We start from the raw sequence: 72,089 nt of genomic DNA, 5'->3' as shown, positions 1-72,089 counted from the left end.
CTAAGACCGGCGAAAAGGAGACCGGAGTCTCCCTAGAGACCGGCGATTCCTCAAGGACTTAATCGTCATTTAACCCTTAGTAAACCCTAATCTATGTAACTAATCCCCACTATAAATACCCCATTAGTCTAATTAGAAGAGCATGTTCTTCTTAGCAATCTTTAGTGTAGTTAATATCAATCAAATCTATATTTAATCTTGTAATCAACATTTAATCAAGTTTTAATACAAGTTTCATTTCCTTAATCTCTCTTGTGTTCATCTTTCATTTTGGGTAATTGAAGATTATTTGGGTTATTATTGGGAGATTGACAACCTTCCAATCAATCATCAAGTACTTCTATTATTCTTTGCTTTATTATTGGAATCATTAGTAGGTATAATTTTCTTAATCCCTTTTTAATTATTGTTAATCATTTTCATTTATTCATCATGTTTCACTTTGTTGGTATGATTGACAACCTTGCTAGCATGTTCAACATGATAATGAGTGAGTAGTTTCCTTAGCTAGGATTAATGGGTAATTAGGGGAAACCATCATGGGGGATGATTCATGCTTAAATTAATATGTTTTCATAGTTTATTTGCTTGCTTGTTGTGATCTCAACTCATGCACATGTTATGTTTGATGAAATGCGAGCCTATGAATCCTTGCATTTTTTCCCCATCACCTATCTTTTCAATGAGACTTGTAAGACATAAACCAACTCGAGTCTCATTAGACCATGCATGTAGTTGAGTAGGGAAGATTAAGTCGACCTGTAGGTGTTGTACAATCTAATCGATTCGGCTCAGGGACCCAAACTTTCCTAGGATTGTAAGATATAAACCAACTCGATCCATCACAACAATAATTGCTTGCTTATAATTTGAGAATATGTTTGTATGATCAATTCCCATGAATCCCCTATGACCCCATGACACCCTAGTGCCTTTTATCAATTGTTTACATCCCTTTCAATTCATCTTGCTTGTTTACTTTTATTGCTATTTAGTTTAGTGATCTTCTACTTCAAACCCCAATTTGTGACACCCTTAGACACCACTAGTTGCAATAGAAAATCTCATCTCAATTCCCGTCCCTTGGGATCCGACCTTTACTTGCCTCTTTACTAATTGTAGAGTTGTGTGTGAAGATATAAATAGTGTTTTGGTCTAGGTGCTCCTCACGACAAGTACCGAAAACTAAACCTCCTCGAGAGTCCGACCAATCAGCTGACTAGTATTGCCAATGAATATCCCATGCATATTCCTTAATGAGATTTAATATGTAAACGCACTATTGTGGACGACACTAACTCCAACACATTTGACCCCATTTACGAAGGTCGTAGTAACATAAATCAAAGTTAATCTAAAACTGTGCCACCTTAGGCGAACAGTCTTTAGTCAAAAGAATCGACTCATTAGAATACTATAGTAGCTCTCGCCACAACCAGGCTATATAAATTTGCCAGAACTCTATAAGCGGTCATTAGGCCCGACAAAGTGTTCCTAATACCGCCCTATGTGATCGACTAGTCATCTCACATGACTCTATGGCACTTGAACTTGCCATCAATCACATCACACTCTAGTCACTTCGAGACGTTACCTCATACAAGTGACTATGGGCAAATACCATGTTAATCCGAGTTCACTTTAACGGGGTTCAATATTGTCTCTACAACCCGTTTGGATGTAACAAAGTATAAAAGGAGTTTTTAGATTTAAAAACTCGAACGACAAATGTGATTATCACATATGAATAGTCAATACCTGATTACTACTTCATGTTTTTATAATCCAATTTGATCATGTATGTAGTTGTTCATCTCAATCCAATTGATATGACATGACTCATCATGTTAAGCCTATGAGAAGGCTTTGGTTAGTAGGTTTTATCAACTTCTTGTACCTAACTCAACCTTACTACATACTCGTTTTCCTTTGTAATGTATACATTTGCATTACAAAACTTTCTGAGCACGTGTCTAGATCCAATCTAGACATAGGCCCTCTAGCCTTAGAATAGCTCTCACTGTTTTCACAGTGTGCGGGACTTATCCTTCTTGCACATCTCATGATTGCAAGTGTACTCAATTTCCGTTGTAAGCATCTCTCATTGTTCTTTATTGCCTAGAACGATTCTAGCAAATCTTTTTCTTAAATAACATAGCCACAATGGTTCCTTAACCATCTTTATGTGTTTTGAATGTGGTTTTGTCGGAAACCATGCGCAATCTCAATTGTCAATTGTCATTTGTGTAACACCCTTACACAAATTGGTGAATTGCATCAAAACACTTAACTTTACACCCTTAATGCTTCTACAAGCACTTAAAGATAATCTATATGGCTACTTGGTAACTATTACTTGAATTCGATTTTAAAACAATTCATCATACTCAAAGCATATGAAGTGTTATACTTCATTACTTATTTAATTGATCCGGCAGCGGAAGCAAGTGGAATCAATCAAATATGTTCAACTCGATTGAACTAGTCATGAATCTTATCAACATAAGACTTCTTTTTTTACGCTAATATCATGTGGATTTATCTCCATAAATCCGGATATTAAGATGTATTAAATTTCTCCAAGTCTTAAATCATTCCCAATGATCAATATGTCATCCACATATTAGACTAATTAAAATTTCCGTAACTCCCACTAAACTCCATGTATAAAAAACAACTTCTCGACTTATCGAGAAAAGTTTTAAATGATCAAAACATTGATTCCAACTCATTGATGTCCTACTTAAGACCCTCTCTTAAGTTTCACATTATCTTAGGATTGCAAGAATCTACAAAACTCAAGACATGTATTGAATACATTCCTTCTAATTGAAGAAGTGGGTTTTAGATTCACTCGCTATATATCTCATAATGACACACAATCCCTAAGAAGATCCAAATTGACTTAAGCATTTCAACTAGTGCAAAACCCTTTGCAACCAATCAAGCTTTGATATCTAACAATTCACTTGCAATTTATTTCGGATTTTCATGGCTCTAAGCCTTGTATTGAGTTGTGACTTAAACACTCTCATGTAAGTCATATGTTCATTACTTTCCAGAAGTAATCAACTTGAATCAAACAATTTCTTTGTAAGTTGCAAGCTCTTTACTTTCTAAAAGTAACACTAATTCATCATCTTCAATAAGTGATGACTTTAACCTCCTAGGTTTTGAAGAAACAACGTCTTACAAAAAACGTCTCATGTAGCCAAGAAAGACAAAACGTCTCATGTAGCCAAGAAAGACCAGTTTCTTGCGACATAACATTCTTTGTGGCTCTTGAATAGCCAAGAAAGACCAGTTTCTTGCGACATAACATTCTTTGTGGCTCTTGAATAATTTCTCCCACTCTGTCTTCTAGAAATAAACTTGTATTCTAGAAAGACAGCTTCACGAGCATTTGTTTCTTTTGAAAACTTACAAATATAGTACCCTACCATTTCATATCTCATATGATTCGTTTTAGATTTAGTGGAAAAATAATTTAGACAAAATGATAAAATCCCCAAAAAAGGATCAAGTAACTCAAAGTAACTTGATTGAAGTCCAAACCATATCGAATAGCGTTTGATTTCTGTATCCAACCACAAATTATCCCATAATGCGTGCTAAGAGAGATTAATTTGTGATACTATATCACATTTCCTTTGCCTTATATCAAAGTCTTCACTTTGATAATCACATCACGACTAAATCGTGATTCTTTGAACTGTTTGAACTTCTTCAAAGATTTCTCTATTTACCTTATTAAGTGAACACATTAGCGTCAACTTAAATCGTTGGTAAAAGAAAATGATCAACCTATTTTGGATCAATGATTTACAACCTCGATCTCCTTTTCAACCAAAAGGCACGAGACATCTTGCTTTGAATACAAGATACACATGTACCATAAGATTAACAATCTAATGGTTCCAAGAGTATTCGATAACTCTTTGCGTTCATCATTCTAGAATTTAAGGTTTAATCATTGGTTACCAATTTGAGTCTTGCATCATCTACATGATGTATCATTCTAGTTTGGTTTAGAATATATTCACCTTGATAATGGGCTAGCCATACATCAAATCGTGGTGTATAGGGTCACAAAAGTGAAACCTCTTTTGTATCTTAACAAGTTTATATTCTTATTTAGAGTTTATGCACTTAACAGTCATAATTAAGTACAACTATAAACCCTAAACTAGATTGATTACACAATGACTCTATCTCTCGACATTATTTGATGCTAGTCGTCATATTATAATCATCTTATGTATCAAATACAATGATGAAAACCTCCACTGGTTTCTAATATTGACGAAGTAGTACTAGCAAAATTTATGTTAATCAAATAAACATTTAAAGAAGAAGGTCCCATTAGATGTCCCACAACTAACTTGTTGATTCTTCAATAATTTGGGGTAGTTTCCTTTCTAGCGTCCAACAATTAAGACAATGGAAACTTTATCTGTCGGGATTGATAGGTTTAGTATCGTTATTCTCAATAACTTTACTTTTAACATTACCTTGTACCAATTCCATTCTAATTTTACTTCTTTAAACCTCATCCTTTTCTTAACGGTTTAAGAGAATGCTCCCACTCATTTCAATGAGTCTTTGCTAAGCAAAATTGAAATTCATGAAGACTACTCTTCAATTTATTCGTTTAGTCTTAAAACTTTTATTGAAGTGGTTGCGGTATTTTGGTCAATTACGATTTCTAACAAATCTAGTCACCAAAATGATTTAACGTACTTAACTCAATTAAGCACATGAGAAACAATTCATTGTAAGTAGATATGTTAGTCAAAAATCAAAAACCCTTTTGATCACGAATAACTTTCATCTATACTTTTCATAAGAGATCCTTCCAATGGATAACACAAGGTTTTAGAAGAAAATTCATATTTGTCTCAAGTTACGATGTTTTAATGGAGATTTGAATCGAAATGATATCGTATATAAATTGTGGTGAAGAAATAGAACGATGCGAACGATGCGACAGCGGAATGAAGAAAACTAACATTTATCGTTATAATAATACTTGTAAAACAAGTAAAGCATTTACATAGTGACCTCTACCCAACTATGATAAATGATTCCAAGATCCAAATTCATATTAACTTGGGCACGGTAGGGCCGATTCATCCCTTATCAATATAACTCGGTGGATTAACTCTTTAATCGATTCTACTTTTAGAACTCTTGGTCGATAAAATTACATTAATATTTACCTTTAGCCCAAAACACATCCGGCAATGGTCGAGAATACTTTTGTTGAGTTCAACCCAAATTTCGAATAAATGTGTCCATGATCCAAATCCACATCAACTTGGGCACGGTAGGGCCGATTCATCCCTTATCAACATGAATTCGGTGGATAGACATTTATCACCCACTTCCCCTACGTAACAAGGTTTGTACCCCGGTAGGGCCGAGTGCACTCCCTCATAAAATAGGTTTTCATTGTTTCTACTTTTTGGTAAGGCTAAGTCTCAATTGTTTATTTTAGCGAGAGGTCATGTCAATTTATTATCTATCACGTTTTAAGTGAACTAAAGCGGTGAACTACGATAATTGTAATTGACACGGTCGATAAACTCGATTTAAAATGCATGTTTAGTTATGGCGATTTAGCGATGCATGCAACATATAAATAAAATGCAAAGCATAAAAATAAAATCCTAGTATGGCCTTCCTAAAATATTAAATCTAATAAACTATTACAAATTCGGAAACCAACTCCTTTGGTCCCTTGAACTTCGGTCTTGGCACGCACTTCAAGGCAACACTTCCTTTGATGGATCGCCTTCTCGAATGGCACCGTCTTCAAGGAACTCCGGAATAATTAAATTACAAAATGAATTACATAATTTCCTATTATACATTTGTAATAAAAATAAAAATAAATCTATTAAATTACAAAACGGTGATACGAGATCACAATAATTACAACCGAATCGATATTCCCATACATTTCTGGTAATACCAATTAAAACTAAGGCCATACTAAGTAAAATTACATAATTCAAAAAATTACATAAAATTAAGATATGACAATCATAAATAAAATGCAGCATTATAATATGTATGAACATGCTAAATTTTATGCTAAATCGCCTTTTAAGAGCCAATATCGTATATTTATCGGTTTTTATGGATTTGCGTGATTTAACCTTTTAAAATCACAATAATTACATAAATTCATATTTATGTACAAGTTAATTACCCTAACCCTTTTAGGACTCAAAATTAGTCTCCACTAACATTTTGACAATAATTAAACTTGTTTTCTTAATATTGTTCATAAATGGACCTAAAATACAAAATTATGCTATAAACTTCAAATTAAATTATAAAAATTTCAAATAAATTCGAAATTTGAAATTTAAACTCATGAACATTCTGGAAAAATACCATGACACTTATAATGTTCAAAACTTAGGTTAAAAAATTTCGAAAATTTATCGTGAAAAAACAATGTTGCAGTTTATCGATTTTAACAATTATGACCATAAAAAATATGAGAAAAATTATTTTTATCAACTTTTTACTTTTAGATCTGAAATATATGATAAAATGAAACATGTGACGTTTTTCCTTTAGTCATGAAGTATGTTTTAGCATTATTACAAATTATAGTCACTATTTATGTGATTTTTCATCAAAAATTCATAAATCATGCATAAAGACTTCATTATAGCCAAATATTTTACACACATCTTGTAACATTGCATGGGACAACATACTAAATTTCCATGACCAGATTCGAAATATAACTCATACTAACCTATTTACCCATTTAAATACGATTTTAACTTGAAAAATCCATATTTCGAGCAATACAACTCATTTTATCATGAAACTTTACAGGCCATCAGTAGATAATATATGAGAAAACATATCCAAAAACCACTGAAATATTCGAAGTTTAGCTATTTTTCGTCCAAAAATGACATTTTTATCATAAAAATCACGTTTTAATGCAAATATTATATAAAATGAACAATAAAATCCATAAATAAACCAAAATGTCCTAAAAATCACTTAGGACTAGAAACTTTTAACATTCAAGGTTATTTTAAGGTTTATCTTCATAAATCCAAATTAATTAGTTTTGTATGTTAATCATATAACTCGGAAAAACTATAAACCGATTTGCATTCAAACAACCTAAGGCTCTGATACCACTTGTTAGATTCATTAATCTTATTAATTTACATATTCATATATGAAATGATTTATTTAGTCATATAATAAAAGCTAGATCTTATGCATGCAAACATAAATAAGAGAAGAGAAGGAATCATCAATCTTACTATATGATTTCGGATTAATGGGCACCAACAAATTCACCTATTTGTTAGTTCTTGAGCTTCCTTAAAATGGATGAACAAAGGTCCAAATTAGAACCTCTCCCAAAAGTGAATACTCAAGGAAACCTCTTAATAACTAATATTATTTTGTACTAGAAATAATACAAGTCTTACTAAAATTTGACACAAAATAATATTTTGTACTCTTGTATATTTCGGCCAAGAGAGGAGAGATTAGTGAGGTTTTTATTTCTCTAAAAAATTCTTCACAAGATAGAGAATTGATTTTCTAACACTAGAAAATAATAGGTGTAGTTGTGAATGAATAATTGAGAAATCCATATTGTTACACTACATGGAAAACCGGTTGGGGGGGTCTATATTGGGGAGCCAATGCATGGTCTTGTTCTTCTCAAGATGAGACTAGGCATGCAAGGCTAAATAGTAGGCTTTTATCATTATGTTTCCAATTAAAATAAAAACACAATATAAACCTTATACTCCCTCCATTTTCGGCACACTTAAATAAAATGGGTAGGTCCATTTTATTTTTGTCATTTGTCAATTGTGACATATGTGACATGTTACTTGACATGTGAAATTGTAATGTATTTTTAACATATTAAAAATCAACATACTCATAAAATATGTCATATACAAAATCGACTAGTAATTCGTAATTACTTATACCAAAACGGTTTATCAATTATAAATCACAACGTCTTTATTTATAATAAATTATTCATTCAATTTCAATTTCAATTGTTTCGTAAACAATAATTTTATCTAAGTAATAAAACATTTCGATTACTTAGACCGTATCCAATTTAATCGAATTATAATAAGACACGTTAATCTTACTCACAAATCATCCGTCAATTGTAAGCAATTTAATTAACTCGTATCGGCATACGATTAATTAAATAATCAATTAAGAGTATTTCCCTATAGGTATGACCTAAGGGGATCAACTGATCACCACCGTCACACGACAGTAATGTCAAACTCTAGTCAGCCAATCATTACCGATATGTGTGGACCAGTTGACTGTAAAATTTTACATCCCACATGTATTCTTAAAATGAGATTTAAACATGTGATCATTATGATCGACAGTTGTGATCGCATTATTATCGGAGGACACTTATTCCAACACATCTTCCCTGTTCTTTGTTGGCATCAGGCCTTTTAGATATCCCTTCTTTAGCAGGTAGGCCACTTGCCTGCGTAATCCCAGGCATTCTTCTGTTGTGTGCCCTATATCCATGTGGAATTCGCACCATCTTGTAGTATCCTTCCTTGAGTTGGGGTTATCTGATTTCTTTGGCCATTTGACAATGTGTCCCATATTGTCAAGTCTCTTGATTAGTCCTGCAATGTCAACAAAGAAGTTATATTCTTGGATAGGGGGATAAGTATAGGAGTTACCTCGTTGTTCATGTGTGTAGTTGACTTCTGATCTATCAGGTCTTGTATAAGGGGATGGCCTGGAACTGCTCCCTCTAGGGTTGGAACTTTTTCTGTTGACTTTGTCATATCCTGAATTGTTGTCAGTGTTGTCTGCCTTGTAGCCTTTATCTTCTTCCAGCCGAATATAGCATATGGCTAATGCCTGGACATCTTCAAAGGTATGACAGGGCTTCATGGTCATTGCATCGTAGAAGTCACTATCTAGGGGTAGCCCTTGCCTGAAAGCTTCCACGGCTGTTCCAACATCACATCTGGGGATTGACACGTTTTCCTTGTTGAATCTTGTCATGTAGGATCTAATTGATTCACCAGGCTTTTTCTTGACCCTGTATAAGTCACTGGATCTCTTCTCTAGTTCCCTGCTGCTGGCAAACTGATGGTTGAAGGAGCTGACCGGGTCAGCAAAGGACTTGACGCTTCCGTTTGGCAGGTTTATGTACCATTGCAGGGCAGGCCCATTCAGGGTTTTCCCAAACCCCTTGCACATGCAGACTTGTCGTAGTTCACTAGGAATAGATGCTGCCAACATCCTTTGCTCGTAATAGGCTACATGATTTTTTGGATTTGTGGTCCCATCATAGATTCTCATTGAGCGAACCACAAATTTCTTTGGTAGGTCTATTCTTTCTATTTCATCCACAAAGGGTGAATCAGCATAACTTTCTGGATTTGCTTCCTCAATAGGGGTAGGGACTCCAAGAATATTTTCAAATCTTTCATGGAGTTTTTGGATTTCCTGGAGCATAGCCATCATGATTGCTGTGTTGGTTTGATCTGGTTGGGTTTCTTCATTTTGGATTTCCTCTGAGTCTGTTTCTTCTCCTGCTTTGGACTTTGGTGGAGTAGGAGTGCGAAAGTTGGAGAAATCAATGTTCCTGATGATTGAAGAGAATGGTGTGCCAGGCTGAACTTTCAACTTTGATCCTGAAGTTTTCTCTCTAGCTTTAGTTTCAGTCGATTCTCGATTCCTTTAATTTTGCAACTTCGCTTCACCGGGCCATTTTCTTTTTAATTGCTCCATTTCCAACAATTGTTGTTGGGCGGACCGATTGTTGTTCAATGCTATCTCCTATCATTTCTCAAGTTTTTATGTTATTTGGTTATTGTTGGGAAATGTGTCCTCAACAATAGTGCGATCACATGATTTAAGTATCATTATTAAATCTCATTTTAAAGAATACAATTGGGAAGTAATTTTGTTACTATCAACTGGTCAACATATATCGGTAATGATTGGCTGACTAGAGTTTGACATTACTGTCGTGCGACGGTGGTGATCAGTTGATCCCCTTAGGTCATACCTATAGGGAAATACTCTTAATTGATTATTTAATTAATCGTATACCGATATGAGTTAATTAAATTACTTAAAATTGACGGATGATTTTGTGAGTATAATTTACGTATCTTATTGTAAATATGATTAAATAAGACACGGTCTAAGTAATTGAATTATTTTATTACTTGGATGAAATTATTGTTTAAAGAAACAATTGAAACGGAATGAATAAATTATTATAAATACAGAATGTTGTAGTTTATAATTTGGAAACCTTTTTGGTACAAGTAATTGCGAATTACTAGTCGACTTTGTATATGACATATTTTATGAGTATGTTGATTTTTAATATGTTAAAAATACATTACAATTTCATATGTCAAGTAACATGTCACATATGTTACAATTGACAAATGACAAAATAAAATGGACCATCCATTTTATTTTGTATGTACCGAAATAATAAGGAGTTAGTGGAATAAAATTGTGTTAATTGTTTAGTGGTAGACACAATAATAAAAGCTAACTAGTAGGTTTGCATGCCTAGTCTCTTGTGAAGAGCAAAGATGAAAGCTATTGGGCAACCTACCCAAGGCCATAATTTCGGCCAAAACAAAAGAAAAGAAAGAGTTTTCTTTTTCCTAATCAATTCATTCATACAATATGATAATTTTCTAGTGTGAGAAAATTAATCTATACTCTCTAAATATTATGAAATCTAGAGAAATAAACTCACAAATATTACCACCTCTTGACCGAAATTTCAAGAGTGAAAATACAATTTATATTGTATCAATTTTATTAAAACCATTATTATTACTAGATCTAAATAGTATTGGTTTATTAAGATGTATTCCTTGGGTATATGCTTTTGGGAGGGATTCTACACTTGAATCCTTGTTCTTCCATTTGGAAAGCTCAAGAACAAAAGAAAAGGAGATTTCTTTTGTGCCCATTAGAACCGAAATCACAATGTAAGGATGATTTCTTCTCTATTATATTATTTGTTTGCATGCATAAGATCCGTTTTAATTTTATGACAAATTAATTTTGACATATATGAGTATGTTAGCATGTATATGAATCTACATTTCTTTCAATCGGTATCATGAGCCACGGTTGTTTGCATGCAAATTGGTTAAAAGTTTTTCCGAGTTATATGAATAACAAAATAAAACTTGTAAAATTTGTGTTATTATGATATATCACGAAATTATTACATGCATGTTAATATTTCTGGTCCTAAAATGTTTTAGGATATTTTGGTTAATTTTTCGGATTTTTATTGTTCATAATTTACAATAATGGCATTTAAATGTGATTTTATGAGTAAAAATGTCATTTTTGGTCGAAAATTAGCTATACTTCGAATTTTAAGTTGATCTTTGGATATGTTATCACATATATTATTTTGAGATAACCTGTAATTTTTCATAATTTTTGCATTTGTTATGCTCGAAAAATGAATTTTTTATTATTAAATATGGATTTAAGAGAAAAATAGGTTAATATGAGTTAAATTTCGAATCTGGTCATAGAAAATTTATATGTTGTCACATGCAATTTTACAAGATGTGTGTAAAATAATTGGCTATAAAGAAGTCTTTTAGCATGATTTATGAATTTTTGAAGAAAAATGACATAAATAGTGACATTATTAGTGAAAATTAATAAAATATATTCTATGACTTAGGAAAAACGTCTAATGTTGCATTTTAGTCACTTTTTCAGATCTAAAATTGAAAAGTTAGTGAAAATAATTTTTCCATGTTTTTATGATTATTTTATTAAATATCGATAAACCGCAACATTGTTTTTCCGGAAAATTTTCGAAATTTTTAACCTAAGATTTTGAACATTATGAGTGACATGGAATTTTTCCAGAATGTTCATGAATTTAAATTTCAAATTTTGAATTTATTTGGAATTTTTGGATTTATTTGAAGTTTAATAGCTTAATTTTGTATTTTTGGCCCATTTATGAACAATTTTGTAAATAAAAGTTAATTATGGTCAAATTATTAGTGAAGACTATATTTTGAGTCCTAAGAGGTTAGGGTAATTAACTTATGCATAAATATGAGTTTATGTATTTTTGTGATTATAAAATGTTGAAATCACGCAATCCGTAAAAACCGAGTAATATATGATATTGGCTAATTAAAAGGCGATTTAGCATAAAAATTGAGCATGTTCATACATATTATAATGCTGCATTTTTCTTTATGATTGTCATAATTTTAATTTATGTAATTTTGAATTATGTAATTTTACTTAGTATGGCCTTAGATTTTAATTGGTATTTCCCGAAATGAATGGGAATATCGATTCGGTTGTAATTTTTATTGTGATCTCGTATCACCGTTTTGTAATTTTAATAGATTTATTTTATTTTAGTTACAAATGTATAATAGGATTTATGTAATTTATTATGTAATTTTATTCATTCCGGAGTTCCTAAAGACGGATTTCTTCAAGAATGGCGATACATAAAGACGGTGTTACCTCGAGATGCGTGCCACAACCGAAGTTCAAGGGACCAATGGAGTTGGTTTCCGAATTTGTAATAGTTAAAGAGTTTTTCTATTTTAGGAAAGGCCATACTAGGATTTATTTATTCTTTTATGCTTGCATTTTATTTTATGTTACATGCATTGCTAAATCGCCATAACTAAACATGCATCGTCATTTTATCGAGTTCATCGACCGTGTCAATTAGAATTATCGTAGTTCACCACTTTAGTTCACTTAAAACGTGATAGATAATAAATTGACATGACCTCTCGCTAAAACAATTAATTGAGATATAGCCTTACCAAATAGTAGAAACCATGAAAACCTATTTCGCGAGGGAGTGCACTCGGCCCTACCGGGTACAAACCTTGTTACGTAGGGGAAGTGGGTGATGAATGTTAATCCACCGAATTCATGTTGATAAGGGATGTATCGGCCCTACCGTGCCCAAGTTGATATGGATTTGGATCATGGACACATTTATTCGAAATTTGGATTGACCTCAACAAAAGTTTTTGATAAGGGATGTATCGGCCCTACCGTGCCCTTGTCGAATGTGTTTTGGGCTATAGATAATTTTTAATGTAATATTATCGACCAAGAGTTCTAAAAGTAGAATCGATTAAAGAGTTAATCCACCGAGTTATATTGATAAGGGATGAATCTGCCCTACCGTGCCCAAGTTAATATGAATTTGGATCTTGGAATCATTTATCATAGTTGGGTAGAGGTCACTATGTAAATGCTTTACTTGTTATCTACAAGTATTATTATAACGATGAATGTTTTGTTTTCACTATTCCGTTATTATATTGTTCTATTTCTTTACCACAATTCATATACGATATCATTTCGTTTTTGATTCAAATCTCCATCAAAACATCGTAACTAAAGATAAATATGAATTTGCTTCTAAAAACCTCACATGAACCATTGCTAAGGATCTCTTGTTAAGAGTATAGATTAAAGTTATTCATTATCAAACAGGTTTTTGATTCTTGACTAACACATCTACTTACAATGGATTATTTTTCATGTACTTAAATGAATTAAGTACCTTGAAGCGATAAATTGTTTTGGTAATTTGTTTTGTCACAATTCGTAATTAACCAAAATAACGCAACCACTTCAATGAAAGTTTTAAGACTAAAACGAACAAATGAAGAGTAATCTTCATGAATTCAATTTTGCTTCTCAAAGCAAAGACTCATTGAAATGAGTGGGAGCATTCTCTTAAACCGTTAAGATGAGGACGAGGTTCAAGAAGTAATGGAATTGATACAAGGTAATGTTAAAGGTAAAGTTGTTGAGAATGACGATACTAAACCTATCAATCCCGACCGATAAAGTTTCCATTGACTTAAATGTTAGGCACGAGAAAGGAAACTACCCCAAATTATTGAAGAATCAACAAGTTAGTTGTGGGACATCTAATGGGACCTTCTTCGTTAAATGTTTATTTGATTAAACATAAATTTTGCTAGTATTACTTCGTCAATATTAGAAACCGGTGGTGGTTTTCATCATTATGTTTGATACATAGGATGGTTAGAATATGACGACTAGCAACAATAATGTCGAGAGATAGAGTAATTGTGTACTCAATCTAGTTTTTGGATTTAAAGTTGTACTTAATTATGATTATTAAGTGCATAAACTCTAAATAAGAATATAAACTTGTTAAGATACAAAAGAGGTTTTCACTTTTGTGACCCTATACACCACGATTTGATGTATGGCTAGCCCATTATCAAAGGTGATTATATTCTAAACCAAACTAGAATGATATATCATGAAGATGATGCAAGACTCAAATTGGTAACCCAAGATTAAACCTTAAATTTTGGAATAATGAACGCAAAGAGTTATCGAGTACTCTTGAAACCATTAGATTGTTAATGGTATATGCGTATCTTGTATTCAAAGCAAGATGTCTCGTGCCTTTTGGTTGAAAAGGAGATCGAGGTTATAAATCATCGATCCAAAATAGGTTAATCATCATCTTTTACCAACGATTTAAGTTGACATTAATGTGTTCACTTAATAAGGTAAATAGAGAAATCTTTGAAGAAGTTCACAGAGTTCAAGGAATCACGATTTAGTCGTGATGGGATTATCAAAGTGAAGACTTTGATATAAGCTAAAGGAAATGTGATATAGTATCACAAGTTAATCTCTCTTAGGACGCATTATGGGATAATGTATGATTGGATAAAAATTCAAACGCTATTCGATATGGTTTGGACTTCGATCAAGTTACTTTGAGCTACTTGATCCTTTTGGGGATTTTATCATTTTGTCTAAATTATTTTTCCACTAAATCGAATCATATGAGATATGAAATGGTAAGGGTACCATGGTTGTAAGTTTTCACAAGAAACAAATGCTCATTTTTCCCTTTCAATTATCACGAGTACGACGAGTTTGCGGCTCGTGAAACTGTCTTTCTATAAATACAAGTTTATTTCTAGAAGACAGAGTGGGAGAAATTATTCAAGAGCCACAAAGAATGCCACAAAGAATGTTATGTCACAAGAAACTGGTCTTTCTTGGCTACATGAGACATTTTGTGTAAAACGTTGTTTCTTTAAAACCTAGGAGGTTGAATTCGTCACTTGTTAAAAATGATGAATTCATACTACTTTTAAGAAAGTAAAGAGCTTATAACTTACAAAAGAAATTGTTTGATTCAAGTTGATTACTTCTGGAAAGTAATCAACAAAGGACTTACATAAGAGTGTTTAAGTCACAACTCAATACAAGGCTTAGAGCCATGAAAATCCGAAATAAAAGGCTTGATTAGTGACAAAGGGTTTTGCACTAATAAAGAGATATTTCATAGCAAGATTAGTTGCAAAGGGTTTTGCACTAATTGAAATGCTTAAGTCTATTTGGATCTTCTTAGGGATTGTGTTTCATTATGAGGTTATGAAATACATAGCGAGTGAATCTAAAACCCACTTCTCCAATAGAAGGAATGTATTCAATACATGTCTTGAGTTTAGTAGATTCTTGCAATCCTAAGATAATGTGAAACTTAAGAGAGAGTCTTAAGTAGGACATCAATGAGTTAGAATCAACATTTTGATCATGTGATAAAACATTTCTCGATAAGTCGAGAAGTTGTGTTTATACATGGAGTTTAGTGGGAGTTACGGAATTTTTAATTAGTCCGATATGTGGATGACATATTGATCATTGAGAATGATTCAAGACTTTTGGAGTATTATAATACATCTTGAATATCCGGATTTATGAAGATAAATCCACATGATATTAGCGTCAGTAAGAAGTCTTATGTTGATAAGATTCATGACTAGTTCAATTAAATTGAACATATTTGATTGATTTCATTTGCTTCCGCTGCCGAATCAATTAAAAAGAAATGATGTATAACACTTCATATGCTTTGAGTATGATGAATTGTTTTTCAAAATCGAATTTAAGTAATCTTTACCAAGTAAGCTATAAAGATTACCCTTAAGTGCTTGCAGAAGCATTAAGGCTATGATGCAAAGTGTTTATGATGCAATATTGTGTAAGGGTATTACACAAGTGACAATTGACAATTGAGATTGCGCATGGTTTCCGACAAAACCATTATCAAAACACATTAGGATGGTTAAGATACCATTGGGGCAATGTTAATTAAGAAGTAGATTTTCTAGAATCGTTCTAGGCAATAAAGAACAATGAGAGATATTTATAACGGAAATTGAGTACACTTGCAATCATGGGATGTGCAAGAAGGATGAGTCCCGCACACAGTGAAAACAGTGGGAGCTATTCTTAGGCTAGAGGGCCTATGTCTTGATTGGATCTTGACACGTACTCGGAAAGTTTTGTAATGCAAATGTATAAATTACAAAGGAAAACGAGTATGTAGTAAGGTTGAGTAAGGTACAAGAAGTTGATAAAACCTACTAACCAAAGCCTTCTCAAAGGCTAAACATGATGAGTCATGTCATTTCAATTGAATTGAAATGAACAACTACATACAAGATCATATTAGATTATAGAACATGAAATAGTAATCGGGCATTGACTATTCATGTGTGATAATCGCATTTGTCGCTCGAGTTTTATTTTAAAACTCTTTTATTATACTTTGTTACATCCAAACGGGTTGTGGAGACAATTGAACCCCGTTAAAGTGAACACGGATTAACATTGTATTCGCCCATAGTCACTTGTATGAGGTGACGTCTCGAAGTGACTAGAGTGTGATGCGATTGATGGCAAGTTCAAGTGCCATACAGTCATGTGAGATGACTAGTCGATCACATAGGCAGACTGTTAGGAACACTTTGTCGGGCCTTATGACCGCTTATAGAGTTCTGGCAAATTTATATAGCCTGGTCGTGGCGAGAGCTACTATAGTATTCAAATGAGTCGATTCTTTTGACTAAAGACTGTTCACCTAAGATGGCACAGTTTTCGATTAACTTTGATTTGTGTTACTACGACCTTCGTAAATGGGGTCAAATGGGCATATTTTGGGTTATGATGGTTGTAGCTAGTCGAAGGGAATGAGTGCGATAGGAATTGTCCATCCCCTTGTCGGGTTAAAACAATATCTCGTGCCACTCGAGGAGTAATGAACTCGAAATGCGTGGCCACGCTCGGAAGGTATCCAGAGTGGATAAATCCGGTCAATCAGTTATTCTCCAGATCGAGGAAACCACTCTCGATATGATCACTTGCAAGTACGACCTGAAAGACACCTTGCATTGAGTGGGAGATAGTAATAGGACAAGAGAATTGGTGACGCACACTTGTCGAGGACAAGTGGGAGATTGTTGGGAAATGTGTCCTCAACAATAGTGCGATCACATGATTTAAGTATCATTATTAAATCTCATTTTAAAGAATACAATTGGGAAGTAATTTTGTTACTATCAACTGGTCAACATATATCGGTAATGATTGGCTGACTAGAGTTTGACATTATTGTCGTGCGACGGTGGTGATCCATTGATCCCCTTAGGTCATACCTATAGGGAAATACTCTTAATTGATTATTTAATTAATCGTATACCGATATGAGTTAATTAAATTACTTAAAATTGACGGATGATTTTGTGAGTATAATTTACGTATCTTATTGTAAATATGATTAAATAAGACACGGTCTAAGTAATTGAATTATTTTATTACTTGGATGAAATTATTGTTTAAAGAAACAATTGAAACGGAATGAATAAATTATTATAAATACAGAATGTTGTAGTTTATAATTTGGAAACCTTTTTGGTACAAGTAATTGCGAATTACTAGTCGACTTTGTATATGACATATTTTATGAGTATGTTGATTTTTAATATGTTAAAAATACATTACAATTTCATATGTCAAGTAACATGTCACATATGTTACAATTGACAAATGACAAAATAAAATGGACCATCCATTTTATTTTGTATGTACCGAAATAATAAGGAGTTAGTGGAATAAAATTGTGTTAATTGTTTAGTGGTAGACACAATAATAAAAGCTAACTAGTAGGTTTGCATGCCTAGTCTCTTGTGAAGAGCAAAGATGAAAGCTATTGGGCAACCTACCCAAGGCCATAATTTCGGCCAAAACAAAAGAAAAGAAAGAGTTTTCTTTTTCCTAATCAATTCATTCATACAATATGATAATTTTCTAGTGTGAGAAAATTAATCTATACTCTCTAAATATTATGAAATCTAGAGAAATAAACTCACAAATATTACCACCTCTTGACCGAAATTTCAAGAGTGAAAATACAATTTATATTGTATCAATTTTATTAAAACCATTATTATTACTAGATCTAAATAGTATTGGTTTATTAAGATGTATTCCTTGGGTATATGCTTTTGGGAGGGATTCTACACTTGAATCCTTGTTCTTCCATTTGGAAAGCTCAAGAACAAAAGAAAAGGAGATTTCTTTTGTGCCCATTAGAACCGAAATCACAATGTAAGGATGATTTCTTCTCTATTATATTATTTGTTTGCATGCATAAGATCCGTTTTAATTTTATGACAAATTAATTTTGACATATATGAGTATGTTAGCATGTATATGAATCTACATTTCTTTCAGTTATGGGTTTTGATTATTTTTGAGCTAGATGCCCCACGGTGGACGCCAATTGTTTTGGCAGGGATTTCATTGAATAGAAGCGTTCTGCCAGGGGAATTAAGGACGGGTGATCTAACTCAAATAATTTGCCTGACTAGTATTAGTAAGTAAATAAATAAGTAAAAAGTAAAGACACAAAGATTTTATACGCGGAAAAACCCTGGGAATAAGGGAAAAAACCATGGGCACTAAGCCAGGAGTGATTGTTACTATGATTTTAGATAGCCTGACAGAGTATTTATGTATCAGGCGTGACAGGCAAAGATATTGCTTAAGAATACAAGGATGAGATTGGTAGTGAGTGTGTTCCAATGTCCCCTCTGTTTTTTATCTTCTCTTCTATTTATATTAGCCTCCAAAGGTAGCTTTTTTCCTTCCGTTTAGGGTTTCCTAGTAAATAGGACTCGTGCCCTATTTACCCGGAAGTAGTTGATTGACTTCAACAATCTTTCAGCCGTTGCCTTTGACTCTTTCTTCTATCTTTTCCTTTTGAATTGGTCTTCCTTGTTTGTAGAGATTTTACTTATATGGCCTGATTGTTGCCTGCTCTGCTTGGACAACGTTTCCCTTGTGCCTGATGTAGTCTCCTCTCAGGCTAGAGTTAGTAATTTCCTGTCTTGTATTTCTCTCCTGCTTGGTGCCTGTCCATATGCTCTTAGTGCCTGATTTTAGGTATTCTTTGCTTGAGCCTTGGCTTTGAACATTGCCTGGCCTTTGTCAGGTCAGGCGGGAAAATTCTGGGCCCAACAACTTTCCTTCTATAAAAAGTTCTATCCTTCGGAGAAGACTAACATGTTAAGAGCCCAAATCACCGGGTTCAAACAAAGGGATGGGGAGTCATTATATGAAGCTTCGGATAGATTTAAGGATACTTGTCGCTCTTTTCCTCACCATGGACTTAGTGAATGGTTCCTTGTTTAACAGTTTTGGAATGGCTTATATGAGGACTCACGAAATATGCTTAATATGGGCTCCAATGGGAGGTTCACCGAGGTTGATGACACCAAACATGGGCTAAAATCGAAGAGATGGCGGTTCATAATTCCCAATATAGTAAGTCACGAAAGGCCACTAGAGGAGGCAAGTATGAGGTGGATTCGATCACAAAATTGGGTGCTCAACTAAGTGCTCACATCGACACTATAAACATGAAGTTTAAGAAGGCAATGGCCAAGCTTGATGAAGCTTCCCAATCACCCAAACAACATGTCAATGCTATGATGGCATCATCCTCAATCCCAAATAGAGTTTGTGAATGTTGTGGAACCTTGGGACATGATCAAAATGAATGTAGAGGAACAAGTGAATGCCTGCCAAGCATACAAAAATTGCACACCTTATTCCAACTACTACAATGAGAATACCAAATTTCATCCAAATATTTCATACAAGAGCCAAAATGTCCAAAACCCTCAACCCACATATACACCTCCTCCAATGAGAAATCTTACTCAAAGACCATACTACAATCAACCCAATGACCAAGCTTTTGATGTTCAAAAAGCGGTCCTCCAAATGCAAAAGAGCCAACAAGATTTATTTTCTCAAATGCAAAGGGATAGCCAAGCCAAAGACACTACCATCAATAATATCCTTGCTCAAACCAAAATGTTGGAGACTCAATTATCTCAATTGGCCTCTTCTAGCTCCAAAAGATAAAAGGGACAATTACCTCCTCAAGGTAATCCTCCCACAAGACATGAGACCATCAATGCTATCCACTTGAGGACTGGTACAAGATATGAGGGACCGAAGATGCCAATTGAAGAAGATATTGTTGAGAAGAATGACAAGCAAAGTGATGTGATTGAACCACTAAGGAGAAATCCTAAGGTGGTAGAGACAACTACCAATGACTCATCAAAGAAGACAAGTGAAGAGAAGGCTAAAGAAATTGAGAAAGAGCCTATTGTGATTAGACTTCCATTCCCAAGTCGCAAAGCTAAGCCTAAGTTTGATGAGCAACTTGGAAAGTTCATGGAGATTGTGAAGAACTTAGAGGTTTCTATACCATTTAAGAAGCTAATCCACCATGTTCTGACCTATGCAAAGTAAATGAATGATATCCTTACCAAGAAGAAGTCCATCCGATAATTGGAAACTATTGCCTTTACTAAGGTAAGTAATGCAATTCTATAAGGGAATTCCCCTCCAAAGCTCAAAGATCCGGAAAGCTTCTCCATTCCATCTACCATTGGTGATACCACAATCAACAAGGCACTATGTGATCTAGGTGCACGTGTGAGGGTCATGCCATATTTGGTATGTGAAATACTAGGAGTGGGAGAGCTCAAGTGCACCAACATGACCTTACAAATGGCGGATCGTTCAATAAAGAAACTGATACGTGCAATTAAAATAGTCCTTTTTGGCCTCTTATTGCACGCATTTCCATGTCATTCTCGTAGTTTTGTATTGCAAAATGCCCCGAATAGGCTAATTTGGTTTGTTTTGCCTCATTTGCAGGAACGGACCCGAAAGTAGTGAAATCGTGCTTTTTCCAGTCCCTATAGCATGCATTTATGGAGATGGAAGTTTTTGAGCAGAATTACCGTGCCTCAGGAAGCGTGAAGGAGTCTCTAGAAGCTAATTAAATGAAGAGTCAAGCTGTTTCAGTAGCTGGGCAATCGATCGAAGACTTTTGCTAGTCTTTCTGTTCGATCGAGTGGTTTTGGTGGTCACCAGTGCTCGATCGAGTCCCTGCTGACCTCGGTCGAAATAGGCTGATTTGAAGAACCTCGATCGAAGACCCTAACTGTTCGATCGAGGGATATGGGCTGGAGATTTGCTCGATCGAGATGTTTGAAGTTTCTCGATCGAGAGGATTGCTATGTTACACGGGATTTTGTTCCGTGATACACTTAATTAGTATTCTAGTTTTGTTAATAAAAATATTCCCTATATAAGGTGAAGACGTCATTAGGTTAAACACATCATTTACAATCTGTTATTCTCTTAATTACTCTCTTAAGCAGACTATTACTTTTCTCCTTTCGTGCGTTGCTTTGCTCTTATTCCCGGGTCTCGAACTTTGTAATCTCTCTTCACTCTTGACACTTAATTTAATTGTTCTTTGCATTCTCTTAATCTCTTGTTCTTAATTTCTGTTTTAGTTATTGTTATCGATAGTTTATGTTATTTCATCTTTATTATATTATGTCTCTTGTTATTCCATCCATTATTGTTATTAATTTCACCAATAGCATGAGTTGCTAAATCTCTCTATGTTAGGATTAGGGGAGCCATGGTAGTGAATAATGATGTTGTAAATAGGTTTGATGGTTTGAATGTGAGAACTGTTTTATGACAATATAATTGTAATCGTTTAGTTGAGTGCACGCTTCTAAACCAGTTAATTCGGTTAAATTCAGTCCTAGATCGAAAGATTGGAATGAACAGACCTGTTATGAACAGTAGACTACACTAATGAGGATGAAAGTTAAGTTAGTAGTTTTCTATGGCAGATAGCGGACCGAAAGGACCTTTCCTTTACCCTTCTCACATTGGATCATCTGAGCTATTTATGACTGAATTGACTAATTGCCATGGTGAACCGACTTCCTAACATTCTTCTCTTTATTTGATCACATTGCTTACTTTCCTTTACTGTCTTTATTGCTCTTTTCTCTCTGTCTTAATCTTATTTAGTAGTTAGAAATCAATTCAAAACACCCAATTGTAAACGTCACGGACTAGAATAGCAGATAGATATAATAGCCTTTCTGTGGATACGATACCCGACTTACCTCTACTATATTTATTAGTTGAGCCAGTTGGTTTACTTTTGATAGGGTTGCGACAGCTGTGTCAAATTTTGGCGCCGTTACCGGGGAGGCAATTAGCCTATTTATCTGTCTATTTTTCACCTGTCTTAGTCTCAAGGGATTTTTAATTCCTTGAGACAGTTCTCATTGTTTTTCTTTCTTAGTTTTGTGTATGCCCAGGTCTAACAGGTGAGAATTAGTACCAGCTGATCCTGGACCCGAGCGGACATTTCGTCATAGACAAAGCTTGCTGAGAAAGAATCGTCAAAAGGAAGTCTTGAGTACTTTTGATCCTGATCTTGAACATTTTCTATTTGCAGAAGACAGGTCTTTCGAAGAGGACACTTCTATTTCTGCAGCCATACCAGTAAAGATGCCTAATATTGCGATCCATTCCGAGCCTACAGCTGACTCTATCCCTAAAGGTTTCAATCTTGCAACAGAAGATGGCAATACTTTTGATATCCGGCCATCCTACATCATTCAAGTTGAGAGGAACCTATATCGTGGAGTAGTTGGTAAGGATCCGCGAAAACATATGGAAGTCTTTACTGATTAGTGTTCTACCATTCCCGCTACTAAGGGAGTGACGCAAGATAAGATTAAGGAAGTTCTCCTTCCTTTTTCTCTGACTGATGGAGCCCGAGAATGACTAACTGATCTTGATAGAGTCGCAGCAGGAATTACAAATTGGGAAACCTTGGCTCTCGCTTTTTACAAAAGGTACTTTCCTCCACAAAGAACTAATCAATTCAGAGGGAAGATCACGAGTTTCAAGCAAACTTCGGACGAGAACTTGTATGAAGCGTGGAACCGGTTTAAGAAGTTGGTGTGATCCGTTCCTCATCACGGGTTTAACCAGTGGTTTTTATGCAACCAGTTCTATAATGGGTTGTATGATGACCACCGTGCTATTTTGGATGCTGCAGCTAACGGTCGATTTTAGAAAAACATTGATGATGACAAAGGCTGGGAAACTATTGAGGAGATGGCTACCCATTGTGCTAAATATGGGAATCCTAGAGGTGGCATTAGAATGGTTTCTTCTGTTGATGGTGCAGTTGTGGCTCAGCTGGAAGCCATGTATGTCAGGTTTGACAAGTTTGAGTTGCAGAACGCGGGAGATCAACAGACGGTTTACTTGTTGACTAGACAAGAAACCGTCTCATGTGAGAGATGTAGAGGAGATGACGGTCACACTGTTGTAGACTGTCTAGCTGAGAAGGAGCAGGTTTTTGCCTTTCAACAATATAGGCAAGGAGGCTCCTATTAAAATAATCAAGCTGGAAACCATCCTAACTTGAGATGGACTAGTCAAAATGTCTTGAATCCTACACCTCCACCGCAGCAACAACAAGTCTATGTACCACCTCACAAAGCTCAACAACAAGGCTTTCAAAAGCCTCCATCTTTTCCACCGCCGCAACAAGATGCCTCTTCTAGTGGCATAAGTGATGTAGCTGAGTTGGAGTCGATGATACAATCGTTGACCATTCAATTGCAGAAAAGTGACCAACAAAAAGCTGCATCTATTAAGTCACTTGAGTCACAAATAGCTCAACTCTCTACCAATCAAGCTTCGAGGCAACCGGGTCATTTACCGTCTCAACCTGATAGGAAACATCATGAGACGGTAAATTTAATTAATCTGAGGAGTGGTCTTTCCTATGAGGAACCTAAAATGCCATCTGAAAGTGACAAATCAGACCCGGAAGTTGAAATATCTGAACGTGAACAGTCGTCATCAGACGAAACAGTGCTTAATCCGAAGAAAATATTCGATCAACTTATTTCTGGTGGTCGATCGAGGAGTATACCAGAATGCTGCAATGACCATCCTGCATAACTTCAGCTGTAACTCAGAATGTCCCACACAGTTAGTGTAGCTAAATCTCTCTATGTTAGGATTAGGGGAGCCATGGTAGTGAATAAATGATGTTGTAAATAGGCTAGATGGTTTGATTGTGAGAATTGTTTTATGACAATATAATTGTAATCGTTTAGTTGAGTGCACGCTTCTAAAACCAGTTAATTCGGTTAAATTCAGACCTAGATCGAAAGATTGGAATGAACAGACCTGTTATGAACAGTAGACTACACTAATGAGGATGAAAGTTAAGTTAGTAGTTTTCTAGGGCGGATAGTGGACCGAAAGGACGTTTCCTTTACCCTTCTCACATTGGATCATCTGAGCTTTTATGATTGAATTGACTAATTGCCATGGTGAACCGACTTCCTAACATTCTTCTCTTTATTTGATCACATTGCTTATTTTCCTTTACTGTCTTTATTGCTCTTTTCTCTCTGTCTTAATCTTATTTAGTAGTTAGAAATCAATTCAAAACACCCAATTGGTACCGTGACGGACTAGATTAGCAGATAGATATAATAGCCTCTCTGTGGATACGATACCCGACTTACCTCTGCTATATTTATTAGTTGAGCCAATTGGTTTACTTTTGATAGGGTTGCGATAGTCGTGTCAGAAACCACTAGGGGTATGGGAAGATGTGCCCGTGAGAGTTGGAAAGTTTTTCATACCGGTGGACTTTGTCATTGTTGATATGGAGGAAGATTCCAATCATTCCAATCATTCTAGGAAGACCATGCCTACACACCGCGGGAGCGGTGATCGATGTGAAACATGGAGAGCTCACCCTTGAAGTAGGTGATGAAACAATCACCTTCAATCTTGATAAGACTATGAGAGTTCACAACTTGTTTGAGCCATGCTTCATGGTTGATCACTATACTCGGGAGAGTGACAAAAAGAAGGTGGAATCTCCATTCAAAGAACAAGGGAAAGAATGAAATCACAAAGAGAAGGGCAAAGACACATCGCCCAATTGGAAGAAAGATATTGATGATGTTGAAATGGCTCTATTCGGAGAGCATAGAATTTTTCACAACAAGAATGGGAGCCTGCAAAGCTCACCCATGACAAGTATAGATGGAGGCCTCATTGGCCATGATAACAAGGAAGGAGAGTTGCTCTTGTCAACTCATGATCCACCCAACATAGGGGAAAAAGAAAATGAAGTTTATGGCCTATGGGACGATGAATTTGAGGGAATGGTTAATCCCTACATTGGGAATGCTATGACCCTGGACCGAGGCTTGATGGATCCTTGTCAACCCTTTCACTCGGATTACAACAATGAAGACAACAATGTGCAAGGGTCTATGCAAGACCTTTACCATGAAAATGAGCAAGCCTTTGACTACTTCCACAAGGTGTTGAGCAACATCAACAACGCCTTTCCTTTGCCCCCTAGACACCTCTCAAAAGAAGGAGAGTTTGGTGGAGTCCTCCCTAAACCACCATTTGTAAATATTCTAACCTCTTAACTTGCATTTCATTTAACTTGTACATTATTGATTAACTTATGTGACAAGAGAGGAAGTGAGGGAGGGATTTTAATGTGCTTCTAATGTGTAGTGTTTGATGATCAAGTGTGGGGAAGCACATGCCTATGCTAAATCAAGCCTTTGAAATGCTACCCAAGAAGAAATGACGAAGAATTCACACGGGAGACCTGAGCTCGTGGGGATTGGGAAAGGAGTGCAAAGTGAAGTTTTACGCTGGAAGAAAATCTGCCCGAGCCGACCTCAGCCCGAGCGACCCACCGCTCAAGTCGTAAGACCTCAACTCAAGTCGCGGGGACTGAAGGAGCTCTCAATTGTTACGTTTTTCACTTGAAGACAATCTGCCCGTCCCAGGCACAAGTCGAGCGAGCCAAGCAACAATCCGCCTGACTTGCCTCCAGGACGCCCGTCTTCAAAGCCTTGCAGATAGTTGATTTTTCACTGGATGAAAATTCGCCCGACTCCACCCCTATCCGCCCGTCCCTACCTGCTATATCACCAAAACACGAGACCAAACCCTCTTCTTCATTTCATTTCATTTCATTCAAACAAAAATACAATATTTTTCCCTCACTTCAACCTTCAAACCCTCATCCAAAAACAATATTTCCTCATCCAAATTCACCACAATCAAGTCCAAACTTGCTCAAATAAAAAACAAATCACTCCTTTATCAACAATAAGACCATTCAAACAACAATTTCTTCACAAAATCAATCAGTTCCTCTAGGGTTAGGAGAAATCCGAAAATCCCCAAATTAATTGGGCATTCAATTAAAACTTGAAGAAGAAAGGAGCATTCAAGTATAAACTTGGTTTGTTGATACTACTTTGAAAGGAGAATAGCAATGACAAGGACTAAAGGAGGCATCAAGGCAACAAAAACACCAAATTTGTCTAAAAGACAACAAGCTCTTGCATCAAAGGCATTGGTCTTGGTTCAACAAAGGGAGCAAGCTCCATCAACCGTCAATGCTATCGAGGAAGCTACTACTTATATCCCGGAGGTAGAACAATTGAAGAATTATCTGGAGGTAACTTTCATATACAATAAGCATAGGCTTGCATTCGAATCCCTAGCCAAGAAAAAGATTCTGGCTACAAAATTCATATGTCAAGATGCTTTGAGTAAATTGGGTGTCCTTGAGCAAAGAAATGCATTTTTCGAGTCTATGGGGTTAACCACCCTCTTTGAAATGAATGAATTGAAATACCCCTCCTTGACATTGTAATTCATTAGTTCCTTAAGGGAGTATAAAATTGAGACTTGAGATTATGTAGAATTTCGTCTCGAAAACAAGACTAGAACAATGCACAAAAGTGATTTTGGTAAAGTGTTTGGGCTCAAGAACCATGACCGATTCAACAAGAAACCTTTGGAGTTTGATACCAAACCACTTTGGCAAGCTATCTCCGGTTGTGAGTTCACTACTTTCAAGGAGTGTCATGCCTTTTACATTCATCATCCGGGTATAAGGTATTGGCACAAGTTCGTGGCTAACACTTTGATTGCTAGAAAAGAAGCCATTCACTTGACGGAATTAGACTTTGTTTACCTTGAGTCTTTCTTGAATGTTGGTGGGAAGCCCAAAAGTGAGTACAATGTTCTTCAACTATTGATCAAGAGATGGTTGGATATTGAGAATGGGAAAGATGGTGCGACATTCATTGTTAATGGAGGCTTGGTGACGAGATTGGCAAGGCATTTTAACCCGGATTTCAACAAGGATAACATTTATAAATCGGTTAAAGGAAGCCACCTTCTTGATATGAGCAATTTGATTCACAAATTTCAATGGGTCAAGCATGATAACTTAGACCATACCTATGACTGGCTCATCAAGGATACCAATTCTATTGTCTTACCAAGCAAGATTTATCGCATCTCCACCCACCGAACCAACTACCTTATTCCCGTTTCCGAGCAAGCCGAGACCATCATCATGCAACAACAAAATCCAAGAGAAGAGCCCTCCTCCTCCATTGTTACACCACCATATCCCTTTGCCTACCACGAGTTTAAACCGAGTGATGTTAGGGTAGGCAATGACTACTTGACCCAATTAATGCAACATATGCATAAGGAAGCCTACAATGATCGGGTGTATGCCTACTACGCCCAATATCCACCCCTTTACCATCTAGTTAGGCAAGGACTCCTTGATCCTTCGAGTTCTTTGCCAGATTGGGTGGATAGGAAAGTGTTGTTTCCTAATGCTTCTCAAGATGAAGATAGGGAAACAAGGGGAGAGGAGGAAGTTGATGATAAGAGCGGGGAAGGTAGTGGGTCTTTCCAAGATGATGAGGAAGAAGAGCAAAATTCAAGTTCCAGTGAAGAAGAAGATCGTGAAACCTACATTTCCATGGAGGTGGATGATGATGATGATGTCGCGATGAGCGACAATTGATGGTTAACAAAGCTTGAAGGAGGGCACCACAGTCGGGAATAATCATTTATACTAGTATTGACCTATTCTATTGTGAGTCTCATACCCCTATTTTTGCTTTGTTTTTGTCTCATGTTTCTTTGACTTGTATACTATTTAACCTGCATCACTTTGAGAGTCACTTTGGACTCTTGGTAGCTTTAAGTTTGGAGTCCTAGCATCACCAAGGGACTCTCGCCTTGGTCCCATTGAGGTGATTATCTTTTGCTCCCACCATGTAAAATCCAAAATGACAACTTAATTTTCATGCATTACATTTGCATGCTTGTGAATAAACTTTCTCTCTTTTACATTAGAAATAGTGTTTGGTTTGATTTGGGGAAGTTCATTCATAAGAAACCCGAGTTAATTCAAATTAGCTCTCTGAACAATAGAAAGCATGCATCATATAGTTTAGCTTAGTTTGCATCCCTTGTATATATTAATCACATGTAAATATTTCACATATAGTTTGCATCTAGTGTAGAATCATCCATCATTCTTTTCATTGCATTTGCACAATACTCTATTTTTTTGTCCATTGGGGACAATGTCCATTCTAAGTGTGGGGATGAGTAATTCTAACACTATCTAACTCGAAATTTCAAAAATGAAAAAAATTTCAAAAATTTTAAAAATCCAAAAACATGTTCTTCCCTTTTGTAGTATATAAATGTATATATTGTATATATTCGTTTTTTTGTGTTCACTCCTATCACTTGGGGCCGACTACGCCACATTCGAGGCATGAGGAATATGAATACCACATGGTATGATCTTTCCAAATCTCCTTTTTCCTCTTATATGTTAATGACAATGTGGCTTCTTTTTGTTTGATGCGGTACAAACCAATGTGATTCTAGGAGTTGCATTTAGATTATATGGCATACTAGTGATAGTAGTATTTGTATTAGGTTGTATATATGCTAGTTGCATCATGGCATGTAGTTGCATTTTAAGGAAAATTTTGTGAAAATGTCTAGTTGGGAAGCTTGGCAAGTGTATATAGGCCCTTGCGGATAATTTTTCTCCTTGAGACTTTGTTTGCTAGAATACCCTCAAGACACCCTAGGATGTGTCATACTAGTATCTTGTAACCCATGGACTAAGGCCTAGTCAAGAGAACCTTGTGGTGTGATGACTCCTTGGCTACCGTTTATTCCAAGGTGACCTTTGATGCCATGCAACCGTTCTTCCATTTCTATCATCATGTTTTGTCAATACAAAGGAAATGGGCACAAAAATCTCCAATTTGAGTTCAAGTACCAAAGTGAAAGTAAAAAAGTTTGCAAAAAAAATTGCACCAATGAAAAGAGGACCAAAAATAGACTCATATGCTTCAAAAAAGTACCATTGCTGCAAAATGGGGTTACTTTGAAAATGTTCAAAAGGAATGCAAAGAAATTGCCAAGTATGAAATTGCCAAACATAAAAAATGGCAAAGAAATGTTCTCAAAAGACAAATACCACAAGAAATTGGGGGGAAAAACAAAAAAAATAAAAAATAAACAAACTACCATTGTGAAACTCAAAGCATATTGATCCCTTTTATCCTTTGATGATCCTTCTATGTTGCATGGTGGAGAGGGGACGACCCTTCCTCTTGTCTAGGCAAGATTGGGCATTCCGCGATCCTAAAATGTTTCTAACACCATAGGGAACCTACTCTTGACAAAAGCATTTAGAGACTGAGGATAAAAGTACCCTAGTTTTACACAACTTGTAGGTGATTTGTTGGTATCCTTTTAGACTTAGTAGCTTAGAGAAATGATATCTTCAATGGAATGTGTACCCTTAGATTGCTTCCCCTTTAGATAATTTCCACCACTTAGATGAGTAAAGTGGTTATTCTTTTGTAGATGCATCCATTACTTGTTTTATGTGCTTAATGCTTGGATGTATCACCATTTTGGCAAGCCTCGCCTTGCCTTACAAGAAGGCATCTTACCTCATAGGTGTCTTGTTGTAAGTTGAAGGGGCGGAGTGAGACCCACTAATTGTCTCACATTGGCTAGTAGTATTAATAAAAGTCATATTTTTAGTCACCTCTTTACTCGGGACGAGAAAAGGTTCGATTTGGGGATATTTGATGTGACTCATATTTGTGTACATTTAGTCCCCGAATTAGCCTCATTCCTATTCTTTCTAGTGCTTATTAGGGGCATTTTTTATCTTTAGTTCCCTACTTTGCATATTATTTGAGGTTTTGTGTCCTTGGTAGGAGAGGATTCCTAGCATTGCATTTATGGAGCAAAGTAAAGCTAAATGGAGTGCATCTAATGACCAAGCATCAAAGAGGAGACCATTACTAAAGGCCTAAGTAAATAAATCAAGTAGAAAGGGCAATGATGAAGACCACCACGACCCCACAACGATCCCCACGGATTTTTAGGCAGTCAAAGAAGGAGAAGAAGAGCTGATCAAAGATCCGGGTGTCCCGAGCTCAGGTTGGGCGTCTCGAGCCTCAATCCGGGCGTCTCACCGCCAGGTCTAGCGGATCCCTGGGCAGCACGAGCATGCTTCAAGGTCAAGTCGGGCGGCTCACTATAGGACTTGCAAAGCACTAATCTTCTTCTTAGGGACTTAATCGTCATTTAAGCCCTTAGTTAGCCTAATTCTTGTACTTAGTATAAATACCCCATTGTTTTAGGGGATTAATCACCAAGTTTTACCAATTGATAATCAAGTTAATTTACCAATTAGTTCAGTAGATCTTCCTAATCAAGTTGTAGTTACTAAATTCAATATTAATCAAATCTTAATTTCTCTTTAATCATTCAAGTGTTCTTAGATTTAGTTGGGTAATTTGAAGATTATTTGGGGTTTACTGAAGACTTGACAACTCTTCATCATTCATCAATTGTTCTTCTATTATTATTTGCTTATTATTTGGATCATCCTTAACTTGGTATAATCTCTTTTACCCATTGCTTAATTAATTAGTGTTTTACTCATTCACCATGTTTAACCTTGTTAATATGATTGATCGACACCCCTATTAGCATGTTTACCATGACCATGAGTGAGTAGTCTTCTACTAATGTTAATGGGGGATTAGGGGAACTAAAACATGGGGGTAGATCCATACTTAATCTAATATGTTTTCATAAGATTGCTTGCTTGTTGTAGTTTCAACCTATGCACATGTTATGCTTGATAAATTTCTTGATCGAAAACCTTGCATGCATACATCTCTTATCCATTCAACAAGACTTGTAAGATATAAACTAACTCGAGTCTTGTTAGACCATGCATAAAAGTTGAATAGGAAGAAACTAAGTCGACTTGTAGGTGTTGTACAGTCTTGACCGACTCGGCTCCGGGACCCAAATCTTCCTAGGAATTGTAAGACATAAACTAACTCGATTCCACTACAACAATAATTTGCTTGCAACTATGTTAACATGTTTGTATGATCACCACCATGAATGCCCTATGAACCCATGATACTCTATCACCTTAATCAATTGTTTACATCCCCATTTGTTTACTTGCTTCATTTCTTTACTTTTCATTGTTAAGTAGTGTAGTTTGATACCTCAAATTTCAACCCAAGTTGTGACACCCTAAGACATAGGTTTCTACAACCGATAACTTAATTCAATTCCCGTCCTTTGGGATCCGACCTTTACTTGCCACTCTACTAAGAGTAGTGTGTTTAGTTTATAAATATTATTTTGGTTGGTTGACTTAGACGACAAAGTTAGAACAGTACCACCGAACCCTAGAATTTGGGGGATTTTCATGGGTATTGTTAATTACTGTTTTAATTAGTATTAGGAGTAATTAATGGGTAATAATGAAGGGTTAATTAGTAGTATTAGTTGTTGTAGAATGTTTTGTAATAGTTATTATGGAATTATGTAGGATGAGACTTATGATATAGATGTTGGGTGGTTTCGGATTACGTATGGAGTATGCTAAAAGGTAGGTTAATCCTACTCGGTTAATATGGTCATTACACATGTTGTTGTAAATGTTGTAATTAGTGTCACATAATTAGAGTAATTGCATTATAACTTGTTTAGTGGGTAATAACATCATTAAGGAGATAAATATATTGGTTGGATTGCATTATAACATGATATTAGTTAAGACGACTTGATCAGTCGGTAATTGGCATATTGTGTGGTATCTTACATTTATTGTGTTTGTCATGTATATTGGAGGATATGACGGTTGTGATTGTTTGGTTGTTGTTGTTGAGGAGACAGAAGGCGGTTGGAAGACCGTCTACCGCTTGAGTCGCCTATTGGATCTTCCCACTCCAAGAGTGATGTGCACATTAATGGCTTGAGTTTGGAGGGACTCGTGTAGTTGAGACACAACGTCTGGCAGGGGACCCGGTTGGCTTCCGGGCCCCTGGTTGGCTTTCGGGCCCGGTACGTCTGGGCGTGTCCCGGTACTTGTTTGTGAGTTGTGGTGTTGTGGGCGTGTCCCTAGCACCGGTAGTTGTAGGTACGTCTGAGCGTGTCTCGGTACCGGCGCGGTGGTTGTTTGATAACGTTTCATTCATATTATAGTCATGTTGCATACTCACGCACTTTGAGTTGTGTCTCACTTTATTTATTGAAAACGATGTTTGTGTCTCTATGTAATTGTCACCTATTCCCGGGGTGGCCTGTGTCGATTCATATGATATTTTCGATCATATGGGGAGCAGGTTAAGTACAGGTTTTGCTTGTTGACGTGATCAAAATTTGGGCCGCGCCTTGGACTCGGAGTCGAGTAGCATAGCGTAGATGACATAGATGGCAGTCGACTTGTAATTTGTATAGTTTATATTTATTCATTTGTTTACATTTATGTAATCACTAAACTTGTTATTTATTTAAAGAGTTTCTTAATTGTCATTCCGATTTCACTTTCTCGGGAAACCGAGACGGTAACATTTCCTTATTACCTTGGCCGGGTAAGAAGGGGGTGTTACAGAAGACATATAATGTATGCTGCTTAGAATTGAAGCATTTTTATCTTCACTGATTTTCATTTCAAATGGACTATTCCGTCTGAAGCCTTCACACGACCTTATATTACCATTTTTATGGTAAAATGTGACTATTTAAACTGGGTCACATTTTTATAGTAAAATATTACCATTTAAACTGGGTCGCATTCAGCTGTAAATAGGTCATATATAGCCCGCCTGAAACCTTCGGACGAAAATGTACATCTAATTGAAGACCTTCTCTTTTATCTTTGAAGATTGGTTTTACTCATTTTTTCATATCTAAAATTCCATATTTCTTTTGAATATCATATACTTCGCAATCTTTTTATTAACGAAGTAACTTTATGGTTTTTTTTTTTCTGAAAAATAGTTGTTTTAACTTTTCAAATAAAGGTAATCAATATAAATATATATTTGAGACTGTTTTCGAGCAACGTGGTAGTCTCCAACTTTTTTAAAACACTGAATTAAATTTTAAAATTAATTACTTACAATTTTTCTTTAAAATTAGGAAATAATTAATCAATTACAATTTTCCTATTAGAATTAGAAAATTATTTTTTAATATTTGTGCACTTATTATATTAAAATTACTTTTTCCAACTTTTCTATTAGAATTAGAAGATTATTCATAGTCTTCAATTTTATACGCATTATTCAATATGATAATTCACAACATAAAAAGAATATTATGGAAATATTGTTTAATAAAAATTAACATATATATAAAATAATATAGAAATAGAGTTTAATACTGTAATAATCTAAGCATCATATTTTAGATATTATATCTTATAACTTAGTAATAGTTTCAAGTCTTTGTAACTAATCCAAGTGACAAGCTTAACTTGATCATTATACCATCCATTCATTGTGTATTTTATGATTATCAGAGCAAGCATGCCCATTTTATTTCATCATAATAATTTCTCAACCCTCGCTGAAATTTTTCTATAATTTCGTATTTCCCTATATCAGTCTAGTATCTAGATTTGCACAAATTTCTTGAGATGTCCAACCTCTACTACACACGTAGTAATATACTTTGTATTAAACAACAATTTTTCCAAGGATGTTTGCTTCAAAGGTACACGATAAGTTAGCTTAGAAAAAAAAAGTTTGACATTCCTCACGTCCCATCATTTATTTATCCTTTGAATTTCTATAAGGAATATATTAATCAAATGTAAAATAAAATGATTGGGGCGGAGATAGACCTGGCAAACGAGCCAACCGGGTCATATTCGGGTCAAGACAATTAGGTTTTCAAGAATTTGGCTCGAAATGGGCCGGGTTGGGTAAGTGGTGGAGTTAGGGTGGTTAGCAGTCGCGAGCGCGGTAGGAAATTTCATTGTTTTAGTTAAAAAATTTCAACTGTTTTCGAATTTACCTTAAACCATTACCCGTTCGCCCCCTACTGAGATTTGTCACCCCCGCTGGGGTTAATTTCTGGCTCCGCCACTAGGTCTGGTGTTTCAGGTTCAGGTCATTTTCAGATAGCTTATTATCACACTATTTAGGGATAACAGTCAGTTTCAACAATAAACATTATAACCCCCATTTTTTCCTCATTTTCAAAATCAAAATCAAATAATTTTAAAAAATTAAACTATACGAGTATTTAATGTTTCAACAATATTCATTAGTCACCATGCTGATATTGACCTAATAATAAAAATTAAGTTACTTTACTAAATATTTTATTTCTAAATGATTATTATGTAGATAAAAAAACATTTGAAAGAAGGAGTGCACGCACATAAAAAAAATTGGAAAGATCGGTGTTGCTAATGGAAATGGAATGATTTTCAACTCTAAAATCAAATTCACACAAAGATAACGTAGGGATACATAATATACATAAAAAGAAAACATAATCAATCAAAAAAAAAATGGTTAAACCAATATTATTTATTAGGAAGATTTGCACAAATAGTTACACAACACAAATAAAGTACTATGTATCGTATCGGTAGTATAGTTTAGGAAAGAATATCATAGGTCATATCATATATCTCATATTAGTTCATCTTCGACTCTTTTGCATAATAAAGACATGAAACAAGTAAAACATAACATAAATAAATATAGAATATAATGCTTTTGATGGGATCTCTCCAAATAATCATATAGTATGAAAAAAAGATAAATAGAAGTAAGACAAATATAGGTTAATCATCATCTTTATCATTTTTTCACATACCCCACACTAATATGGTATAATTATTATTTTTTTTTTTTTGGTGAAATGTGAGTATGTATTATATATATCAAAAGAAGGTTGATTACATGTAGTCAATAAGTAGCTTTCTATTACATATAATTCTTATGCTTAAGCCAATTTATCTCTTCCTTAGTCACATGCTGAAAATCTCTTCCTCTGATTCTAGCTTTCACAACCTCTATAATCTTCTCAGCACAAGCCCCTGGCCTAATTAGCACCCCATCCAATCTGCACTTGTCTCTTTCCTGCCAGATTTGATACATAGCCCCCGTATCACAAATGCTTGTACTCTATCGGCATCTTAGTTCCATCCTTTGCAGCACCAATCAAGGACTTGCACATGCCTGGAAACCGGCATTTCAAACTCGGTTGATGCAAAGAGATAACCCGCTTCTTGTAAGCACACTCAAAAATAAGTGATCTCGCCCCTTCGTAGCTTGAGCACATAGGAAACAGTATCATCAATATCCATACCAAACTTCACTAGCCTGTCATTAGTTCTGAGTGCCCCCTGTGCATACAGCCAGCCAAAGAATTGATGTTTAGGTAGCACCTAACCATTCCAGATTAGCCTAGCCCACGACACTTTTGGTGCACTTCCTTGTAGCCACTCATAACATACAAAGAAATGAGTATTCCTTCCCCGCACGATCCATCGTCCATCGCATAACCAGAAGTAGCTCTGTTTAACTCTACAAATTCTTCTCCATACCCAACTAGACGTGCGGCAGAATGTAATACATCCAAATCTGTCCCTTTCGTAGTTCTGTTGCACCCATTTAACCCGCATTGTATCCTTCTTTTCTGCTATCCAGTTCACTAACCTCCCAACCATAGCTTTGTTCATGTTTTCCTGATTCTTAAGCCCAAGCCCCCCTTCTTCTTTTGATCTACAGACCTTGTCCCAAGCCACCAAAGGGACCCTTCTATAATCTGCACTATTGTCCCACAGGAAATTCCTACAAGTAGCCTCAATTCTAGCTATAATCCCCTTAGGTAGGACAAACATGGAAGCCCAGTATGAGTGTAAAGATGACAACACTGCCTGCACCAAAACTAGCCTCCCACTATAGGAGAATTTTCTTGCCCCATAGCCATTTATTCTACTGCATATTTTCTCCACCAAGCATTCACAGTCTTTCTTTTTCAGTCTAGTAGTTTGGATTGGCATTCCTAGGTACTTGAAAGGAAGGTTACCTTCTGCAAACCCAGAAACACTGAGTATATCTTGTTTAATAAGCTCTGGTACACCTTTAAAATAAGCATTTGACTTTGATGCACTCACTTTCAACCCAGATGCCTTTGAGAATGTAGAAAAAGACTTGAGTAACAGCATCATAGACTCTGTGTCCCCTCTACTAAACAGCAGAACATCATCAGCAAACATCAAACTGGCCAATTTCTGTTGCTTGCATAGAGGGTGGTAATGGAAATTGTATTTTGAGCTGCATACTTCAAACTCCTTGTCAGGTATTCCATACAGAGAGTAAAAACAAGGGGGGAGAGGGGATCCCCTTGTCTCAAACCTCTTTTACCATTGAAGTATCCAAACATATCCCCATTAATTGCCAAGGAAAAAGTTGCAGTTGTAATTCATTGCATTACCATAGCTTTAAAACCAGCAGGAAATCTAAGCATATCTAACAGTTGCTCAACAAAAGCCCATTCAACTGTATCATATGCCTTTTGTAGATCAATTTTGAACATACATCTAGGGGTAGCATTCGGCCTTTCATAAAATCTTATTAAATCTTGACAAATCATGATATTCTCCTGAATGCTTCTATTTTGAATGAAAGCTCCTTGATTCTGATCAATCAAGCCAGGAAGGACTTCAGCTAATCTAGCACACAGCAATTTAGATATAACCTTGTAAATCACATTGCAGCAGGGCAATAGGACGGTACTGCAAAACATTTTGAGGCATGTCACACTTAGGGATTAAGGTCAAGGTAGTGGCATTGATCTTCTTCAGTAATTGCCTTGTTTGAAAGAAATCTTGTACAACACTGATTATGTCCTCTCCTACCACCTCCCAAGCATCCTTAAAGAATCTGCTAGTATACCCATCAGGCCCAGGAGACTTTGTGTCAGGAATGCTAAACAAAGCATCCCTAATTTCTTTCCCACTGACTGGCCTGAGCAGATAACCACACTGCTCATCATTGCATTTTGGACCCTGATCTATGATTTTCTTATGAATCTTCTTAGTATCCTGACTAGTACCAATCAAGCACTGATAGTATTCCAGGAAAGCATTATGAATTTGATCAGGACTGACACATATCTTCCAATTCATATCTTCAATCTGAACAATCTTATTTCCATTTCTCCTCTTCTTAAGTAAGCCATGAAAGTAAGAACTGTTTGCATCACCCTGCTAAATCCATTGCTGTTTGACCTTCTGGCTTAAGAAACTTGCACGAGCTGCATCTTTCTCCTTTAACTCAGCAGAAGCAGCATATTCCTCATGCATATAATTATTATTTTATTACCCTGCAAAAACCAAATGAGGTATTTACCTCATGTTGTTGTCTTTTTATTATTGTGAATTTATTTCTTCTAATTTGACAAAATTTCATTAGGTTTCGATCCAAATTAGGCCTTCATGACCACTTGGACGAATTTTTCTCTCCCCGTTTGTGGGTAAATGTTTTCTTACTTACGTTTTCTTATATGTTAACATGCGTTTATGTGTTCAAACTGTAAAGCCAATTAGATTTTTGTATTCTATTTGATCAATTAGAAAAACATCTTAAAATATTATCAAATGACATTTTAAAGGAAATTTTAATATAAACAATTTCAAGTTTACAGTACCTTTTCATAAATAGTCTAAGTTTTACCAACCCACGCTATTGCACGGGACATAAGTTCAACTTGAATGACAAGTAATAGACTCAAAAGGGGACTCTAAATGATCTCGGTCAATCTAACCACTACACACCAATAGATTGGGTTAACACTTAACACGTGTTTGAGGTCATGTTTTAAGAGTGTTGACAATAGACCAAGAAGAGCAAAGAAAATGAATAGAAGAAAGTCACTACAGGTCTAAGGGGTTTAAAACTGAGTTGACCAAAATCACCAAAATACTAAAGAGAAAAGATCAGAGTTAATCAAGACGAGTTGAAGTGATTATGGTTTTAAAAGAGTCTAGGATGAAGGTCAAATTAAAGGAGTTGACAAAATGAGGGACAGACCCACACAATGTGGATGATGCTCTTAGAATGATGGTGACACATACTAAAGAAAGCAAAACAAGCAAACCTCGAGAGGAGAGACTAACATTATGTGGGAGTATACCCCCACCAAGCAAACTACAAGAAAATAAATTACGATACTTGGTACATGTGGAACATAATCATTTAAGGTTGGCCATGAAAAGAAGGGTAAGGTGAGGATAAGAGCACTCTTTAGAATAAGAGAGTCCTAATGAGAAACTTTTAAAGTAGCACCAGAGTTGATAACAGTCACAATAGGGTTAAAAAGAAATTGAGTAACAAGAATATTTTGATGATGAAGAAAGAGGAACATTAAACTCATTGTCAGAAACGTTTCAAGAGACATTGACAATAATAAAGATATGAAACACATGGTTGAGGTGGGAATAGGTCCAAAAAGAAGGGATGTAAGAGGGTTAAGGGTATACTGCATGACTGCATCTATATTAGTCGTTTATCATACTTTAAATTCAAAGATCAAAAGAGAGGAGATGTGTACATGTTGTATGTAACACATGCAATGTTAAACGAATTAAAATACAAATGCATTGTCATTTTTTGTTTGTTTTACCAATTAAACCTCTCCAAACTACTATCTAAGAGAAAAAATGTGTTATCCAACAAGTGTCAATTAGTTTAGCAATAATTAACTACTTCCTCCGTTCTCATATGATCTACCCATTTGTTGAATATATGAGTGTAGTATTTTAATAAAATGGGTAGATCATATGAGAGCGGAGGAAGTACTAATTAAGCAATATTTATTGTTAATCAAATATGTTAGCATTAAAATTGATCTATAGTCCCCTTTACACAAATAAGGGTAAAACATCCTTACGCATTTTACATTTATTTAGATAATTATTTTAAAATCCGTGTAACGCACGTGCATCACACTAGTAAATCATAATTCTAGCATTTTACAAACACCAACACCATATTATTCGTCATGCCACCATCATAAACATGCGTATATCATTAATTACTTGCGTAAGAATTGTTAGAGTTAGACTTCTAACTTAAATCGTGTGTTTATGTTGATGACATTTTCATTGTCAAAACTATTTCAAATATGACTACTAATTTAACATTACATCATGACATGCCTTGTTATTTCACTATTCCGAGCAAACAATAACAATGTTTAATATATACCTTATAAACTTCCAAGTATACGGGATAAGGGATATAATATTACAATGTATATATCATATATGCTAGTTAATAAATATAAACCTGCAAACATAAAAGAGGTGAAACGAATCTGAAGTTTAGAGATTAACTATGAAGTAGTGGAAAGTGACCCAAGCCATGGGCCATTATGTTTCATTAAGTTTACATGCAGTAACTAAAACTATATTTACCATGCTTTCATCATGGCTTAATAATTATTATGTTAATCAACTGTTTTTGTTCGGATTATATGTCTTGAATTTATAACTCGTAATTAGGATGATTTCGCTGGAACAAAATCATGTTTTAATCTTATTTAGCGACTCAAATCTAGACTAAATATCAAAAAGTAAAGTGCAGATGTGCATAATCAAGGTCATTGAAGTTTTACCTACCTAGATGAACATAAGCTCATGATTGTAATCCGCAATAAATAATTGTTGATTGAAGTATCCTCCGTTGCCCGAAATGAGGTCGGGTGGGCATGATGGCGAAGAGGGGCACATGAAAGGACCAACTCATTGCTACAATTGATCTTACATAAAAAAAAGGGGTAAAATGAAAGCAAACAACTCCATTTGCTCTTACATTTCAATTAAATGTTTATATATCAACGGGCTTTAGTTTAAATAACTTGTTTAATTAATATTGTAGAACAAATTGAGCATTATTTAATTTAATTTCATTTTTTTTAGAATAAGGAAGTTGAATTCAAACTCTACTAAAACTTAGTTCTTTGTGTGAAAAAGATACACAGTTAATAATAAATCTTAATAGAAACATTTATAAAATTTTGAAAAACTATTTTCGGATCATAGATTCTCTAGAAATGAACTATACTTTGAAATAATCTCCAATATAATTAAATAGGTCATTGAGACACCTCAAATGAACACCCCCAACAACCTACGGAGTACAAAATATAGGGCTTACTATTTCACCTCATAATATATTAGTATATATATGTAATTGCACGAGTTAGTAATGCACGTGCCCTGCTTCTCCATCTTGCTCAACACCCTGACCTTTTTTGTTTCATATTTCCACCAACATAAAGACCTTCATTCTCTTGCAATAGATAAAAAGAGAGAAATATAGAGAGGGAGAGGAGATCAGTAATTAGCATATTGAGACATAAATTTAAGGTGTTTAAGGTTAAAGATGAGGCATTATATAGCCAAAAAAAATGGTGAAAATGTGTTGCATTATATTGGGGTTGTGTGTGATGTGAGATGAGAATTAAATAAAAGGGAAAAAGTTGATGGAATGTAAGTGCATTGTTTAGTTGTTTGGATGTGGGGTATATTATGTTTTTATGTGAAATGCTCTCCTACACACATTTTTGAGTATTTCTTAAACCCCACCAAACACCTTGCTACAACTCATTAGTACAATTTTATTATTAAGGACTAAGGACCATCTTATGGCTACAAGCCTACAACCATTACTTGCATTTTGCTCTATAAAATATATGTCAAATGTATTTATTGTTGGCCATCAGGGTCTTTCACCTTTAAATATTACCTATGTTAATGTCATAGGCTCTGTTTTTTCGGTTTAATTTTAATTTAGTTTAGTTTAGTTCAGCTTATTTCAGTTAAAAACTTTACTTATTTCAGCTCTATTCATCTCAGCTAACATTAATTCAGTTCAGCTCACTTCATTTCAGTTCAACTTACTTATGTTCAGTACAGCTTCATTAAGCCCACAAGAACATGGCCTTAATAGGGCACTCGTCCTACCCTGTTTTCCCAACAATTTTTCGATTTTTTTTTGGTGTTCATTAGTTTAATTCTTCTAAAATTTTGTTTTCCATATTTTTGCCTTTAATTGCAAATCATGATTTTGTTGATACCTATATAGGAGTTAGGTATGTAAATGTTATGCTTATGGCAAACAATGCAAGCCATTCTTAAACAACAAAAATAATGAAAGAAGGAGATCGAGCAATGTTTAACATATTTCAAAAAAAAAAAGTTAGAATTAGTTGAAAAGTTTTATGGGGTACATAGCTTTTCGCTAAATTTATATAGTGATCCCTAAAATATCTTAATAAGAATGAGTAGGTCTTCTAAAAAATATTACTAGCATTGCAACATTATAAGTGTCCATAATAACTTCGTAATATTGAAAGCTAATTCACATTTGGCCAAATTATGTTGGGAAGATACTAGAGGTGGCGGGTCAATCAGATCAGTTTTGGTTTGGGTTCTTTCAGGTCAGGTTATTTCGGTTTATCTTTTTTTTTTTCTATTTCAGTTCGGTTCAACTCAGGTTGGATTCAGTTTTCACTTTTAGTCGGTTGTAAATATTTCGGGTCGGTTCAGGTTCGAGTCGGTTCATCATCATAGCAAATAAGGTTCGAGTAGGTCAATATCAGAGCAGATGAGATTCGAGTCACGTCATAATCGGATCGGATGTCAAGGAATTAGGTCTTTATTCAAAACATTGGATATAATACAAATACTTTTTTTTTTAAAAGTAATATATAATGTTTTTTTTTATAACAACGATATAATATTAATTTATTGGCGTCAAATGGGTGACACTCATGTACAAAAAGACACCTTATATGTGACGCCTAGGTACATTCGGGTCATTTCGGGTTTCAGTGTTGAGTTTCAGTCATCAATGTATGGGTTTAAATCGGTTCAGGTATATATCGGTTTGGATTAAAACAATTTAGGTTGAAACAGTTCAGGTTCATTCGATCTTGGGTCTATTTCGGATATTACAAAGTCGGTTCGATTTCGAATCATTTCAGGTCGATTCAGGTTTCGGCCTGAAGTTCAGTTATAACTTTTGGATGTACGACAGGTGTCGATTCAGATATTTTCTATCGATTTTTCAGGTTCGGTATACTTTTGCTAGGTCTAGAAGATACTAATAAAGATACTAAACTAAGAATAATTTATTACTCCGTATCAATTGTTCACTTGATTTTAACGTAATAAATTGATCCCCTAAAAATGAGTACTTTGTACTCCAATTCTCAAAACTAAATAAGGTAAATATAATTGTTCTAAAAATTTTGGCAATACATAATATGAACTATACTCCCTTCGTCCCGATCATTAGTTATCTATTTTCATTTTGGCGTGTTTTAGTGAATAGTTATCTATTTCCTTATTTGGTCATTTTTTGTGGGCATCTTTCATGTACATGTGGGGTTATAGGTTTTGTGTGGTCTAAATTCACTCATTTCTCTTTCTTTAATTTTTTTGTCAAAAGCAATAGATAACTATTGATCGAGACGGAGGGAGTATATAATTATTATTAAGGTAAAATTGTAATTTCAGTAGAACAAATTAGAAAGGGTAAGTATAACTGTATAATTATTCTAAAATTTGGGGTATTTATTGGCATCTAGAAATACAAGCCTAAAAATAAAGGTTAACAAACAAAAGTCATCTTAGGAATAGGTTGGGCAGCAAATGTTTGACAACTCTCAAATCACCAATACTATGTACGTCGGTGTAGTTCTCTCAATCAATTCACCATTACAAAAGTCGCCACCAGTTAGTATAACGTAATTATAGGCTAATAATAAAAGCATACTATATTACTATTGTTGTTACTCTTAATTTCAAAAGGTTAGCCAATAGATAAGCCAATGAGACTATAAATAGGTTATTACTTTCCTTTATTACCATAATAATTTTAAACCCGTGCAAAATTGCTCGGGTTTGTATTTAGGACGGTATGAATGTTTTTTGATGAATATTTTATTTTTACATTTATATTGTAATTATCTAATAGTTCTATATCAGTGATCTAGATGTTTAATGTAGATCAGTGATCTAACTGGAAATGAACATTCTCCACGTAAATAAGATGCGTTAAAACCACAACTACCGGGTGAATGTTCATTTCCGGTTACAGACGGATTAACATCAGTAAAAGTTTCACCATATTCGGCACATAGATCTCTCACTAAGCGCTCAACAACATGTACTATCTAATTTTAAAAATTATTTAAGTTATTTAATTTATTCGCATTGTTTGTAATAATTAATTTCATTAATTTATGTAATATATTCTCATTATATGTAATTCATTCCCGTAATTAAATGTAATTTATTCTCGTAATTATGTAATTTTATTATTAATTATGTAATTTTATTATTAATTATGTAATTCATTCCGATTATATGTAATTTATTTCATTTATTCCGATTATATGCAATTAATTTCATTTATTCCGATTGTATGTAATTATTTCATAATTTTTTTTTAAGATGGAAATTGTCGCATGGTTGTATTGACAACAATTTGAAGAAATAAATTCTGTGCACACCAACGGGACCCACCATAACCTGAATTTCCAAAAAAAGAAAAAGAAATTGTGCAAATGACGTGGCACATTCTCCATTCAGTATTGTCTTCTGAATTAATAAAGATAAGATTGTCAATAATGAAGGAAGAAAAAAAACATTGTAAATGTCCGAATTTTCAACTACAAGCTAAAGCTTAGTCGGGTGATGCGCACTTTGGGTATAATGAGTTCGTTCGTTTTGATTGATGATCTACGACATAATATACAATCGGTAGAGAATATAAAAGGGAAGAGTAATTATATATATATATATATATATATATATATATATATATATATATATATATATATATATATATATATATATAGGTCGGGTCAGTGCGAACTAATGTTCAATACGAACCGTATTTAACTAATTTAAGAAATTATATTATCAACACAAATTAAACCCGTCGCTCTGATTTCTCTCTCCCTTATCCAAATCCCACCTACTAGTCACCACCACCATACATAGTAGCTTCTCTAACAACCGCCGGAGATGGTGCTATCCTTCGCCGGCCCAGCAGACTAAGCAAGCATCTCGCCGCTTTTTTTTTGTCGCTCCGACTGCTAGCAACCAAGTGATGGATTTTCCGATAACTTCCCTGAATTGCAGTTTTCAGCTCTAAAATTTCCGATTTCTTCGACGGTTGGTTTTCTGAAATCTTAATTTGTTTATTTATATCTCGCATTTCGATTGAATTTTGCAAAGAAAATATCACCGGTTGGTCTCGCGGTTTCCGATGGTGGCGTGTCGCGTCGGGTATAAGGGGTGCACAAGCTAAGAGAAAGGGCTGAGGGTCAGGTGATGTATCGTCGGTGAGAGAGAAGGTTGTTCGTTGAGTTGCAGTGGAAAGAAGGTTGATGTGGGTCTGGCAGGGTAAGATCGCATTAATGTAGTTGGTGGAGGTGTTGGTGGGTAGTTCTTGGGCTGGGTGGTTGGTTGGTCTGGTGTTAGACGGGGTGGACCTGAAGGTTGACACTTTTTCAGCAATTTCATCACAACTTAAACTTGTGGTATATGCCAAAGAGGAAAATGATGGAGATAAAGATGCGCTAAAGACGGAGCCACATTCTTCAATTTGAGATGGGCAGAATTACTACTTGATCCGGATCCAGATAATGTGTTAACAATGGGTTTGACATGGCTGCTCACTTGGGCTAGTGTTCAAGTTGTGTGGCCGCTTTTGGCTGTATCATTGGCCATTGTGGTTGCTGCACTCAAGTACTCGTTTGTCGCGGCACTCCTTATTTTTATCCTTGTTGCTCTTCTCTAATGGAGGAGTAATTTGTTATTGAAGGCCGTTAGGATATGTGCAAGAATCAAATTGTATGGTATACTTGACATGATGATCCATTAACCAACCATTTTTCAGCATCAACCCATTTTGATGGAATATTTTTTCTTGCAACACTGAAACTGAATACTGGTCTTCCTGGTGTTGTTGGTGTTTCAAGTTTTCGTAAATTTGGAGAATTATTATTCATAAAAACTTCTGTCGATTTTCTCCTTTGAGTTGAATTAGTAGGATTGCTCATTGGTAATGATTTGACAAAGGCCGTTTCTTTGAGATTAAGCTTGCAAATTGAGTCTATATCATTACTAATTATTGTTTCAGCAAACGGGTTTCCTTTGGTTTTGCATTCTTGTAATTCCTGCATTGAACCCATCAAAGAAATTCAAATGAAGGGGTGACGACAGTAGCCACATATATAGATTTTTCTTTGAATGGGACATTATTTCACATTGGTATAGTAAGTTGTACTTGCAAGTCCTAACAATGTACGTATGTAACGATGGGTATACTCATATGCAGGTAAGGTGCAAAACAGGAGGGTGTACTGATGAAGAGGTGACGGTAGTAGCCACATATTTTAGAGTAGGTGATTGGCCGACTTCATTTTTCCAGCTCGGGTTTATTCTGAGATGGCCCAGGCCGGTTTTGAAGAGGGGCATGAAAAGGGTTGATTTTATGTTTCCATGTTTCTGCGTAAAATATATGGTTGATAAGATTTACCGTCTTGGAACCATCTTTTAGTCGTGTGGGTATTTATTTGTAAATGAGTGTATCTAGCAAGGTAAAGGCGTGTATCTACCTTGCTAGAGATGTGTATTTAGCAATGTAAATGAGTGTATCTAGCAAGGTAAAGGCGTGCATCTATCAATTCAAAGGAGTGTATCTACCTTGCTAGAGATGTGTATTTAGCAATGTAAATGAGTGTATCTGACAAGGTATAGGCGTGTAACTAGTAATTCAATGGAGTGTATTTAGCAATATAAATGAGTGTGATTGTGTGAATAGATACATTAAAGTATTAGTCAGATTCATACAAGTCATATCATTTCGATTTTGTTTGATGACAGAATTGAACATAATCTTCGATAAAATGCAAATAAAAGTTTTACATTCTAAAATTGAGTGTCCTCAAATTACTGATTATGGTCATGATTATGTTAGGCTTGGATGAGATGGTAAATAGCCATGCAGAAACATAAGGTACACCATACACCAATTAAAGCAATTTGGATGTAAATTACGTATAAGCTAGTTGTTGTAATTACTTAAATCGGTTTTTCAAGTAATATTTTACGTATCTAAGTATTTTTTACGATTTGCATCGTAAGATATATCTAGTAAGATAAATGCATGTATCTAAAAGAGTGTATCTATCAAAGTAAAGGTTTGTATCTAGCAATTTAAAGAAGTGTATCTACCTTGACAGAGGAGTATATCTAACATGGAAAAAGAGTGTATCTAACAAGGTAAATGAGTGTATCTAGCATGTCATAGATATGTATCTAACAAGTTAAATGAGTGTATCTAGCAAGATAAAGAAGTGTATCTAGCAATCTAAGGAAGTGTATCTAACATGTCATAGATGTGTATCTAGCAAGGTAAAAGAGTGTATCTAGCAAGGTAAAAGAGTGTATCTAGTAAGGTAAAGAAATGTATCTAACATGTCATAGATGTGTATCTAGCAAGCTAAAGAAGTGTACCTAACAATTTAAAGAAGTGTATCTAGAATGATATAAATGTGGTTAACCAACATAACTTCAATAACAAATTATAATAACACAAACATAATTTATACTAATAGATAAGTTTGTAAATGAAAATTAGGTGTAAAGAGCATCAAACCATTACTACATACTAAAATAAACAACTATGTGTATGGGTCAGTTTGCTTTATTTGACCGTGAACATTCTGAAATCACAAAGTACTAAATGGATGCCCATTTCTCAATGATTCAATCATAACTGCAACCTTATCAGTGCGTTAATAATTGTGCTAAATCACATTAACTACCAATCCATAAATCATACGGAGTAATATTCCAAAGCCATAGAATGTCGTATGCAGCTTAAAGTCAGCTGAGATAATGCGGAAAAATTCTTGCTAGTAATATCGAAGTGGCAACTAGGCAGGAGGCAGCACACACCGCTTCTGAACATTTCTGTAATAAACTGGCGAAACTATCTTCTTATTTGCCAATTAACAAGAAAAAATTAATTCCATTCAGAAGTTAACCAGGTAACTTAAGCTTAACATTGATGGCTAAAGCATGGTTTCCTGGTGCAATGTATATTTTAGTCCTAAGCTTATTTGTTTATGAATGGCTTCTCGCGCCAGTACAAGTTGTTGAACATGAAAGAAAGCAAGTGGTCATGTTTAGGAGATGTTTCATCGACTTGATTTATAATATACTCCGGGAGTAATAAAAATGGTTTCATAGATTATTGTCTGAATAATGTTTGTGGCCAGGTCGCGTCCTTCTTAAGAAAAGCAAGGTTCTGGTTCTGGACGAAGCAACAACATCAGCCGACACAACAACAGAACTAAATACAGTAGACATTAAGGCAACCCTGCCACCACAACAACCACATCAAACTCGAGCCTACGACCTCACACATTAACCCAACCGTCACATTTCAATAGTTCAAAACCATTGTCCTACGCAGCCGATCAGACTCACTCCACAGACGAAGACGAAACTTGCCTCCCACTTGACTTGTCGAATCCCTACCGAACAAACCCTGCCATTCACGACTTTCTCTCTACCAACGCCACCAGATCCACGAACCAAGCCTACCCGAAACTCGACCCCTACCCACCCCAACAACAACATCACCAACAACCATAGAACTCTCGCTGCTGCTGCTCTTTCGGTCGCCAGTAGCCTCCACCTTGTCGTCGCCAACGATTTATTCTAGACTCATATTATACATTTTCGACTCAATGAATTCCCCACTAGCACAAAATGGTCTTAGTTTTTTCAATTTTTGCTTATAAATTTGTGGATCTGGCATTTCAAATTATTTTTATCATAGATTTAACAAAAAAAAATGAAACACAATTGGGAAGGGCATACAGTAAATAAGGGTTACAGGGGAAGGGTATCGTCGGAGATCGGCGGCGTTGAAAGGGTGGTGTGCGAAGATTAGTTGAGTGCTAGAGTCACTGTGTGTGTCAGAGAGGTGTGTGAAGAGTTTTAAATTGATTACAGCCTTACAGGTTATCGCATAAATATTAGCGCGTGATATGTGAGGGGTTTAAAGTCAGTTCGTAAGTTCAGACCAACTTTGGTTATGACAGGATCCTATATATATATATATATATATATATATATATATATATAATTAAGATCACGTGAGTCCATCCTATCTTTTTTGAGTCAGTGTAAATCACGATCAATATCACACGTTATATTAAAAAATATCACAAATTATACTCCAAAAAAAATTGTGATATTGTTTTGTAATATAATATCACCCGTTATCTTCTGTGATATCACTGACTTACAAGATCATCACGTTATAGTAAACAATATCACAAAAAAAAAAAGTTTTTGAAAAAAAAATCGTGATATCTTGTTTTGTAATACAATATCACAGCTTAAACACAAAAAAAAAAAACTGAAAAAAAAATTTTCGAAAAAAAAAAATTTAGAAAAAATAAAAAAAATTTAGAAAAAAAAATTGAAAAAAAAAAAGTTCGTGATATTATTTTGTATAGTGCGTGATATTGTTTTATGACTTTTGACTTTCAAATATATATGGTGACTCACCCATGGATCTTACCTATATATATATATATATATATATATATATATATATATATATATATATATATAGAGAGAGAGAGAGAGAGAGAGAGAGAGAGAGAGAGAGTGTGTGTGTGTGTGTTTGTGTGTGTATGTGAAGTTCTCCTAAGTCCATTATATTCTATAAGTCCCTATGTCCTTATAAGGATCATAGGATGAGTTGATCCAATGTATGAGATGAAGAAAGAAGGTGGGGTTTTGATTTGGAAAAAAATAGGGAAAAGTGAGAAAATAGGTGAGAGGGCATGAAAATGTTACATCTGTCTTCCAAACACGCAGTAGGTGTCAGTACTTAGTGGACAAAAATCAAACAAATTGCATGGATTCTTTCATTCCCTCATTTTCTCTTTATTCAAAAATCTCTCTGTAGAAGCAAAACAAAACCCAGCAAATTCATCAAAAAGCCTAACAAAATTGATCAAAATAGATTTGTTAAAATACAACACGTTATCAAAACCCTACAAACTGTAACATCCCCATACCCCAAGTGCCTTTACCAGGACCACTTAAAGCATGAGAATCTACCATCTCGCTACTTCTAGGAATGTATATCAAATAGACCATAAAAGAACGTACTTTAATAAATAAGTTTAAGTGATTATATAACAAAACCAATCAGTAAAGTAAAGTACAACTGTTTCTAAACCAAACTACAAATCAAGTACAAAAGTATAAAGACAACACAACGGAAGACTACTATCGACTCGTGACAACTCCATCCCCATCTAATCCCGCGCGCATCCATAGTATACCCGTTAGACAACCGCCACCACCCCGAATGGATCACCACGCTTTTAAAACATTTAAACGGCCGATCTAATTACACAAAACAAAAAGCTGCAATAAAACAATACCACAACCAATTCATTCAACCCAAACTCCATGACATCACCACACACCTGACTACACACTAAAGTGTGTAACCCTGCCAGATTACCCATCGCAACAGGTAATCCTCGCCGCCAATGGGGGACCGTAGCCGTTCCCACCTAAGCCCCGCTCATCTCATACGAGCGATAAACCCATGTTCATTAATTTGCACATCCCTTCTGTAGCGGGTTCCACAGAAGGTGAATCAAGGGCGTGAAGTCACTCCCGCAAGTGACTCCACTCAGCCGAGGACGCACCTTGAGAAGCACAGACAAACAATCACAACCAATCACAATATACAACACAATCACCAATTATCAATTCCAATAAGATACAAACCAACAACAATTATCAACCATTAACAACATTATGTAATCAATAGTGAGTAGGGAAACCCTACCTGAAATAACAATCACCAAGATCGTCACAATCAGCTAAGCATAATCGTTCTTCAACGAAATCACCTCCTATAAACACACAATCATACAATCACAATCTAACTGTTCCGGGTGTAAATCCAGAGCAGATGTTTGATACCACTCGTTGCTAGTAGAATGATGTCCTTGCTAGAATCCTTCCTGCGGTCTCCTGAAACGATGAACAAACTGAGGGCTCGGCTTTGGCCGAGCGTACTCACTCCGACGCTCAAGTCAGTGAACTTAGAGAGGTAAGTTGTGGTTACTTGGCTAAGAGTGTATTGTAGAGAGATAAGGAAGATATTACCAGATGAATAGTGTTTATTAGGTCAATTTGTGGATCCTTTCCTCAATGAAGGTTGAGGAGTATTTATAGGCATTCACCTTTTGTCACGTAGTGGCCAAGTGGCCACGTGGCTCATTAGGTGGAAAGACCGTTGTACCCTCGGCCGATGGACCTGTGGTGGGCTCGCCGAGGGTCTTGGATATGAGTACGCGGATATGTGTCCCGGCTGGCTAGTTTGTCTGGCCGAGACCCAGGTGACAGGCCGATGGATTGTATCGGCTAGGCTGTCTAAGTCGTTTGACTTTGCTATGGATACCCTTGACCTTGCTCAATATGTTGACTTGGTCAGCGGTGCAGAATATGCCCCATCAATTTGCCCCCAGCGTAGTCTATGCCGTGGCATGGGCTCCGATGTATGTTGAGTGTATATTCTGCGCAAGTGTTATGCAAAAATTTTCTGCGTCGGCTTCTTCTGATGCATCGGCTTGATCATTCGTAGGCCTACCATATCCCCCCTCCACATGGATGCGTGAAGGGTATCCGATGTGGGAAAGAATGATGATGCCGGCCGAGACCAGGGCTGAGAGCGCCGGTTATTTCTGATTGCCCCCGGCCGGTGCTTCATGGCTTGGTCGATCGTGTGGCCGGCGGAGAGCGGGTGCTTAGGAATTTGTTGCGGGAGATGAACAGGCGAAGAGATGTGAATGAGCGTGTTGAATACGCTTGGTAACTGTAGCATTGATTGACATTCAACTGTTGCAACGATTGACATTCCGTGGTTGCATGTCCGACACGTGTCTGCTTGCTGATTGGTTGACGCTTCATGGGCCGTTCCCTGATTGGTCCCTCTTCATGGGCTTTCCCCTATAAATAGGGTAGTTATTCCGTGATTTTGGCCATTACTTTCATTTCCTCAAATTTTCGAAAATTCTCCCAAAATCTTCATCTCTAAACTCTCAAGGGTTTTCCTTTCTTCAAATCTTCGGTCTTCGATCCTATGAGTGTATTTCTTCAAGGTAATCAAACAAATTTTCTCTTATTTCGTTAGTAATTTGCGAACATGTCTTCTCGTTGATGCCGGGCTAGTACTTCTGCGCCGAGGGGTTCCCCGTCGCATTTTGACGAAGAGGAGATACTAGAAGCCGTCCCGTTAAGGTTTGGGGGCCCTAGGTCTCTCTCTCCCGTTCTTTGTTCGCCCCTCCGGGAGGAGTTGGAGGATGAGGATGATGCTGATGATGAGGGGGCTCCGTTGTTGGGGAAGGACGATCGTCCCCGGATCATGGTGAGGCTCGCACGACGGCCTCGACCGTGCATTTACAAATAAATTCGCAAGCGATTCGGGAGAGACTCTTTTCGGAGATCATTTCTCCTTTGGTGAGGGGTATAAGATTGTTATCCCTAAGGAGGGTCAGCGTCTCTGCTGTCCTCCCCCTGGTCATATTGGCGTGTACATTAGGCATCTGGAGTATGGGCTCCGGTTTCCTTTGAATGAGCACGTCATGGCCATTATCAAAGCTATGAACGTCGCTGTGGCCCAACCGCATCCGTTGGCCATGAGGACGATAGTCGCTTTGTATGGATCTGTCTTTTTAGGGGAGGTCCCATCGCTTAACTTGTTTCGCCGCCTCCATAGTCTTCGGCCGTCTAAATCCGGCAAAGTGGGGTGGTACAACAGACGTCTGAGCGGGCGGGCTCGTCTCGTGAACAAACTCACCTCTTGCAAAAGATCGGCGGGCGATGGGTGTACGTCCAGTGCGGATGACTACCCATTGCCCCTGGTCATTCCGGAGAGCCCCGTTCACTTACGGTGTGAGACCCGGGATGAGTATGAGAAACACATCATCCGGGGCGGCAAAGTTAAGATGGACGTTTCTTTTGTCCCCCTTACTATGGATGAGAAGCGGGCGGTGCAGCTGTTTGATGCTAAGGAGGGATGGATACCCCCGACTCAGATCATTGTCCAGGATGAGCTGCTATGCCGCGTCGGCCTCATACCGGCCCTCAGCTGGGGTGAGTGGGGTCGGTGTGAGGCCCACCTTTGCTTGTTATGTTCCTTTTTCAGAGCCTCGTTTTACTTCCTTTATGTAACTTTGTTTGATGATTTTTGCGGACGGTTTGGGCGGGATCTGTCCGAGAAGGACTTGAAGAGGCTAGGGCTTGACAAGGACGGGAAGATTGTCAATCTGCGTCCTACGGCCGATTCGAAAGATCGCAGCTATCCCCCAACGAAGTCATGGAAAAGGACTAGGGGTTGGATCGGGAGACGCCCGCACGGTTCTTGTAGGCGTGCCGAAAAGATCGAAGAAGGCGGCGTCGAAGTCGGCGGCGGTTTCAACGCCAACTCCCTCTTCGCCCTTGGTGGTCCAAGAGGATCATGTGGAGGTGATCAACATTCCTGAGGAGGAGGTGACCGCTGATAAGGTCCCTTCTCCGAAGAAGAGGAAGGACCCACCGTCCGCTTCCAACGTTGCCGGGGAGGAACCTGCCTCCACCAGCCCTCAGAATAAGAGGGTCCGAACTGGTACGGATCTAACTTGTGGTTCGGATTTAGCCGGTTCGTTGGACGTTCCTGATGACAGACTTTCCGATGTATCAATGCATGGTGACATGGATGCTCTGTGTAAATTTTTTGTAGATCCATCATCGGCGTGCGTTCCGACGCACGCAACCGGAAGCGGCCCGAGAAGGTCCCCGAAGAGGCGGGTGATAGAAATGTCACCGTTGACTCCTCGGCCAAGAAATTCCTCCCACCGAGCTCGTGGCGGAGGGTGAGAGACTATACAAGAAGTTGGGGAAGTGGATCCGTTTAGCCGCTCCCTCGTCACGGAGCAGAAAGGCCGCGGCCCGGGCCTCCGGGGCCACCGATTGCAAAGCTCAAGCTTGATCTCTCTGCTGCGAGGGGGAAGCCGCGAAGGCTAAGCGCGATCTCGTTCTTTGAGAAGCGTGTGGAGGAGGCCGAGAAGTTCTTTGAAGGCCGAGAGGGCCAAAGTTGAGGAGGCCGATGGTGCCACGGCCAAGATGATGGCGGAGCGGGATAGGTATAAGGAAACCTATGACGCCGTGGTTGCCAAGAGAGACGAGTGGAAGGATCAGTTCCAGAAACAAAGTGAGGCGCTCGGGGACGCACAGGCTATCATTGCTCAAAAGGAGAAGGATATTGAAATGCTTCAAGATGATCTCCTCCCTAACATGTGCGTTCAATTCCGGGACCAAGCTGAGGAGGCGGCTAAGGCGGCAATCAGGAAGCTCGTGGAGGCAGGCTCTGTCCCCGATGGCTTCCCGTGGGATAAATATGACCAGCTTCTTGATGAGATGGCCGAGGTCGCGGAAGGCGGCCGAGAAGGAGGAGGCGGCGAAGGCGCTCGGATAGCGTTGGCCAAGGCGGCCTATGAGGCAAAGGAGGCCGAAAAGGAGGCCGAGAATGTCGGGCCTTCTTTTGGCGAGCCCCACCGTAGACGTTGTCGCCTCTGATGGAGGGCAGCATCAGGCATAGGGAGACGGGCGGTTGTCACCAGACTCACCCGGCGTCTCGGATAGCCTTAGCTGTTCGGGGGCCAACTATTGAGCCTTTCCTCCCTGCCATCTTTTGGCGCTTCAATTGATATGATTGTAATCTTTTGCTTTTCTTTTTCCTTGTTTGTAAAAAAAAAAAAAAAACAACTTTCTTGGTAGGTTGTGTTTAGGCTTGCCCCTATGGGGACGGTCGTCCGTATTCTTTTCTCAGCTCTTTTAACAAAGTTTATCCTTTTGGCCTTTGGCTTGGCCGAGGCGTTGATCAACCACCTTTGTTTGTCCTTTTGCGTTATTAATTGAGTGCCTTCATTTTTACCTTTGGTGTGGCCGAGGCGGTTTGAATGCACATCTCAACCGAGTAACGTCTTTTATGTCTTGACGCACGGTCATTGTGTCCCCGTCGCTCTCGGCCAATTGCCAAGGTAACGGGGTCATGGCTCGGCAAAAGAATTCTTCAAGCGTACACGGTCATTGTGTCCCCGTCGCTCTCGGCCAATTGCCAAGGTAACGGGGTCATGGCTCGGCAATTCTTCAAGCGTGCCGGTCATTGTGTCCCCGTCGCTCTCGGCCAATTGCCAAGGTAACGGGGTTATGGCTCGGCAGCAATTCTTCAAGCGTGCCGGTCATTGTGTCCCCGTCGCTCTCGGCCAATTGCCAAGGTAACGGGGTTATGGCTCGGGCGAAGAATTCTTCAAGCGTGCGGTCATTGTGTCCCCGTCGCTCTCGGCCAATTGCCAAGGTAACGGGGTTATGGCTCGGCGGCAAATTCTTCAAGCGTGCGGTCATTGTGTCCCCGTCGTTCTCGGCCAATTGCCAAGGTAACGGGGTTATGGCTCGGCGAAGAATTCTTCAAGCGTGCCGGTCATTGTGTCCCCGTCGCTCTCGGCCAATTGCCAAGGTAACGGGGTTATGGCTCGGCAGCAATTCTTCAAGCGTGCCGGTCATTGTGTCCCCGTCGCTCTCGGCCAATTGCCAAGGTAACGGGGTTATGGCTCGGCAGCAATTCTTCAAGCGTGCCGGTCATTGTGTCCCCGTCGCTCTCGGCCAATTGCCAAGGTAACGGGTTATGGCCCCTCGGCGACAATTCTTCAAGCGTGCTTGGTCATTGTGTCCCCGTCGCTCTCGGCCAATTGCCAAGGTAACGGGGTTATGGCTCGGCAAAGACAATTCTTCATTGGGTGGCAACTATGGAGGGGACAAGCACTTGGATGGAAAACTTGGTTGTTTCTTTATTTAAGATCATGCGTTGGGGTGTCCACATTGGGTTTTGACACCTCCGCCGCTACACAAAGTACTTTCTCAAGTTGTCGGTGTTCCAGTGGCTCATCAAAGGCACACCCTCCATGTCTGTCGGCCGGTATGTACCCGGCCTCATTTCTTCAACCACCTTGTAGGGACCCTCCCGCTTGGCCGTCGCCACCGTGAATGTTTCCTTTGTTGGTGGCGGCCGACTTTCTTAGGACTAGGTCTCCTACTTGTAAGTCCCTTTTGTGGACTCTTCGGTTGTAGGCTCTTCTCATACGGTTTTGGTATCTTTGCTAAGTTGAGGCGTGTCTTTGTATCCCGGCTCTCTTCGACCAGCTCTAGGGAGGCTTTAAGGCCTTCCTCATTTTCGACCGGGTTAAAGGTAGCCGTTCAATGTTGGCACCGTCGCTTCAATTGGTAGGACCGCCGGATCCATAGACTAAGTGGAAAGGGGAGTACCCCGTTGCTTCTTTCTCCGTGGTTCGTAGGGACCATAGGACGCCGGGTAGTTCATCGGCCCACCTTCCTTTAAGGTCTTCCACCGTCTTCTTCAAACCGCTGAGGATCGTTTTATCGTCCGCCCTCCGCCGCCCGCCGCTTGCTCGTGGGTGGCGGACGGAGGAGTACGCAAACTTGATGCCAAGCTCCTCTAACCGTTCATTATCGTCGCTCCAAAATTCTCGGCCGTGGTCGAATACCATAACTTGGGGCAGCCCGAAAGCGAGTTATCACATTTTCCCAAATTACCTTTCTCGACAAATGCCGTGGGTCTTCGGGGTGCTTCGCTACGCCTTCAACCCATTTGGTGAAGTAATCAACGGCGACGATCAAGAACTTCCTTCCTCCGGAGGCCGTTGGAAATGGCCCTAGCATGTCCATCCCCCATTGTGCGAAGGGGAGGGGGCTAAGCACCGGTTGCGGGTCTCGGGAAGGAGCGTGTATCACCGGGCATGCATCCGGCGGTTTGCGCACTTCTTGGTCTTCGTTCGAGTCCCGAAGCATGGTGGGCCGAAGTAGCCGGCTCGGAGAGCTTTGTGGGCTAGCGTTCTTGCCCCCATGTGGTGTCCGCATATGCCCTCGTGAATCTCTGTCAAGATTAGCTCGCGTCGGTTGGGACCGACACATTTCAAGAGTGGTCTTATTACGGACCTTCTGTATAGTTCTCCTTCGAACACCAAATACCTCGCGGCGATTCTTTTTATCTTGGCCGAGAGATTGCGGTCCCCCGGTAACTCACTTGTAACTTTGTACTTCATTATCGGAGTCATCCATGTTGTCTCGGTCTCTCGTTGCCCATTATGTCAACGTCCCGGTGATACTCTTCGTATTCCCGATATCTACCAAAGACGGTTGGTGATGTTCTTGATGGTTGAGTGGCAAGTTTGGAGAGAGCGTCGGCCGGTTGTTCTCGGACTTGGGGATGCACCGAATTTTGAAGAACTTCAATTTTGTCTTGTGTCGGCTTTTACCCTTTCCAGGTATCTTACCATCCCATCGTCTCGCGCCTCGAACTCTCCTCCGATTTGGTTGGTAACCAACGGTGAGTCCGTCTTTAAAACAATGTGTTCTCGCTCCGCGCCCCCGGCTAGTTCGACCCCATTATCACCAGTTCGTATTCGGATTCGTTGTTTGAGGTGGGAAGGTGAATTTCAAGGCGTACTCAAACTCGTCCCCGTTTGGGCCGATGATAAGGATGCGGCGCTGCGCCGCTTGTTGTGGAGGACCCATCGGTGAATACCTCCCATACACCGGGGTGTATCTCCTCTTGATATGTGCACTCGGCCGTAAAAATCTGCAAGTGCTTGCCCCTTTATCGAAGGCCTTGGTTTGTATTGAATGCCGAAGCCGGATAGCTCCACCGCCCACTTGACGAGTCTGCCGGATTGTTCAAATTTTTCCAGTGCTTTCTCTAACGGCTGGTACCGGTCGGGACCGTCACGGGATGGGCATCGAAGTAGGGTTTTAACTTTCTTGCGGCGATGACGACAAAAAAGGTCGCTTTTTCAACAAGCGGGTAGTTTCTTTCGGCGGGCAACAATGTGTGGTGACAAAGTAGATTGGGTGTTGCTTTGCTTGTCTTCTTCCCTCGACGATTACGACCGACCGTGGCCGAGGTAATCGCTATGTATAGGTATAGCGTCTCCCCGAAAGATCGGCCCGGACAGAGTTTGGAGAGTCTCGAAGATGGGCTTTTAGCCGTTGGAAAGCCGTGCTCTGTTCCTCCCCCACCAAGTCTTTATTTCCTTTCAATACTTTGAAGAATGGGGTGCTCTTGTCGGCTGACCGAGAGATGAAACGGGCTAGGGCCGCCATTCTTCCTGTCGAAGATCATAACCTCTTTTCGATTCCTTGGCTCCGGCAGGTCTAGGATTGCTCGACTTTGTCCGGATTGGCATCAATGCCTCGCACCGACGAGCACACCGAGGAATTTACTCGCCGGACACCGGTTGCACTTCATTGGATTGAGCTTCATCTTGTATTTCCTTAGTGAGCAAAATGTCTCGTGTAAGTCGGCCAGGTGCTCGCTGTCAGACTTGCTCTTCACAATGGCATCGTCGACGTAGGCCTCAATGTTTCGCCCTTTTTGGCTCTGGAATACTTTGTCTACCAGTCTTGTATATGTTGCTCCGGCGTTCTTCAAACCAAACGGCATCATTTTGTACATGTATGTGCCGTTCGCGGTGATGAATGCGCATTTAGGCATGTCCTCCTCATCCATGAATACCTGGTGATATCCCGAGAAGGCGTCTTCAGCAGCTCGGATGGTGTAGCCTGCCGTGGCGTCGATTAAGCTATCTATCCGAGGCAAAGGGTATCAATCCTTGGGGCATGCTTTATTAAGGTTGGTAAAATCTACGCACATTCTCCATGCCCCTGATGACTTCTTTACCATCACGACGTTGGCTAACCACTCAGGATAAGTACAAGGCATGATGAAGCCCGCCTCTAGTAATTTATCTACCTCGGCCTTGATGGCGTCATCCTTCTCGGCCGAGGAGTTTCTCATCCTTTGCTTGACAGGGCGAGCGGTGGGAAGTACGTTTAGCTTGTGAATAATTACCTCCCGCTCACGCCCGGCATCTCGGCCGCCGAGTAGGCGAAGACGTCTTTGTTTTCCCTCGCGGATCTAGGAGAGCGGCTCGAATTTTGGTTCCGTGTCGACGCCGATAGTCACGGTGCGGCCTGGGTCAATCTCTACCTCCTCGGTCTCCGCTCCCTCTACCATGCCGACGGTGGTATCCATGGGTTTGCTATCCCGTCGTAAGGATGGGCTTTTCCCCTTTGTTTGATTTCTTCGCCGTCGAAGGATTGCGGTTGCACCCTCTGGCGGATACTTGGATATTCGCCACCTTATCGTCTTCGTTCTTCGAGGTGAGTTTATGCGCTTCCCCCCGGTCCGAGACATACATCAATGTCAGAGCCCGGATGGACATCACCGCGTCGGCCGCACTCAGGGTGTCTCGGCCTATGAGGACGTTGTAGGCGGATGAACCGTCAATGACCACGAATTCCGACGTAACGTTCTTGGCTGCACCTCGCTCTCCGAACATTACCGGCAGTCTGATTGACCCCAGGGGTACCATGCCGGCCCCAGAGAAGCTGTACAACGGGCTGGTGCAGGGGGTCAAGTCTTCAACCCTCAGACCGAGGCCAAGAAAGCATTCTCCGTACATAATATTTGTGTACGCGCCTGTGTCAATTAGGCACCTTTTTACCAAGTGGTTGGCTATGTCCAGGTGGACTGTAAGCGGGTCGCTGTGAGGAGCGACGACTCCTTCGTAATCCTTCTTTCCGATGGTCATATCGGGGATGTTGGAAGCGGGGGTTGCTAAGTTGGGCACAAAGTTGACGGCTTGATATAGCTCGTTTAGGTGCCGTTTATACCTACGAGTGGACTCGCCGCTCTCGTTGTCCCCGATGACGACATTAATTACTCCTTTCCGTTCTAAAGCGGGTCTCTTAATTGATCCGCCGGCAATATATTTGCCTAGGCTCCCCTTCCGGATCAGTTCCTCAATGGCATCCTTCAGATGTCGGCAATCGTTTGTTAAGTGGCCGGTGGAGCCGTGGTACTCGCAGTATTGGCTTGTGTCACCGTCGCCCCTCGTCGGGCTGCTCCCAAACCGACATGTGAGACTCAAAAGCCTCAGCGTGGTCGGTTGGGTCACTATCTCCTTTGTATGTGAGCGCCGGCAACTTCAGCTTGGGTGGCACGGCAGTGTCTAGGACATAGTCACTGAGGGGCTGTCTGATCACGTGTCGAATGACACGCGGCGACCGACTCCTCACATTCCTAGTCCGGCCTCTCTCCTCGTAGTGGGAAGGACTCCTTCTCCGACTTGGGCTTCTTCTCCGACTCTCCTGAGTCGGGCTTCGCTGGTTCTCCCGGGGTGTGCCTCGCCTCTCCCGAGTGCGAGAAGGACTTACGTTTACCACGACTACCTTGGGCTCCTCCGGCGTCTTGATAGGGTCTGCTTCTCCCGGTTCTCCTGCGGGAGCTGGTGCACTCCCAATTAGGTCCAGGAGTGTCTTCAGTTTTGCTACGTCAACCCACTGCCCCATGATGGTGACCTGGTTGGCGGGCGGCGGTGTGTCCGGTATTATCGGCATTCCGAATTCCGGCTGGACTACTCCGCCGGTGGAGGGTTGTACTACTCCCGAATGGCGAAATGTATCATCTTGGTAGAAGGTGGTTTCGTCGGTTGCGACTATCTCTTGTTGTTTTGACATCTTCTTAGCTTTTGGGGTGGGTTTTTTTTTTGTGTTTTTGTTTTTGTTGTTTTGGGAATGAATTTGACTAGCTTTTAGTGTGCGTTCCCACAGACGGCGCCAATTGTTCCGGGTGTAAATCCAGAGCAGATGTTTGATACCACTCGTTGCTAGTAGAATGATGTCCTTGCTAGAATCCTTCCTGCGGTCTCCTGAAACGATGAACAAACTGAGGGCTCGGCTTTGGCCGAGCGTACTCACTCCGACGCTCAAGTCAGTGAACTTAGAGAGGTAAGTTGTGGTTACTTGGCTAAGAGTGTATTGTAGAGAGATAAGGAAGATATTACCAGATGAATAGTGTTTATTAGGTCAATTTGTGGATCCTTTCCTCAATGAAGGTTGAGGAGTATTTATAGGCATTCACCTTTTGTCACGTAGTGGCCAAGTGGCCACGTGGCTCATTAGGTGGAAAGACCGTTGTACCCTCGGCCGATGGACCTGTGGTGGGCTCGCCGAGGGTCTTGGATATGAGTACGCGGATATGTGTCCCGGCTGGCTAGTTTGTCTGGCCGAGACCCAGGTGACAGGCCGATGGATTGTATCGGCTAGGCTGTCTAAGTCGTTTGACTTTGCTATGGATACCCTTGACCTTGCTCAATATGTTGACTTGGTCAGCGGTGCAGAATATGCCCCATCACTAACATCAACAATACTCCCCAAAACCGCCAAATTACCCAATTAGGGTTTCAACTAAAATCAATGAAACGATATAAAAACTATACTAGGATCTTAACCACAATGCGACGGTCTCAACGGCGTAAAGAACTCAACGATCCGACGACTCTAGCCCTTAGGATTTGATAGCAATGTGAGAGAGGAGAGCTACGTAACCTTGTTTTCTCTTTTGTGAAACTTATAATGAGGTAAGAGTGAAAAGAAATGACGAAATATGTTTTTATAACCTTCTCGCGTTGCTATCAAAACCCGACAAATAACCCGTAAAAACACACTTACTCGATCGAGTGACCCTTACTCGATCGAGTGTCACACGTACTCGATCGAGTACCCATCAAGTTAGCTACTGTTTTGCATAAAAAAAAACTTACTCGACAGAGTAAGTCCCACTCGATAGATTACCCATAGACATAGAAACCCATAGTATTACACAAACACTAATATACATTATTGATACACAGAATTCATCATTAATACCCTAACTGATCATCACGTTCATCAATGGATATGGATGATATGCAGATTGTAGCAGTCGTCAATGGTAAGTTTTCTAAATAAGTAATTGATTCTTCAGCTTTTATGTTTCATATATCGATATCATTACTTTTCTAGATTCATCAAATTGTTAATATCATGCAGGTTGCAAGTTTGAACTTTTAATTCTCAAATTTCTTGCAAGTTTGTTATTTGCAACTTTACACTTTTTGGAGAAGGATTGTAGAGGTACAAATTATAACCTGATTAAAGTATCAAAACTTATTTTCAGCTAAAGTTATTTAAAATTGGAATATTTTTATTTGTTAGGTTAAATTCAGAATTCTATGAATTTGTAACTTTAATGTGACAATTGTAACTTCTAAGGAGTTTGAAGTTAAACAAGTTTTAAGTTGAAATTATACCTATGGAGCCTGAAGTTGCACTGGCTGTAAATTGGATTTATACCAAAACGTTGTGTTACTTGAATCTCATAAGTGTAACTTCTATCAGGAAATGTATAATGTTAATACATCAGTACTATAACTTGAATGTTAAAGCTACACTAAACCTGTTTAAAGCTACAAAATTATCACATTGAAGTTACACTAGTCTTTGTTGCAGTTATTCAACTTGAAATCATTTTGATTTGTTAGGTTCAAAAGTGCTGATTTTGATTTGTTGGTTCACAATTGTTTTGATTTGCAGTTATTCAACTTGAAATTTTACAAATATATATCTCCAAGTAGAATATTTATAACTTCAAAAGTGCTGATTTTGTAATTTCAGTCAGGAAATGTGTAACTGTTACAACACAGGTATACCTTCTATCATGAAATGAATAACTTGAATATACAATTACTGATTAGTCATATTTATATACATTTATATGCCTCCCCGCCCCTAGTTACTTTCGATACGGTTTTCGTACTAAATTACATTGTTTATATGCCATTTATAATAGAACGTTGTTACTTTCGCTATTTGGTGTTTGATGCATTTGTGGAGCAAAAGAATGAAATGTACCACCGCGGAGATGGCATGAAGGAATACACGAAGCATGCCACGGAACTCTAGAAGAATAAGGGAAGAGAATTGAAGAATATTATACAAAGAAAAGAGCTGGAGCACGGTGTACTCGATCGAGTAAGCATAAACTCGATCGATTGGTGGTGTACTCGATCGAGTATGCATAGACTCGATCGTGTATACAATAGTCTGGCGGTGTTTCGTGCAAGTTTCCTAAATCGGTTTATGCTTAGTATAAATACCCAATTCGTACCCTATTATATTTTTACATCTTATTTTACCTAGTTACGATACTTTTACACAAAAAGCTCTTAGAAACCCTTAGCTTAGTATTATTGCTATTGTTCCAGATCTACGCACTTTGATTACGGTATTCATTAATCTTTCCCTAGTTATTATTAATTCAAAGTTCTAGTTTATACAATTATCTCATTGTTCTTATTCTGTGCTTGCAATTATGTCTTTCATTCATATTATTGTTGTTGTTTCTTCTAGTATGAGTAGCTTAATTCCTTATCTTGGGTGAATGAGATCTGGGTTGTTAGAAGGGGATTATATTAATGAATTGATAGTGAAATTGCTTTTGGTTGTTGTTCAATTGTTGTCTTAAATCTAATTGATTTATTACTGGCCATGATAAGTTAATTAGCATTGCGAATTAGGATTATTACCGACCGAATTAAGACTAATATAGGCTACGACAATTGAATAGGTTGACTTAGTGATAGTAACCACATGTTAAGTTTAGACCTAGATGACATATTAGAATCGGCTGATCATATGACCTTCAACAATATAAATTGCTCTATCAATTAGTTAAATCGCATCCTCGGATAAATACCTAGTGAACTTGATCCCTAGACCTTTATATCTTATTGAATTTGTCTTATTTACTTTCTCAATTAGTTTTAGCAAACCAATCAAATCTTTCAAGAAAACTGTTACTTTAATACGGACTTAAATATTAACAAACTAGAACAATTACCTCGCTTCCCTGTGGATTCTGAAGGTGCTAGACCCCTAATTAGACTTATCTAATTAATGACAAAAAATTACATTAACTTTGTGTCTTAAGTGATCTTGTTACATGCATGCTAATAAAAATAAATAAAAGCTAAGAGATGAGAATACAACCTATTCTTCATCTACCATGGCATGATCATCTTCATTTACACCAACTCTTGATGTCCCAAGCTCCATGCATGAGGTTGTCCTCCAACAACCTAGAATCCAAAGTAGGATTCCTCCTCTTGGTGGCACCCAAGACTTCACCCCAACACCACATATAATATTAACTAGACATTATTAGTGATAAAGCCTTTATAATATGTATGTATTATTACTACTAATAATACTTTATGTATATTATATTTTTGTGAATTTTTTTGATGAGTATTTGAACAACTTTTGGTCAAATATTAAGATGAAAAAGATGAGAAAGATAGACTCTTTTTTTTTTCCTATAAAATGGGTTCCAAGGAGAGTTTTGAGTGATTTTTGTCACTTAGAAAATCACTAGCATGTGGTGTGTATAAGTGGGTATATATAGACATCAAATGTAAACAATTGATTAAAGTAGACAAGCACATGATTATGCATCTTTTTAGTCAACAATTTGACAAAAAATAGAGTGTTAAGCACTCTACATAAAACCGGTTCATGTGACTCTATTTGGGTCCATTTTGACTTTCGACATTTGTCCCCTAAATGCTTATAAGACTTATATTTAATTATCTTATATAATTAAATTTTAATTTGATCATTTAACACTTAAATAATACAAATTAGTAAATAATATACACTTAACTTTTAAGTGACATAGTACCATTTTATCAATATAAAATGCGTCTTATAAAACCCAATTCAGCTAAATTTACAACTCCTTGTAAATATAATTAGCTAATTACCTTCGCCTCAAAATATACACACATATCGAATTAATTTAGTGAATTAACTATTTAATTACTAAATCCCATCTCTCATTTATTAATCAATTATCATATGATTGAATAATAAATTCCTTTGGCCTGAGTTCTTAACTCGTCATCAAATATTAAATTCACTTAACTAATAAAAGTCAACATACACAAGGGACTAAATAAATTGTATCTTATACAAATAATTACTTTTTCATTGGGGCTTCATCCTATAGGTGTGACCGTAAGGGATCAACTGAACACCGCCGTCATACGACAGTAACGTCAAACTCTAGTTATTAGCCAACCGTTACAGATATACGTTGATCAGCTGAAGAATATTTATAATAAATATCCCGGTTATATTCCGGTATCAGTTTTATAAAACTCGTCGTCAAAGCTACCAACCAAAACAATATTTATAACTTCACAAACTACTTTTAGTAAAGAGGTAAGTAAAGGTCGGATCCCAAGAGACGGGTATTGATTTAGGATTTTAATTGCAAGTAGTGTATGTCTTAGTGTGTCACAAGTTATGGGTTGAGACGAGATGTAATCTAAACTAATAAACAAGATGAATGAAAACAATGTAAGCAAATAAAGGGGTTTGTAAAAAATTGATTAAAGGCACTAGGGTGTCATGGGTTCATAGGGGATTCATGGAAATAGATCACACAAATGACACGTCTGTCGCGTACCTGTCAAAAATAAAACCTAACGGTCTCAACTAAAATGTAGTAGAGGCAGTCGAGTATCGAATCCTCAGGGAGGTAATGCAACTACAGCTATCTATTTCTAATCCTATGGTAACAAATGGTGTTGATTAAATTTTTGATTCTAAACTACGGAGTTGAAAGGAAAGAGAAATAAAGCAAGAGAGCAAGAAAGGTGGAAATGAATTAAAACTATCAATAAGAGGGGGACATGTCGGAGTTCGGTTCACTACGGTAGTTCAACAACTTAGCAAAGAAATGACTCGGGGCAACTAATGCGAGATGGATATTAGAAGGTCCTTTCGGTCCACTTCCCACCCTAAAATACCACTAACTTAACTTTCGTCCTCATTAGGGTAGTCTACATTTTATAGCAGGCCTATTTAGTCCAATCTTTCGATCCAGGATTAATTGTAGCCGTTAATGGGTGACATAGAAGCGTGCACTCAATTAGGTCGAGAATTACGCTTAAATTGCTATAGTGACAGAGTCTCTTAATCAATTCATCCGATTCATTCGCTACGTCGTCATTATGCTACCGCAGATTCCCTAATCCCAACATGAAGGGGTTTAGCTACTCATATTCGTAATTAATCTAACAAAGAAACAAATTTCCAAAGAAGACATAGCGAAATAATAATAAAATGCAATAATGTAAAATTAGGGCAAGAAAGAACGATAACATAAACAAGAATTAAAAGCAACAAGAAGGTTAATTATTATTAAGAGAAGAGAGGAGATTACAATCTAAGCGATTCCTAAAAAGAACAACCGAGTCCGAGTGAATTATTCCCAAAAATAAAAGCAACAATTGAAGGAGAAGGAGTAACGTAGGAAATAGCAAAGAGTTTCTAATGTGAAAGATAGTAAAAAAAATGATAAAAAACATACTAATAACCTAATAAATCATCGGTTAAATAGCCAAAACCACAAAGTGTTTATGCGGAAATAAATAAAACACGGACTGATTAAAGCCCATAATGTCGAAAACCTCTCGATCGAGTGGATTAAACCACTCGATCGACTACCATCTCGCAAAGTCCCTCAATCGACCAAATAGGGTACTCGATCGAGGACTTGATCATGTGCATCTTACTCGATCGAGTAAGGAATAGCTCGATCGAGCCTCAGGGAGCCTAGGAACCACTCGATCGACCACCAAATAGCTCGATAGACCACTTGGGTCTTCAATTCAGCTCACGTCTTCACCCAAATGCCTCGCAAGGCGTGCAACGACACTTCCAAGTGCAACATCTCATTCTGGGACAATCCCGTCTCCTCTAAATGCATGCAAAAAGGACGAAAAGGAGATGGGTTCCGCTACTTCCGCGATCATTCCTACAAAAAGGACAAAATACACCGGAGTAGCCAATTCGGGCAAAATACTATAAAAACAAAGATAGAAATGCATAGAAATACGTCTTTGAAATAGGCTAAAAAGACTATACATTAGGCACGTATCAAATCTCCCCAAACCAAACCTTTACTCGCCTCGAGTAAACTCAAAACTAAACTAATGGAACGGAAACGATAACTCGTAGCTAGCTCAACTTGTCTACTTGAACCGATTTAATGCAACAAAATCAACAGTTAAAGCTAAGCAATAATACGCAAACGAATTATAAGTCGTTCGTAAATAAAGTCACCTATCGACCTTGCAAGACCAACAAAACCGGACTCTCACGTGGTCACTCTTCTCTCATGAAGCAAAGGGCAAATGTAATATGTAAAAGAGAGAAGAAAAGACAGTCACTCACCCTATCGCGACCTACATAGCATGCATGCAACAAAAATGAAAGACAATTCAAGTACTAATGCACAAATTCCAACCAACAATGTCCGTCACAAAAGAGGGTATGCAAATAATATGGGAATAGTGAGGTTCAGGTGAGAAAAGGCAAAACAAGTTATGGAAATGTGGAGGTAAAAGCGTCAAGCTAGTTCCTAACAGGACCATAATGAAACCATCCGGATCTCAAACTGACTGAAAAACTAGGTACTAGTGCCCTTCACTTGGCACAAAACTCACTAGACTCAAACACAATCTCCTCAAAAAATATAGAATAAGAGTGGAGGAGTCAGACGGTCACAAAGTTCCCTTTTTTAAACACATCGTCTGAAACAACTAACCCTCTTGTCGATTGTACATCTTCGAACATCTTCTCAACTCTGACAAGAGGGGACAACTTTTTACACAATAAAATTTTTTCTTTCTTTTTCTTTTCGTTCCAGCTCTCTTTTTTCTGTTTTTCATCATTTTTTTTTCATTTTCTTTTTTCTTTCACGTTTTCCTTCTTTTTTTCTTTTCCAATACTTTTTTTTTCTTCCTCCTTCCTTAATACAAACACCAACTCCAAACGGGAATTACGGACCAAACTGCAATGGAAAACATACCACAAGAGGACAAACTAACTAGCTTGACTGGGCAGGCTTAGTTTGGAATGTAGCTAATGGGTCAAAAAGGCAAGTTTTGGCTAAAGTGGAGCTAAATGGGTGAAAGATGTAAAGAAAGGGGAATTTGCAAGACCCTCCCTGCACGTGACACCAACCACAAACCCGAATATGTGCATTTGACGAGAAATTGAATGTCATAAATGTGCAAATGAGATGAACATGCTATGCAAGGAGTACTACTCTCAAAATTCCTAATGAACTGGTCATGAATGTCATCAGTTATGGCTCTAAAACTCAGAATTTTTTAAGTAGTTTGCCAGTTTATAGGTCAAGTCTAAACAGTCAGCTATTATTTGAACAGGAATTCGTAGATTATGCGTATGACAAAGCTAAAAACTATCAATAAAAGTGCAAGGCTCAAGTAATATGACAAGTTATAGTGCATTGTCATCATGGGAATCTACCGTTCCGACTCAACCTATATGCAAAAATAAACGTGAAATGTTTTTGAATTTTTGAAATTTTTCTAATTTTTTTTGGATTTTTGATTTTTATGAAAATAAACAACAAATGCAAACTGAAAAATTAAACGTGAATGCAAAACAAATGCAGATGCAGACTCAAAATGATGCAATACCCTCCCCAAACCAAAACGGACAACGCCCTCGTTGTCCTCCAAAGATACACCAAAATAGAAATATGGGGATGGGAGTATACAACCAACAAAAGAAAAATAAAGGAGACGAAATAAAAAGAGTAAGAGGACATACAAAACACGAACTTCCCCAAACCAAACAGAAATCGGGGAAGTGAGTAGACCAAGATATACTCGTCGTCGGCACCGCCGTCTCCCGTGTACTCCGACTCAACAAAACGGTCTCCCCAAACCAAGAACAAACAAGGGGGAGACTCGGTCGTCATCTCCAGTGATCCTCCTGACCGGAGTACGAACGGAGGGTCACTCTCCTCCTCTCTCGCGGCTCGTTGTGCCGCCCCGCTCTGCCCGTAACCGCACCTCTCGTGCTACCGCTGTCTCCTCCGGCTCCTCCTCTGAGTCAGAAGGTAGTGGAGGGTACCCGTCCGCTGGGTATCGGTAGAAGGAGGGATGCGGCCACCCCTCTGGAATCGGTCGCCGGGCTCGGATATGGAACTCGTAGAGCAGGAATACGGCCAAAGCCATATCCCCGTCTCATCTCGCAATGTACCCGCACATATCCGAAAGCACGGCATCACGACGCCCTTGGTCCATGACCTCGGGCGCCCCTAAAACAGAGGGCGACAAAGTTGGCCGGAAAGGCCTGGATCGAAGGAGGGTCAAGTGGAGGGAGAGTATGAGTCCGAGTGGGTGTAGGCCGAGGCGTGGGGGTTAATCCACTGGGCCTCGAGTCTGAGCCTGAGAGCTAGAAGATGCTCCGGCCTCCCGCTTCCTCTTCCTAGAAGAAGAAGAGGGGGGGGGGGTGAAGGTGAGGTGGTAGGTAGGTGGAGGTGGCCTCGCTCCCTCAGCAGCAGTAGGGAGCGGTAGAAGTGGCGGAAGGGTAGAGCACGGCAAGGTAACAGACGTGGAACCACAGATCTTCCACGTCCTCGCGCTCCTCTTCGCCTTTGGGAGCCAGGCGAAGTCAGTCATGGCTCCCAGGTCAAGGTAAGCCATCTCATCAGGTGCAATGAGTCCGGGCTCAGTGGGGTAAAGGTGGCGGGCAATCCTAGTAACTAGCCCGCCGCAGACAATAGCGGTCTTGACCCGAGTCCCAATTCCATTCCAATGCTGAGCTACCAGATAGGCAATGTTTAGAACAAACGGGGTACCGTAGTCAATGTTGAGGTACCCCGCGAGAATTGCTAGCTCAGTGTTGGTCATGTTATTGGACTCAGGGCGCCCAAAAATAGTCTCTCCTAACAGACGCAAGTAGTAACGGGGTGCAGGTAAGTGAACGTGAGCTCCCTTCCGTGAGTGGAAGGGGGTGTGAGAAAGAGCAGCCCAAAGTGGCTGAAGGAGGTCTCGAGGTGGGGCGGTGGGACCGTCACTAACTAGTCCTAAAACCTGCCCAAACTTGGCCAAGGTCCAGTGGTGTGACTCATTGCGGAGTCGAAAGTGAATGCAGGAACTGGAGTGGTCAGCATCATAAGAGTCGGTGTCAAAGGAATAGGAGCTAAAGAACTCGTACGTAAGGGTACGAATAGTAGCCTCCCGCATGGTAATCGACCCGACATACCCGTCCCGTTCAACAAACTACAGACCTCCTCATAAATGCCTAAGGTCTCTAGGTCAGTCCGCGCAAGGAAACGGGTGGGGGAGAGGGGGCAACGAAGTAAAGCGGCTAACCGTTTCCGGTGAGCCTCTGAAGTGAAACGTACCGTGGGCATCTTCGGTAAAGGTGTGAGAGCGCCCTCCCCGTAACAACAGACCTCGGAAGGGCCGGAAGTGATGGCTAATCGGCTAGCCTGCGATGTGGCCTCGGTGGTAGCATACCAGTGCGGGAAACGGGCGTGAATCCGCAGTCCAGCAGAGAGAAAGGCCTGGTAGGAGTAGTGGCCGGTGTAACCTGAACTGAGCTCCCGGCTGAGCTGGCTGCGGCGTAAACTGTCCCTGCAGCTGAGACAAGTAGAACTGGTGCTACAGTGGTGACCAAGGCGGAGCTAGTGGCAACAAAGCAGGGACCACCGGCTCGGCCGGATGGATCGGAGGATGAACTCGCAGAGGGCGAGAACTAGTATCCATCCCGCAAAGTATCAAAGGGCATGATAAGAGAAGATGGTCGCTAACCGTGGCTAAAATGAAGCGTTAACCAAATGTGACAAAGAAAAAGAATGGCCCTATTGGTCGAAACAATCGACGTACAGCAATCAAAACCAAACAATTCCTCAAAAATTTCGAGCATGCGAGTGGTGATAATATGATAAAATAGTGACTGCAAAAGGGCTAATACAGCATAAAAACCGAATATGGGAGCATGTATGACTCCTAACAAATAAGATTTCTACTCACAAAGACGGGATTTCCCAATAATTCACATCAAGTAATGGCGATAGGGGACGGTAACGGCGAGTAACAACAAAGATGATAAGTAAGCATGGACTGAAGTTAAGCAAGCAAGGCAACAGAAGGACCGTCTGACAGTCGACATATTCGACTTACAGGAACCCTAATCGCGGAAATCGCGCAAAATTCGAATTAAACATGTAGAAACAGCGAGGAATTGCGAAAAGATCATCAACAAGCTAATTAAGGGCATATAAACACAATTAAGTCGAAACAAAATCAACTAGACATGGATTTTCGAACCCTAATTCAAACCACCTCAAGAAATTCGAATTAAATGAAGAGAAAATGCAAGGAGTGTGAAAGAAACACTTACTTGATGATGATGATCCTATACAAGCAATTAAACTTAAAAAAAAAACAATCAACAAAGGCGGATTTTCGATTGAAAAACCGCAAACCCTAATCCCCTTTAAAAACCGCGAAAACGAGCACAAAAGAGGGGGAAAATAAGGGGTTATTGAAGATTAATTAGCTAGCGATAGAATGTAGGTGATGGATTTGGAGATTTTGGGCAATAAAATGGGGATTTGGGGGTGAAATCAATCGCACATTAAGGAGGGGGTTAGACGAAATTAGGGGTGAAATGAAATAAAATTAGGGAAATAAGAGTTTTAAGAAGGAAAACTCCCGTGTTCACTGTTCATTCCACTCGATCGAGTGGTTTTACTCACTCGATCGAGGACTTTTGATGTCCCCTTTGCTCGATCGAGTAACAATCCCCTCGATCGACCTGTTCCACTTTGGCCTTCCTCGATCGAGTAACCAGACGGCTCGATCGACCCATTTTCCACTCGATCGAGTACAGAAAGTACTCGATCGAGGACTTCATCGTGTGGACTCTTTGAATTTCGTCCCTTCTTCCTCGAATTGCGTGCATCTTCCCCAAACCTGCGTAAAACATATCCAAACATATCCCAAAATACCAAAAACGCAAAAACACAAATATAGTCTCGCTAAGCTAAAGGAATGTCTAAACTAATTGTCCTAATTAAAAACGTAATAAAGAAATTCAAAAGAAATTCAAACAAATATCTATTACAATTTGTTACACGGGGCATTTCCCCGTTTAATTCCCATCACTTTCGCAGCCCCTTGGTGGGCTTCCATTTGACCGGAGGACGTCACCTCGCCGATACCGACCGTCCTCTTTGATTTCCAGAACTTAAATCACCAGATTCTGATGCAGAGGAGGAATGTAGTTCCAATCTATGTAGGTTCGAACTTTCTTCGTTCTCGCTCCTCTGTCATCTTCCTTGGCATCCTTGCTGCCACTTTGATTGATAAGGGCCACACCACTTCCTTTGACAGTCCCATCCCCTCGCCTTCATCTGTACTCCGCAGAAGGACAATGACGAATTTGCCTCCTTCTTGCTCTCGGTATGAGGCGGAGGGTTAGCGATGACAAACGATATCCTCCAAATTTTCATCCGGAGTGTCAATAATAGGGTCAACAGAAGAGAGGGCATTGCAAGGCCGAGCTTGCATGGGAGCCCTCCGAACTTGGACCGATGAAAAGTCGCTCC

General features: G+C 38.4%; 1 long non-coding RNA gene across 1 annotated transcript; it reads left to right on the top strand.

The window, feature by feature from the left end:
* The first annotated feature begins 44,517 nt into the window (after positions 1-44,517).
* Positions 44,518-46,456, top strand: LOC141652230 (uncharacterized). The gene is made up of 2 exons (XR_012547057.1): positions 44,518-44,767; positions 45,936-46,456. It is a non-coding gene; the product is annotated as an uncharacterized LOC141652230 (long non-coding RNA).
* Positions 46,457-72,089: the final 25,633 nt, after the last annotated feature.

Source organism: Silene latifolia, chromosome 4, assembly GCF_048544455.1.
Source record: "Silene latifolia isolate original U9 population chromosome 4, ASM4854445v1, whole genome shotgun sequence".
In the NCBI taxonomy this organism is placed as follows: Eukaryota; Viridiplantae; Streptophyta; class Magnoliopsida; order Caryophyllales; family Caryophyllaceae; genus Silene; species Silene latifolia.
The sequence above is the reverse complement of the archived record's forward strand: the minus strand, read 5'-3'. Positions and strand labels throughout refer to the sequence as shown.